The sequence below is a fragment of the Drosophila sulfurigaster genome, chromosome X, assembly GCF_023558435.1.
Source record: "Drosophila sulfurigaster albostrigata strain 15112-1811.04 chromosome X, ASM2355843v2, whole genome shotgun sequence".
Lineage (NCBI taxonomy): Eukaryota > Metazoa > Arthropoda > Insecta > Diptera > Drosophilidae > Drosophila > Drosophila sulfurigaster.
In genome coordinates this window covers 3,881,836-3,953,924 of record NC_084885.1, presented here as the reverse complement: position 1 = coordinate 3,953,924, position 72,089 = coordinate 3,881,836, and the positions used below count along the sequence as shown (strand labels likewise).

The window sequence follows — 72,089 nt, the reverse complement described above, 5'->3', positions numbered from 1 at the left end:
GAGTCCGCCGGCGTCAACAGGAAGAGGGGTTGGTTGGTGGAGCAGTTCCGAGAGGTGAGTGGAGTAGGCTGTTGCTGTCCGTTGTGATCGCAGCCTAGTGACGTCAAGCTTTCGTTGCGTGATGGGGCGTACGTTTTTCGCTCGGCTTAGCCGCATGCGTATCTTGGCTGCGACAAGATAGTGGTCCGAGTCTATGTTGACTCCACGGAACGTACGCACGTCCATCACGCTTGAGGCATGCCTTCCTTCTATCACAACATGATCAATCTGGTTGCGCGTTTTCTGATCAGGGGACAGCCATGTGGCCTTGTGGATGTCGAGGTGCCGAAATCTGGTGCTACTCACTACCATGTTTCGCGCCGCGGCGAAGTCAATCAGCCTGAAACCGTTGTTCGAGGTGGTCTCGTGGAGGCTGAATTTACCGACGGTGCGGTCAAAGATGCGTTCGCGCCCAACCTTTGCGTTGAAGTCCCCGAGGATGATCTTCACGTCGTGGTTTGGGCAGCGGTCGTATGTGTCCTCGAGTCTCGCGTAGAATGCATCCTTAGCAGCATCATCCTTCTCCTCCGTCGGGGCGTGCGCGCAAATTATGCTAAGATTAAAAATCTAGCTTTGACGCGGATTGTAGCCAGCCGTTCACTCACTGGGGTGAAATTGGAGACGTGGTGGCGAAGTCTCCGGCTTACTACAAATCCGCATCCAAATTCGCGCCTCTCCGCATGGCAGCTGTAATAAATATCACAGTTTGCTCGCTTGGAACAACCTTGTCCTGTCCATCTCATTTCCTGGATGGCGGTAATGTCAGCCTTTAATTTCTCGAGGGCATCCGCCAGTTGGATAGAGGCACCTTCCCAATTAAGGGTTCGGACATTCCAGGTGCATATCCTTAAATCGTAGTCCTTTTTCATTTTGCGGTGGTCGTCAACATAAGGGGGGATCCTTTCCGAGGCTTTCGCTTTGGTTTTCCTTGGGCTTCTTTTTTCCGAGGCGGGTTCCAAACCCTGCGCTCAACCATTTACCGTCCGGATGACTCGCTGCACACATTAGCTCGCTATCTAGCGGATGCTAGGATAGCTACCCAGGAGGTGCCACGAGGAGGCTGTGTGTCAACTTGCAATCATTCGTAGACAGAGATCGCACTGGCGGCCACCAAGTTGACCGCAATCAGAAACTTTACTCTGTACGAATGAAAGCCATCCCATCCCATAATTTATATTTACTATAGGAAAAAATCTTAGCAAAAACTTTGAACTATGCTGAGAATGTAATTTTAACAATATTTTTCAATAGCTTATAATATAACAAAAATTATAAAAAATTGTGACTTTTGTTTCTGAATTTTTAAAATGTACATTAAATGCTTTCTACGAAAAATGTAAATAAAAATATAAGTTTAGTTACAATTTGGAGTACAAAAATTACACAGAGTAAAACATGGAGAGAAAAAATATGTACAAAATAAATCAAGAACAAAATTCTAATTTAAAGAAGTTTTAAATAAAACTCTCAATGAAAAATAAAAACACAAATGAATATAATAAATACTTATAAAATATTTAGCCATATAAACATTTTATAGTTGGACTTAAATTAAAATATATACTGAGAAATGCTATGGAAATATAGATTTTTTTTGCGAACAAAAATTAAGAAAAATATAATAAAAATAGTGAAAAAAAAACATTTCCATGCTATATATTTAATTGTTGCTTAAATTAATTCTGAGTGAATCAGCACTTACTTTAATACATAGCTAAAATTAGAATTACTTAACACAACACCAGAAACTTGATTCTAATTTTAGAGGAAGGGAATTATAATATTTACACTTTCATAATTTATATATTTCTTCTTTTAAGAAACAAGGAATCAAACCAAACTTAGAACAGGATGTTTTAAGCTTAAAACAATGATTGAAGAACAAAATCCTGATATAAGATTTTTTTTAAGAAGCAAGATTTTAGTCTTAAAATACATATTTTTTATTCTTAAAATATACATTGACATCTTGTTTTGAGTTTCTTTGGAAGATGAAAAAGTTTTAAAATCAAAATTTGAATTCTACTTTTCAATCTTGATTATGTACATTTTTGAAGCAAGATTCGAATTTTAAAATCTTATCTTAAGATTTTGTAAGATTATAAAGTTCTTAAATCAAGATTTGCATTCTACTTTTCAATTCATATATTTTTCTTTGTGTGAAGTGGAGTCTAGTAATACTCTGACTATGTCTACCAATTTTCCCACTTTCTCTTCATCTTTCTTTCTCTTTCTCTCTATCTGTCTCACTCTCTCTCTCTCTCTCTCTCTGGCATCCAATTACACACCTTGGGAAATTTGATTTAATGCCAAGGCGTGCGTGTGCGCGTGTCATGTAGACACGGTAATTTTTCAGACAATTACACCAGCAACAGTAGCAGCAGCGGTAAAAGCAGAAGGGGAGTCAACCCCAAACACACACACACACATACACCCTCGCACACACACATGCTGAAGTCACTCACACACATGATACATTTCACCTGCAAGTGAAATATTATTCAAAAATCAGTTACGCCCTCCGCCGCCTTGAAACTGGCGACGCCTTTTGCGTTGCTCAAAATTTATTAGACCAGGCATTAGAAAGGGCACAACCTATGCATTACCTACCTCCCCTTCCCCCTCCCCTTCCCCCTACTCACCCACAAACACACACACACACAGCATCATAGCACTTAAGAAATGTGTAAGGAATAAAAGAAAATAAAAAAAAAAAAGAAGTGAAACCCTTTCCCCAACCATTTTTGGCTTTGAACTACATTAAGAAAATCACTCGCAACTCAGCTCAACTGCAGCTGCTGGTCGAATTGAATTGAATTTATGGCTGCTTCGCATTCTCTGAGTGTGTGTGTGTGTGTTTGTGTGTGTGACGCGTGGGCGTGTCATTAGCAGCATTGAAAAAGAAGAAAGTAAAAAGTACAAAAAAGAAAAATAAAATAAATAGGGAAAAAACAAATAAGATGGTGTAAAAAGTAACCTGAAATGTTTTATTGCATGTGTTTGTCGTGAGTTATGTTTGGGCTCCGACATGAGATTTACATTATGCCAAACGTCTTCCATGAGAAATTAGCGGCACTTCGTTACCCCTCACCTCTCACCCTCCCACATCCCTCTTGAGTCTAGGCAGAAGCTGCAAATCTTATCAGAGCTTAGAGCGCTAAAACATTTCACCTGCTGACTTTGCATACCTAGAAAAGCGATTTCTTCCCTTTTTTGCATTTCTAGCAATTTCATTAAAAGAAAATAAAAGAGAACAGAAAAAGAGAAAAGAAAAGAAAGAAAAGAAAATAGAAAAAAAAAGAAAAGATACCCGCTATATAGTACATTTTCAATAAAACCATATTCTACAAATATACCAAAAATATACCTTAAAATGCTAAAATATACCAAAGGCTGTATAGTATAATAATATGAAATAATAAAAATTGTAGAAGCTATTTAACAAATACTTTTGTATATATATATGGTATAATGTAGTAAATTTTCATTATAATGTTTTGGTATATTTAAAGTACACTGTAAAATGGGTCAGAGTCGAGCACACTCGATTATAGATTAGTTTATAGACTACACATTCATAAATTATTTATCTTAATATGAACAAATATTCAGTTATTAGATTGTTTTCCTTAATATGAAATAAATACTTATGTACCTTTTTATAAACTTTGCTATAATTAACATTATATCACATAAATAATTGTCAATGATGTAAACTAACTAAAATATTGTAAATTGAAAATTTATTGCGAATATTCATTGTTATAAAATTATTTGCATATTTATGTTTATGTACATATATTTGTGAACTTAAATATTTAATTTTATTCTTATAAATTTTAAATGTTTTACCATTATTTTATTATTATTTTTAGTATATTTTACTATTGTTTTCTACATATGAAATAATAAAATATATTTTCAAATAAGATCGAGGGAGTATGTACTTAATATATCAAATAAGTTATATACTTATTACATTTTTCATATGGGCAATTCTCTGATGTCGAATGCGACATTTGTACGCATTCAAACTGAAAAAAAACATGTGCCAAGACATTATTTTAATTTTGTAAAAATTGAAACTTATAGGTCTCGGTTAGCACTATAATTGGTGGTAAGATGGATTTTGGGGAATTGTTCGTTTTCAAGAAAATTGCAAAAATGTTGCGCATTCGCACGCGAGAAAAACAGAATTTCCTTTTTCAAAAACCAGTTCAAGCACTAATTTCAGCGAAACGTGATGAAAGATTTTAATGCAATTAATTTTAATGTATTATGCATATATTTATCTAAATAGTGTATTAGGTTTGACTTAAAAATATTAAGTTGTTTTTTTTTAATTAAATTTTAATCACTGTCGCACGCGACATTTTTTCCATCATACTTTTTATGCTGTTTTTTTTTTACTTTTTAAGTTCATTTGAAGAGCATATGAAGCATTTTCATAGTTTTTTAATATATTCAATATATATTTTTATTTTCAACTGAAATTTTATACTTTAAAAAATAACTTTAATAAAGGTAAACAAAACGTAATATATTCATATCATGTACATTAGAAACATAATTACCTATGTATCTTAAATTACATCATTAATGTCAAAACATTTTTTTATACTGTTCTAGTAGATTTCGTTTGTTGGCCATTTCAGCCAAACAAATTCATTTGGTTTATACCCGGTATACTGTGCACATTCATTCTATCATTGTTTATAATGACAAAGTCTCAATTGGCGCTTATGACATGAAATTTATATTGTTTTTTGCACATAAAAAGAGTATGCATCATCTACATTAAAAAAAAATAATTTAACGAAAAAAAAAAAAAATTTTTTTGCCATGTCGCACGCGACAAACTTTCAAAAATTCTTAAAAATGAAGTTGTGCTTATATTCATCCAAATTTTATTTTATTATATTTGGTAGCAAAATATGTGTTTGGACACAATTTTCCATGCTCAATGGACAAAAACTTTAGATGCACTCATAACAAATGCTGTTTTTCACTGTCGCACGCGACAAAAATAGAAGCTGATTAGCTGAAAAGAAATTTACCGTTATTAGCTATTGCATCATTTCTTTTATATATTTTGTATATTCCTTGGATATTAAACAAGATATTAAACTAAGGGTATCAATGCATACTGACTCCCTTTAAGGAAATGAATCAAAACAAAACTTTCAGTAGAAATCTTCAAAACAGAACTTTTGCTCATCTTCGACTTTGCATTAAAATTTTTCAAAATGTGTTATGAGTAAATGGAAAAATCGTTTATATTAGTTAAATGTAATATTTTCCCTATACACAAATGTGAAGAAAACATGCTTTTATAGAGTTTGAATTTTTTGGCGCCGGTTGCACTTTCTAGAGAATTGCCCATATATTTATTTATTTTATTCAAGCTCATATACATTCATGTAATAAAGAGTACTATTATATTAAATTTTAATATGAAATTTACTGACTACTCATTATTTAAAGCTCCAAACATTTTATCAAATACTCCTTAAATAAACCTAATTTACTTTGCCCAAAAAATACTCTTTGATTATTGCGCAATTTTGATGAATTTCTTTCAGATACAATAAAAGTTATGCAGCAACGAACAAATATAAAAAAGGTATCAGTTTTGTTGATTACAAAATTGCTGCTTGTTAATTTCTAAACAGCTTTCATGTTCGTTTCCTTTTACGCTCTTATTTTTTCTTTTGTGCTCCCCTTCAACACTTGCTTTGTATTTTCTTATTCTCCCATCGTTGCTTTGGCAAGCGGGAAAAAAACAACTTTTTCTTTTCGGTTTTTTAATAAGCTGACTGTGTTACATCAAAAATCAAGGCAATTTCTTTTTTTAGGCGTATTCAAAATTAAATTTTCACCGACTGCATGGGAAGGAGGAAAGAAGAAAGCTGGAAAAACATTGCTATACAAGTCCAGTGTCTTGGCTGTTTTTCTTCGCGTTTTCTTCCTTTTTTTATGTTGACTGACTTTAATGAAATTAGATTGATTTTTATGCTGACGTCCGGCTTCGGCACTCGCGCCACTCTCCATTCTGGACTTCACATTTTTACGGCTACTTATTCATCAAGTTGAGCGACTGACTATATAATTTAATTTTTGTGTGTAGTAAAAATAAATTTTTGATAGATGCGTTGCGTTCGGGCAGCTGCTGCTGCTGCTGCTGCTACTGTTGCTTCGCTTTCAGTTTTTACGACTCTGGACGCCAGGTGGAAAGCTCGAGGAGCTGTTTGCTTGATATTTACGACATATTTTCGTTTTGCGGCTTCAGCGAGCGAGCGCTGAAAGGTATGCTACAACTTTATGGCGAACAGCTGGCAAAAAGCGTTGCATACGCTTAGGCGCAATACTCAACACACTTTAGTATGTAGGTGTGTGTGTGTGTTTGTGTTTGTGTGTGGGTGTGTAAGCAGTCTCTCTTGCTCTCTCAGCGCAAATTAAAGTCAGGCACAGTTAACACTTGACAAAATTATTAAACTTTATTAACCTCTTACGCTGTCTGCATTGCCAGGACCATAAATTTTGCCAGCCACTGTAAAGACAAAGGGCCACATATGTATGTGTGTGTGTGTGTGTGTTGGGGCACTGCAGCCAATTGGTAAACGCGCCAGCCACTTGTAAATTATGGCCACAGTCGACAGTCGACAGTCGACAACGGCAACGTTGACTTTGACTTGGGGCAGCAGCTGAACTAGGTCCAAGGCACAAGGACAGCTTCACCTCCCTTGGAGGGAGAGGTGGAACGTGGAACAAGGGATATTCACTCGCTACTTTAAGATGTTTGGCCCTTTGCAATGGATTTGCACTCGGGATTGAGATTGCGAATCCTCTGTGTGCATTTGCTCACCAATTGCAGCTGAGTGCGTTTTAAGTTGCGACTATTCGATTCTATTATCTGTGGGCGAAGTATTTCAAAGGGCAAGTAGATATGGTCGATATCAAATTCAAGTCGATAGCGATAGCGATAACTTGTTCATTTTGAAGTTCGATTGGTTGACAACTTAAGTATTCCTATCGAAATTCATTCGATGTACTATTAAAGAAATTTGAACGCGGATTTTACATATTTCTTTTTATATTTAGTTATTGTTTTTTATGAATTCTGAAAACAAGAAGGATCATGATTAATATTAATATTATTAATAATAATAATAATAATAATAATAATAATAATAATAATAATAATAATAAGAATAATAATAATAATAATAATAATAATAATAATAATAATAATAATAATAATAATAATAATAATAATAATAATAATAATAATAATAATAATAATAATAATAATAATAATAATAATAATATAATAATAATAATAATAATAATAATAATAATAATAATAATAATAATAATAATAATAATAATAATAATAATAATAATATATAATAATAATAATAATAATAATATATAATAATAATAATAATAATAATAATAATAATAATAATATATAATAATAATATATATATATATATATATATATATATATATATATATATATATATATATATATATATATATATATATATATATATATATATATATATAATAATACGATTAATTTATTTATGTTCCCCACCTTTAAAGATCTACTCAATATTTTATTGATATTGTCGTTGCTGGCACTGTCTTTTGTCGTCTTCACACACACACACATACACCCACTCACACACTCGCATCTAGACAGAGACACATGCGTTTTATTTTGTCTCGTTGCATTTGTCTGTGTGTGAAATTTGTGCCATAAATTTGCACATTACACGAAAAGTTAACACGAATTACTGTTGTAAGTGCGCAAAAATTACAATTGTGCAGCAGCCCACGGGGTCGCATACACACAGCAGAAAAACTCGTAGACAGACAGAGATAGACAGAGAGAGGGAGAGAGAGAGAGGGAGACAGAAATAAAAGGGAACGCCTGCTGTGTATTGAATGACCATAAATTTGGTGAATTTAAGCGCAAAGCCGGTGACAAATATGTGAAAGTTGCATGAAAATTACTTGGGTTTAATGTCTTAAAAAATGCCGAGTTGCAACATTTACAGGTTAAAAGTTCAACAAGGCTAATGGGAAATTTCCATCTCAATAAAACATTAATTTTTATTCATAAAAAGTAGAATTGTGATTTCAAATTGATCTATTATTTCAAGCAATATATAAATTCAAATTTAAAGAAATTTAAGTTCTCAGAACATTTTTAGAGATATGTTAACTAATAAGTGGAGATTGCATTGACTGATTTTGCTTGTGCAAAATTAAAAAATATTAAAGATTACATTAAAATAATATGCATATAAATATATTAAAATTTCTAAAGGACATTTTGACCATGATAAAATATACACAAAAGAACAGTTGCTTAAACCACAAAACCGTAAAATATATTGAAAGAAAAAATAAAAAAATAAAAAAAGAAACATAATAAAAAAATAAATAGTATATATTCCATTGCAATCTCTTTTATTCTCAACAAACTCTTAAACTAAATGTGCTTTGTCAATAAAAATGCTCTCCAAATATTCTGAAAATTTCCTGAGTTTCTTTCAGATACACTAAAAGTTAAGCAGCTAAGATAAACAAAATATCTAAAAATATCAAAACATATAGATTGGTTTATTTATATTTTAAGGACATTACTTTGTATAGGAAAGGATTCACTTAGTACTACTTGTATATATATAAATGTATATAAATGTTGCATACATATGCACATATATGTATACGTATATATGTATGTATGTATGTATGTTATATCATATACATATAAAGCTTGATTGCTTGATAGACAGTCAGCCACATCAAGTGCAATCGACTACTTTTACTAAAAATGCAATTTTATTTGTGCTTCAATTGCATGTCTTTCTCCAATATAGTTTGTATATTGGACAATAATTGGATTGGATGCGAAATGCAAGCAGAAAAGTTATTAAAGCATATGCTGGCGCCATCTGTCGTCTGTGTGTATTTTGGTATTGTGTTCTCTCTCTTTAATGCATTTCGAATCTTGAATTTGGTTTCCTTTTTATTTTTGTTGCCTACACACAAATAAACAGGCTTCGCAATGTGCGTATGTGTGAGTGTGAGTGTGAGTGTGTACACACTAGTGGCTACCCGACTAATGGGTTTGTGTTGAAATTAACATGCATAATAATGTTAGCACTGTGAATGGGAATGGGAAAGAGAATGCGGAAAGAAGAGGGCGAAAAAGAGTAGGAGAAGGAAAAAGAGAGAGAGAAAGAGGAGTGTGTGATGAAGTGTGGCGAGTGAATCTCTTTTTGAACATTGCAGTGCAATGCATTTGTCATTTTGTGGTCACTTTGTGGCATCCAAAATGCATTTAGCTCGATTGCAAATCGCTTTTGGTGCCACTCTTCTATCTGACACCCTCTATCTCCCTCTCCCTCTCTATCTCCCTCCCGCTTTGACTGCGGCATTTTGTGGACAGTCAAATTGATTGCGAATAGTTAGACAACCATTTTTTGACCAACACTCGCACAATGAAATCCCCTCTAAAAATGGTTGCGCATTATGTATGCACTATGCATCGCAGTGTCCTAATCAATTATCCTCAATGCAAAGCTGTTGCTGCTCTTAAAGCAATTATTCATATTTTTTGTTGATATAAGGCACTTTAAAAATACAAAAAAGTAAAATAAATATTACATATTTATGCGCCAGAAAGAAAGAAAGATCTTTATTCTTTTTATTATTTACTTTAAAAGAAAATAAAATTAACTACTTTTTTGGCAAAGAATTTTTAACACTTATCAAGGAATCAATTACTAGCAACTAACTCAACCAACATGTTACACTTCTACCCAACTGTTGAGTAACCGTTAACCAAAAGCGCTCTAAGCTCTTCTGCTTGACCACACCCACTTAGCAAATCCGCCTTCCACTGCCTAGTCAAACACACAGACATACATTTGACAAAATAGTGTACAAAGAGGCAACGAAGGCTTATCTTTAAGTAAAGATATGATAAAGTGGACAAAACATCAAGGTGTAAAACCAACAACAAAAACCTCAAAAAAATGTCACTGACAATCAGCTATTATCTTATAAGATAGACACGATCAGAAAACTTTTGCTGCGCCAAAGGTCTATTGCACTCTCGCTTGCACTTCCACACCAAAAATATGTCTTTTGCTAATTTGGAGCTATTGTCCGCATTTGGGATATTTGCATTGGTACCTCGCAGCCTTGGGCATTTTAATGTCCCAGGAATATCAGTGTGCGGTAGACGAGCGCGCAGTGCACATATAAGGCGGGATACATATTTGTATTTTAATTCGTGATAATGGCTCAATAATAATCGATTAATCATCTGTTAATGTGTTTTGTGTATTGTGTTTAGACTGCATTTTACCAAATCTTTTTTATTACTTGTGCAAGAGTACGTTAAAATGCATTTTTATTTTACTTTTTTTGTAAAAGCGCCAAAAGTGAGGCGTCGTTGATTTTCGTCTCGCTCTCACACTCTTCTGCTGCTGCTGTTTAATTGTGTTGGTGTTAACGAGTCGTGCATTCTAATTCCGTCTTTCGCTTGCATAGAAAGGAAACGAAAATATTAGAGTCAGTCTTGTAACAGTGTGAAAATGTTACCAAGTATAAGACTTAGTCTTATACCTTTACATATATGTATGTGTGTGTTTTTCTTTTCTTTTTTTTTGTGTTTATTAGTGTAAAAGTTGTTGTATGCAATTGAATTATTAAAAATTCAACGAAAGCATTTAAGAATGTCATGTTCATGTAACTGAGGTGAGTAATTGCAATACATTCAAATTGTGTATATTTGTGTATGTACATTTGTTGTTGCTTTGCGCCTTTAAATACTAAATTGTTTTTACTTTAGTTCGGCAATAGACGAACATATGTTCGGCATCGTAAGATTACACTCGGCTTTTTGTGTTTGCTTTCCTTTTTGTCGTTTGCTCTTTGAGCAATTTAAGCATGCGCTTGAAATTGAGTTTCGTCTGTTCACTTGTTTCTCTTACGCAGCACACGCTTAAGTACTTTTTAAGAGAAACTGAAACTTTTGTACTACTTAAAATTAACTTTATGAATATTGTTTTCTTTCAGTGATGTAAATGTTTATAGGGTATTATTTTAGTCGACAATTCTGTGATTTCGTGCGTTTGCTTATATTTCAAATTAATTTTGATTAATTTTGTTGGCAAATTTAAAAGCGTAGCGTAAAACTTCAGCTGCAGCACAGCAGTTGTGTGTTGTGTGTTGTGTGTTGCAAGTACACACTGCCACGTGAATAGTTTTAGTGGCATGAGTGGGTAACTAAAACAAACTTTTCAATCACCGCCAGAGCCGGCGAGTCAACGTCATTGCCGAGGCATTAAATGAGAAATGTAGCAAAGTAAACAGGGGGCGACTCGCTGCTGGATGTTGTTGCATGCAACGCGCAGCATGCCACATGCTGCCACACTACATACAGCAATGGCAGTCAATCAGCGAGCAGTCAGCGCAAAAAACTACAACAACAACAACAAAATACAAAAATAAATAAAATGCTACAACGTTTAAAAGCAGACGAAGCGTGCAGCAAAAGTCGCAATCGCAGTTCAGAGTCACAGATGGATATGTAGTTGCAACTTGGAGTCGCAGCTGCATTTGTGTGTGTGTTTGTGTGTGTGGCAGACATGTTGGCAACACTTGCCACGACGTCCGTTCTATATTCCTGTTCTGTTCTGTTCTGTTTTTTTTTTTTGTTCGTTTTATTTTCGTTGCCTGCAACACACAGTTGACGAGCAAAGAAGCAGTTGAAAACTGTGTGACAAATACAAATCACTTTAGATTTATTTGATGAAATTGTTTGATGATGTAGAAAAGGATTAACGCCAATGATATTTGTGTAAGGGCATACAAAAAACACTACGCTATATCGAATGTTTGTACAACCTGACAACCCTGGCCAACTGCAAAATTGATTTTAAATTAAGACGAAGACGAAGCATGACAGTAATCAATGATGAATGACCAAGCAACTTGCAACTTGCTACTTGCAACTTGCCAGGGCCAACGATATTGCCAACTGACTTGAGTTTGACTTTATGAAAAGGTCGCACCAAAGTTAAACGCCACACAAAATACTGCAACTTTAAACAGCGACTGGTTAGGTGCAGGGGAATTTATACTATATATTTAAACTATATACTATATTCTATATACTATATACTATATACTATATACTATATACTATATAATATACTATATACTATATACTATATACTATATACTATATACTATATAATATACTATATACTATATACTAATATACTGCTGTTCTTAGGTTAGACGCAAACTTACTTGCGTTCAATTTATTTAATATTTATTATTTTAATGAGAATTAAAATGTAGTTCATATGCAAAAACATTTGGTATATTATGATAACTTAAATATAATATTCAAATGATTATTCACATTTAACAAAATTGTGTTTTTCAAACATTTTCTTAATATTTATTGTTTTAATATGAAATGAAGTAAAGTTCAAAAACATTTGGTATTTCATGATGATTTAAATATATTATTCCAATGATTATTTACATTTAACAAAGTTGGCTTATTGAAACATTTTCTAATATTTACGGTTTTAATGCGAAATGAAATTAAGTTCATATGCAATTATATGCAATTATTTATTTATTTATTAAATATAATATTCAAATTATTATTCACATTTAACAATATTGTGTTTTTCAAACATTTTCCTAAAACTATTCAAAATATGGTACTAACAATTTTTGTTGGCACTTAGCAATCTTAATTTTCTTTAAGAAAAGTATTTTTTTTGTAATTTAAATTTTTAGTTGGTGCTAATATTTGATTCAATACAATCAAAAAATAATAATTTCAGTAATAAGTATTGTCTCCGTTGTTAGTAATAATTTCATATTCCCGATCCTTCATAGAATGATACAATAAATCTATAAAGTTCAGGGAAATCACACTCCAAGCACATTTCAAGATTCAATTAATGTTTCTTTATCTTATTGTTTTGGTTTCCCCTTTCGCCAGTCCAAACAAGTTCAAATACGTTAAAATCTGGAGAATATGTCCTCAGATTAATGTTCTGACTGGAAATAAACAACTTTATTACATAATGAATAAGAACATTGTCTTGTGGGCAAATTTAAATAAATAATAAATAAAACAAATAATTTAATTACTTGGTGCAAAGAGAAAACATATTTTGGAAATACGAAATCTAATAATGTTTTGAAGCGATTATCGAAATAAAAATCCCAATTCTCATATCAGTAAAATTTATGCAATTTTTTAAAGAGTTTCTAATTGGCTCTTATAAATAATATTATTCATGTCAGCAAATCATATGCATTAATTAAGTTTTTCTTCAAAACTAACTATCTTAATACATATAAATTTTTTAGCTGCAAAAAGCTGCAAAAGTAAAGCGTCGTTTATTTTCGTCTCGCTCTCACACACGTAATTTAATTTAAATTAATCAGTACTTAATTGCAAAATGTGTATTTGAATAAATTAATTTTCTTTTCATTTTATTTCATTAGTTTCATTTAATTTTAGAATTAATATAATCAATTCATATTATTTATTAGAATAATAATCGCATTTTATTTATTATTTCTAAGGCACATCAGTCAATTAATTATTGAAAGTGACATTTGATATATTTACAGTACATTTAAAATGTCATATTCATTTTCTTTTCTTTCTTCTGCTCCTCTCTCTGCTTCTTCCTTTGCTTCTCCCTCTGCTTCTCCATTTGCTTACCCCTTTGCTTCTCTCTTTACGCCTTCCTCTGCACCCTTTTGTTCAAGTACTGTTTTTTCTCTTTTTTCAACCTTAACATTCTTTAACTTCAAAATGGCGGCAGCTTAATTTAAATTAATCAGTTCTTAATTGCAAAATGTGCAATTGAATTAATTTTCATTTAATTTTATTTCATTTTTATTATCTTTATTTCTTAGTGAAGTAGAAATAATATATATTTATATTATTTATTAGAATTATAATTGCATTTTATTTATTATTTCTAAGGCACATCAGTCATTAATAAATCAAAGCGACATTTGATATATTTACAGTACATTTAAAATGTCATGTTTTCTTTTGACTCAGTGCCTCCCTCTGCTCCTCCCTCTGCTCCTTCTTCTGCTCCTCCTTCCGCTTCTCCCTTTGCTTCTCCCTTTGCGCCTTCCTCTGCACCCTTTTGCCCCTCAAGTAATGATTTTTCTCCTTTTTCAACCTTCACATTCTTTAACTTCAAAATGGCAGCAGCTTGCTCGCTCTTCTTCAGGTTCTCGCCATAGATGCGGCACACTTCGATGTGGAGCAAACACTTTCTGCAAATATTGCCACCCTGAACCATCGCCAATTGGGAGCTGGCCTGAGGAGCGTCCGGAGCATGAGCCTTCTTGTAGGCAGCCATCATTCGGGCATCGCTGCCCTTTGGCTCCTCATAGGGCACGCGATAGGGACGCATCGATGCCCAGATATCCTTACTGGCGCCATAATTGGAGTTTGAATCCTATACGATGTTGGGATTTGAGATGGTATGGTAAAGCACAATTCAAGTTAAGAAACTTACGCTAGAACGTTTCGACATTTTTGCACAAATGAAAATGAAAATAAAAATTGGGAGAAAATGAAAAAAGATGCTTAACACTTGACGATAATGCTCCGAATGACTCTTAAATATTTGACAGTAGAACAAGGAAAAAGAGAAATGTCAAACATACTTGCCACAAACAATCGCTAATGACACAACACTATCGATTCCGATAGTTGATACATTCACTCCGTGTACAACAGCGTTAAGGCAGCGTTTGAGAAACACATTGAAAAACACAAAAAAAAACAAGAAAAAATTCGAGAATAAGACTGAGTCTTATACTTGGTAATTGAATTATTTAACATGAAATTTGAAATTGAAGCTATTTACCTTAAATCGAGATATTAATAGTTAACTTTCCTGCCAAAGTTTTTAGTAAAAATAATATGATTGTTGAGCCACTAAGTTTTTTTAGTAGCTTTGTTTGCACGTCTATTGTTTATAAATAAAACACGCGAATTTCAAATTCAATTGTTTATTAAATGGCAGATATGTACGTATATGTAACCACCACTTTAGATTGTTTGGCTGTAACTTGAGTAGATACCAAGCTTCACCACCGACACGATTACAAGCAATTACAATTCAAGAGTCCAAGCTAGAGTAAAAGGCAATTAGCCGATCGAACTGCAAGCGATCGCTAACAGAGAGCAGACACTGTCACAGCAATGATCGAATATCCATTCTTAGTGTATTTTGTGAAAGTCTATTTTATGTTTAGTTAAACTTTTAGTTAAACTTGGTTTGCATGTCATTGTGTTTGTCTTACTTTTAAGATGTGAAATGCTTTAAAATTAGCTTGCAGATGTGTGTTTACTAGTAAAAAGATCAAAGCAGTTAAAAGTGAGCCTTTGCCAGAAAATAATGTTTGATAATATGTATAAATATGAAAATATCTTCCATTCCTTCTTAATATATTACTTGTATGTATGTATATAAATCAAAAAATCTTAATAAATTACATTAAACAAATATGATTTTTTAATTTTGTATCGATTGTTCCTATGGGAGCTATAGGATATAGCCGTTCGATATGTTCAATTTTTGTTGTTATATGTTTAGAAAAATTTCTATATAATTGTTATAAATTTCAGCACACTATGGCCATTATAAGTATTTTTGGAAAATATTACCAACTATAAGACTAAGTCTTATTCTCGAATTTTTTCTTGTTTTTTGGTGTTTTTCAAACGCTGCCTTAACGCTGTTGTACACGGAGTGAATGTATCAACTATCGGAATCGATAGTGTTGTGTCATTAGCGATTGTTTGTGGCAAGTATGTTTGACATTTCTCTTTTTCCTTGTTCTACTGTCAAATATTTAAGAGTCATTGAGAGCATTATCGTCAAGTGTTAAGCATCTTTTTTCATTTTCTCCCAATTTTTATTTTCATTTTCATTTGTGCAAAAATGTCGAAACGTTCTAGCGTAAGTTTCTTAACTTGAATTGTGCTTTACCATACCATCTCAAATCCCAACATCGTATAGGATTCAAACTCCAATTATGGCGCCAGTAAGGATATCTGGGCATCGATGCGTCCCTATCGCGTGCCCTATGAGGAGCCAAAGGGCAGCGATGCCCGAATGATGGCTGCCTACAAGAAGGCTCATGCTCCGGACGCTCCTCAGGCCAGCTCCCAATTGGCGATGGTTCGGGGTGGCAATATTTGCAGAAAGTGTTTGCTCCACATCGAAGTGTGCCGCATCTATGGCGAGAACCTGAAGAAGAGCGAGCAAGCTGCTGCCATTTTGAAGTTAAAGAATGTGAAGGTTGAAAAAGGAGAAAAATCAGTACTTGAGGGGCAAAAGGGTGCAGAGGAAGGCGCAAAGGGAGAAGCAAAGGGAGAAGCGGAAGGAGGAGCAGAAGAAGGAGCAGAGGGAGGAGCAGAGGGAGGCACTGAGTCAAAAGAAAACATGACATTTTAAATGTACTGTAAATATATCAAATGTCGCTTTGATTTATTAATGACTGATGTGCCTTAGAAATAATAAATAAAATGCAATTATTATTCTAATAAATAATATAAATTGATATTATTTCTACTTCACTAAGAAATAAAGATAATAAAAATGAAATAAAATTAAATGAAAATAAAGTAATTCAATTGCACATTTTGCAATTAAGAACTGATTAATTTAAATTAATTAAATGTGTTTTTAATTATAATAATAAATATATACATATATATATAATATAATAAAATACATATTAAATAATATGTAATTTAAGGTATTAAAAAAAATCCAATAATATTGATAATACAAATATAGATTGTATAATTTTTGTTGAAATATTCCTAGGCAAATATAACATTATACTATATTTAGTATTTAAGGTATTAATGAATTTAACTTCTACGTTCACACTATTTTTGTTCCTCTCCGTTCTCTCTTCTCTTTCTTGTTTCTCAAAGTGTAAGCTCGTGCTGTGCTGTTCTAAATAAATAAAATAAACACATAAATTAAAAAAATAAATATTCAATTCTGCGTCATTCACTTCAACGTGTTTTCCAATAAGTATTGATTAATTACAATTAATTAAATGTTTTTTTAATATAATATTATAAAAATACAGTGGGGAGAAAAAGTGAATACATGTTTGCATATTGCGCATTTGGATGCGAATAAAATAGAAATTATAGTAGTAAAGCAAACACAATAATTTTTTTTAACTTGTTCTATTGTACATTTACAGTTCGAATAGCAGAACACAAAAAAATAATGTAAAGAAACAAATTCACTTCAATTTTCTTATCCACCAAAAAAACTGTATTATTTCAAATTTACAATAACATTAATATGTAGTCCTTTTTATGACATTTTAATTTGATTGGGAATGAGGTTCCATTCATTTGTCTCTTCACAATTGACCATCAATTTTCAACTGGATTGATTTAAAAAAACAATTGTATACATTATAGACTTTTTAAATCTAAATAAATTTGATTTGTTTGATATTATTAATCTCTTTAATTTGAAAATCTTTAAAAGATTCTCTTGAATTAATTTTCCAATTTAAAATATTAATTGAAAAATAATAATAATGCTGTACATTTTAGACTTTTTAAGTTCAAATTTTGTTAAACTAAATTCAAATTGTTCGATATTATTAATCGCTTAAATTTAAGAAGAAATCTTTTGAATTTAATTCCCAACATAAAATATAAATATATAAATAAATAATAATAATTTGATACATTTTAGACTCTTTAAATTGAATTGAATTTCGTTAAAATTAAGCCCGGGAAAAGTTTGTCATTTTCATAATAATATTTTCACGTGTCAGCTGCTTGAAGTGGACTCAAGTGAAGAGGGGAGAGTGGAGAGTGGAGAGTGGAGAGGGAGTGGAGTGAGAGTGTCGTCTGCTTAACCCTATCTAAATTGGGTCACATCTTCAGCTTCAGCTGCAGCTTCAGTCTCAGCTTGTAACTTGAGGAAGACACGCCTCCTCCTTCTCCTCCTCCTCCTCCTCCTCCTCCTTCTCAGCTAGCCTCTTGATGTGTTGACCCGGCTCAAGTTGCTTTTGGCAGACGTCTCTTCAGTGCGCCTTGTTTTATGCAACGACTTTTGAATTATGTGAGAAATCGCTGCCTGAACGATAAGCAGAGAAAAAAAGCTGAACGGGGTGAACAGGTGCGGGAAGGAAGGAAGGGGGAGTGGAGGTGGTGGGTGGTTGTGGGTGGTTTCCCTTTTCCCTTTTCAGATATAATCGGCGAGGCATAAATCTCAAGACCTGCCCGGCGGCTGCAATTTACGGCACGGCCGTAAATTTTTATAAATGTCCTTGTAAATAAACTCGCAAATATGCTGATTTAGCATATTTGTGATATATGAATGCGCATGGCCTTGTGGGCGTGGCACCACGTCTGTGGTTTATGCGTATCTCTCTCTGTATGTGTGTGTGTGTGTGTGTGGCAGTTTTATTGTGTGCTTGCTGTCCTTGTTCTGTTTCACATATTTTATTTTATTTCCCTTTGATTTTATTCTATTTTTTTTTGTCGTTTTGTCGTTCCGCTTTTCAGCCTCTAGCCCTCAAGGGACACGCGAATCCAAAAGAAAAAAAATCACAAAAAACACAGCAACAACAACAACAACAACAATGCGTGATAAATATAAAAAAATAACGAAAATTTTATGTTGCATTAACTTTTGTTGATGCCATTGTTGTTGTTGTGTTGCTCGCATAAACAAAAGCACATGTGTAATAAAATTTATGCACATAAACAGCTGAACAACAAAAAAAAAACAGAACAGAACAGAACAGAAAACAACAACCACAAGAACAACAATCAGCCAACGAGACAATGAAAAGCACATTAAATATTTCATAAAGCAGCCGTAAAGTTGGCAATTCGTTTTTGTTTCTTTTTTCCTTTTTTTTTTTTGCTCATACATCTGTTTCCATTTTTTAGTGGCGTTTTGTTTTGTCGCTAAAAAATAATAATATCGTTATGTGACCTCAATGGAGGAGCATACAAAATGCTTATAAATACGAGTAGTTCGAGACTCTCTAAATCATACGAGCTGCAAAAGGTATATGCGACTGCTTAAATACCCTTGACAAGATGTTTATATATTTTTAGATACTCTCATGAATATAATAAATATAATTATATTTAATATAAATACAAAAATTAACAAAATACTTATAAATTCGATAAATATAATAAAATTTAAAATTAAAAATACTTTTTGCTTGAAGTTTATATTATATATAGTATTTGTATATATTTAAATATTACTGTTGGATTTATAAATAGCATACTAATTAAATCAAATGAAATACTATTAATACAAAAATAACTTGGAAGGTTATTGGAAAATCAATTTAATAAAATATAATATTAAAAATGTTGTTTTTTTTGTTAATTTTCTTACGCTTAAAAAAAATGTACATTCCAATTAAATTTTTATAACATTCAGGAATATCTAAATTATATTCAAATAATTAAGCGAGCTACACTCGAGTAAAAAAAAAAAATATATATATAAAGTATATACCGAAAATAACTAATATATACCGAAGCCAATACTTGTTATAATATACCAAACTGTCAACTAAAGCAAATATACCAAATGTCAAAATAACGCATACTATTTAGCTGCTGACAATTTATTATGTTTAGTACTCTATGGTACATTTGGAATGTAGTACTATATCAATATACCAAATATAGCCTGCGGTATATTTTAGTATTTTGTGGCATATTAAGTTGGTATATTTTATGACTCTATGGTATATTTTGAATGTAGTACAATAGCAATATACCAAATGTAGCATTTATTATATTTTCAAAGTATTTTTGTGGTATATTGATTTGGTATATTTTACGACTCTATGGTATATTTTGAATGTAATACAATATCAATATACCACATGTAGCATTTAGTATATTTTCAAAGTACTTTCGCGGTATATTATTTTGGTATATTTTAAGAATAATACCACAATATATTGCTTTTATTCAAAATGGGTAGCTGGTATCTCACAGCTTTCTTACTTGTTACTTAGAAGTCATACTTGCTTTTTATTTCGACACAGTCGACACACAATATTAAAGCACTATATATATATAATAAAATAGATTTATAACTTACCTTCTTTGAATAGAAATAAATCCTAAAAAATTTGCTTGAATTACCATAAAAACTTCAAATGTCAAGTGTTGTTTCTGGTTCAATTAACTGAAAATTCAATCATAGCAACAGGCAACTGTGATTGCTTGCGTTCGGTTTATGACAGACTTTTAATATTCAGCTGAAACGTGAATCAAATGCTGCTGCCGTGTTTTTTTTAATATACTCGTATTATATTTGTTGGCGCTTGCATTTGATTCGTTTATTGATTGCATCAATTTGCAGCCATTAGAAAACTCGGCAACAAAATGTTTTCAGCAACAGGCAAAGCATTGAGAATATTTTTCTTTATTTATTTGTGTGTATGTGTGTGTGTGTGTGTTTGGCTATGTTTATTTTTGTGATTTAATATTCCATTATCAGGCAGGAATTGCATTATGAGCACAAACAATATACAACAACAACAACAACTTGTGCTTTTCATAAAGCTCAGCCAACTGGTTGTTCACATGAAGTCTATGGCTGTGTGTGAGTGAGAGTGTGTGTGTGTGTGTGCATGGCTGTGTGCACTTGACATTTTCAATTTGCTGGCCATCAAGTGGCAGCTATAGATTGCAACATTAATGTGCAGAAAAGTATGCAGTGCCCTTTTTTTGATACGTTTCATGATTTTTTTCTTTACTTAACGACAGACTTTTACTTACTCTGAAGACTCTTCTTAGTAACACAATGTTAGTGTATATTACAGCTTAACGATTTTTAGTTTAGATTGCACATAATATTGATTAATACTATATTCAGTATTTGCTTTTACCTTTGTATAAAGTCAATTTTTAAGAACTACAAGGAAACCTTTTGTAATATTGCATAATTATTGAATGTAAAAGTACACTCAAAACAATTCATCCACAGCAACTACATATATTATAGAAGAAACGAAATTCATTTCTTATATAATATTAATTTTTGTAGAAATGTAAATAATAAACAAATAATTCTTATCGTTGAGTATAATGCTTGATTTATTAATAGCTAAGCAGCTTTGTAGGTAACCAAATAAAGGTGGAGAACTATTGATTGACGATAGTCTATGTTGGGCAATCGATAGTATCGATAGTGCCATCGATTGACACCGATAACATCGCTAGTCATACAACATTTAACGTATAGTATTTCCGCTTGTCTCGTCTTCTTTGTTGCATTTTTGTCGTCTGACTTTTCGAAATACTTCCAAAAATAAGAAATTTTACTCTTTTTTATAATGCTTCCCCTATCGGGAACATAATCCTTTTGAAAGTATGTCTAGATGTTGTGAACATTCTACGTTTGTCTTAAATTCAACACGTAAATCAAATGCTTATGTAAAGCGATCCATATCTAATTGTTTTTTTAGTGGTTGGCTCGATAGTGCCATCGATTGTTCTCCCTTTTTAAAGCCGAATACAAAATTAATGCCAAAAATAATATGAAAATCCTACAAATTCTAAAATATACTGAAATAATGTACCAAAATACTACAAAATCTAAAATATAAATTTCGAACAAATAATATTTTCTTAATGCTTTATGTAGAGAAGAATAATTTTCTGGAATATTCAAAACTTTAATTCACTTATATAAGGAAAAAAGTAAAAAGTAAATTTGTTCAATATTCCACATAACAAAGAGTGTACAAAGTGCCTTAGCCTTCCGCTGATTTTGTCAGCTGCAAAACAGCAAAACTAAAGAATGAAGATAGAAGATGTAGAAATGTAAATAATAAACAAATGTGTAATGTTGAATTTACAATAGGTTTAAACAGCTTTGTAGGCGACCTACAAATAATACTAAATTAATAGCAAAATATTCTTGGTAAGAATATTACAAAATATAAAATTTACTAAACAAACAATATTTTCTGAATGTTAAATGTAAAGACAAAACATTTTTCTCGAAAAGCTTTAATTCACTTAAATAAGCAAAAAAAAAAACTATAGAACAAAAGAAAAGTAAATTTGTTCAATGTTGCAAATAACAAATTGTGTACAGAGTACATTATATGTGTGCTTCACTTTGACTTCCGCTGATTTTGTCAGCTGCAGAACAGCAAAAATCAAGAAAGGAAGAAGATTGTGTTAATGCTCAATTTTGTAAAAATGCAAATAATAAACAAATAATTAAAATCATTATGTATAATGTTTAATTTACAATAAATTTAAACAGCAGTGTAGGTGACCTACAAATAATATTAAATTAATACCAAAAATACTATAAAAATGCTACAAATTAAAAAATATACTAGAACAAAATATCAAGAATACTACAAATTATGAAATATACTGAACAAACATTACTTTCTCAATGTTAAATGTAAAGACAAAACATTTATCTCGAAACATTCACAACTTTAATTCCACTTAATAAGAAACAAAAAACCATATTACAAAAGAAAAGTAAATTTATACAATATTGAATATAACAAAGGGTGTACAAAGTGCATTAAATGCAAATATGTATCTTCTTTCTTCACTTTGCTTTCCGCTGATTTTGTCAGCTGCAGAGCAGGGAAAATTAAAGAGTCAAGATTGAAGGCAGTTTTGACGTGAGGTCAGTGATGAAGTGTTCGTGTTAATGTTGAAGCTTAAATTACAGTTTCAAGGCTGTTTGCATAGTTGGCTTAAAGTGTGCTGCATGCACAATTGGGCAGCTTGCAGCATCAAAAGTCGAAAAATGGCCGCAGGGCAGCAACAGCCAGCGAATAAGCCAATACGAATAAATAAACAGTTGCTGGCATTGTTGGCCATTGTTATTGTTGTCTTTATTGTTGCTGTTGCTGTTGCTGTTGCATATTCATGTGGACTAAAAAGTATGCAGCATTTGTGTGCCGCAAGCATCGCGCACCAAACACACACATTCTATTATATGTATATAGTATTTGAATTTGCATGAATAAACGAAAAATGGCATTTGTTGCGGATTTAACTGGGCGTATGCGTAATTTTTTGTTCTTTTTTGTAGTCCTCCATCTTTGGCTGTTGCTGTTGTGCCCAGAAAAACTTTTACAGCCACAACATGTGGCAAACTTAGACGCCTGCTTGCCGCACCTGCTGTTTGCTGCTGTGGCACAAAACTTGAGCATTTCCTATGAGCATTTATTTGTTGTTTCTGCCTACGCAACTAGAACTGCATTTGAATGTTGCAGCAATTGCAGCATTAGCTACACTTGTTGTTGTTGTTGTTCTTTTTGTTGCAGTCGCCAGTCACGCTTATTGCCGACTAAAGCGCAAAACGTGCGAGCTTCCCCAAAAAGCAGACAACACAAATTCCCATTAGCGCTTTGCCATTTGACTGCCGCCCATCGCTCTTAAACACACCCAGACACACACACCCACACACACACACTTGCAGCTGCAACAGTACAAACAACGGGCTTTGCAACTATGCCCCAAACTCCGGCATCAACTTCAACTCGAACAGCGCGCGCTGTCTGCTTTGTGGGATAAAGTTAAGGCGAACATATGGCCGACTTCGACTTTGACTATTCATATTTCCGCAACTATCTAGCTATATGCATATATGCGTATGTGTGTGTGTGTGTGTTTCCGTGACTGTGGACGTGTTTGCATAACAAAACTAACATTTAACAATAACATTTCCTACGCAACGATGTCGACGCCAAAAGCTGAAAGGATAAACATTTTGCTCTCATCGCTTGTTATACTCTTTCCACTCCCCCGAAACAACAAAACGAGTCGCTGCACTAAACTCACCATGTTGTCCTACCCACTACAAAAAAAAGAAAAGAAAACACAAAGCTCATTGAAAATTCTAGCAACTTTAAAGATGAATTCTATTTCGATTGCACAATTGCTTATTAATTAATTTGCACTTTAACCAAGCTCACTAACAGTTCTTTCGTACATCTAAATAAATATAAAAGCTCAGTTAAAGCTGTAATTATTTATAATTTTAGCTGCATAGCTGGTCTCAATTACAATTTGCTTAGCAATTAAACGAAAATTGGAAGCTTTCTTTGCTAGAACAAAAATGTTAAAAAGCATTTTTGAAATAATGTCAAAGTTGAATAAAATATATTCATAAAATTAAAATAAAATTTCGTAAATGAAAATTCGCTAAAAAGGAAAAAAAATATTTGCTTAATTACAAAATGAAAAAGATTTGTCTTCGAATTGAAATTATTTTTATATAGTTGCCTTCAAACATTAATAAACATATAAATCTCTACAATTTTCAATATTTTTCTTAAACGTTATTAAATTTCGATTGTTCAGAATGAATGGGAAAATATTTTTTTGTTTTTGTTTTTTTAAGATTTACATTTCATATTTGTAGAGTATTTCCAAGTCGTTGTGCATCAATTACATGTGGGCCTTGCCTGTTTTTTTACGCTTTGTGTGCGCTTTGATTATCATATTTCTTTCCACGCTTTTGCATTCTGTTTGGTACACAAATACTTTGCAACCGTGACTCGCTCCCATTTCTCTCTCTCTCTTTCTTTCTCTCCCTCTTTCTCGCTCTCTGTATGTCTGTCTCGACGCTGTTCACTTTTCATTCCTTAGTTTGGAGTGATGCAGCTCTGCCGTCAGTCAGATATTTTCTTTGGACTTTTGCGCTACTTGAAATGCATTTTCTATTTCATATTTCAATGCCTGTGGCCTGTGGCAGCCTGTGAATAAAGTTTAGCGCAACATTTTGATGCGTTTTGGTATCCGTCTGTGCCCAAGCTGCAACAGTTGCACTCTCTCTCTCTCGTTCTGCCTCTGGGGGCGTATGCGTAATATGAATTTTATTGGCTTAGAATACTATTGCAAATCGTTATTTAGCATGCCGCATCGGCTGCAGGGCAACAGCGTTGCACTGTGGCAATGCTGTGATGTGGTGTTGCTGTGGTGCTGTGGTGCTGGCTGTTGGGTGGGTGGGTCAAGGGTGGAGTCAAAAGCCGAGGATTGGCAGCTCTTTTGAATATCAAAAAGCTGAAAGCGTATTTGCGAGAGACGAGACGCCTTCAAATTACCAGCAAATCAGCGAGTCTTAGCTTTGCCTGGTTGCCACACACAGCTGCCCCCGCAAGGCACTTCCACTTGCCACTTGCCACTTACCACTTGCGACTTGGGGCAACCAACGAGATGGATATAAAGAAAACACAAGCAGACACTCGGGATTACATGATTATTGCATTATCTAACTGTTATTGCAATTTATGAAGCTAATTTTAGCGAGAAGTGAGAAAGTAACGAATTTGTTTCATTTACTTAGTATTTTAAAATACTAACTTTAACTGCAAACCTTCACAATATTACATGATTATATCATTATCTAATTTTATTACAATTTATGAAGCTAATTTTAGGAAGAAGTAAGAAAAAACATATCTATTTAATTTTTTAGTATTTTTTAATACTAACTTTAACAACAAACATTTACAAAATGACGTGATTATTACATAATTCAATTGTTGTTGCAATTTATAAACCAAATTTTCAGCGAGAAGTAAGAAAATTTAGTATTTAGTATGTTTTAATACTAACTTTAATTGAAAACATTCACAAAATTTCACGCTAATTGCATTTTCTAACTGGTATTACAATTTATGGAGCTAATTTTAGAAAGTAGACAAATTTGGTTAATTATACAGTACTTTTCAATACCAACTTTAGCAACAAATAGTAAAGAAATTATGTGATTATTACATAATATAACCGTTATTAGAATTTTTGAAGATAATTTAAGCGAGAAGTAAGAAAGGACAAATTTGTTCGAATAGTTAGTATTTTTTAATACTAACTTTTATTACAATTTATAAAGCTAATTTTAGAGAGTAGTAAAAAAAGTTAAATTTGTATAATTGTTTATTATTTTTTAATACTAACTTTGGTCACAAAAAGGAAAAAAAATTGTAAGCTAAATTAACTACATATTTAAATAATACTTAAAAATCCAGGAAAAAGATTCTTTCATATCAATAAACAAATATATAACGACAGCATTAATTTGCCCCTTCAAAGAGTAGTACATGATTTCTATATCCCTAATATAAAATGTGATTTGACATGTAAAAGTTTCATTCTCTAAACCGTGAGAGGAATAAAAATACCAACATCAAATCTCACTCTATCCTTGCCATTGAATAATTGCTGACCATATAATTTGCTTATGATTTAAATAATTCATTAGTTGGCCCATAGATAAGCAAAGATTTTGTTGGAGAATTTATCAGTTCCTTTTTGGTTTTTTGATGTTTAATCCAACATTTTACTGGCAATCCGTTTCCGTCCCTCAATAGCAACTTAACTTGTAAATGTTTCATTAAAATTGCCAAATATTTTATGTGCAACTCAAGCAAGCAGGAAAATGAGGAAAAGTGACCAAACTCCAGAAGTGAGGGAGAAACAGGTAAGGGAGCTGAGAGGCTACTCAAAAGTCAGCAGCTGGCAAATTATGGCCAAGAGGCAAAGCAAGGGAAACGCGGGTCAGCAGCATCATAAAAAGCATATTGTTTTGGGACCCAAAAACTGAAGGCGATTCTTCGTTCGCTTGCCCCGAAAAATTCTGGTGTCGCCTCTGCTGCCGTTGCTCCCGTTGCTCCCGTTGCTTCTGCCTCTGCTGCTTGTCAATAATGTCAACAATGTTGTTTGTTGGTCCATAAATTACAATCTATCTTTCCCTCTCATTCTCTCTCTCTCGCGTTCTTGCTCTCTTGGCCAGGAGGTCGAACGTTTTATGAGTGCAGCTGGTGTCGCCGTTGGAGCACAAGTAACAACATCAATTCAAAAATCAGCTGCACCAAATCATCGACATTGACATACCCTCACTTTTGGCCATCAACTCAATGGATTTCCATTTAAATCTATCAGCTTCGATCAAATGAACTGACAACTGAATAAAATTGTTGAATCACTTTACTATATCATTCATATATTTACTATACATATTTATGAATATTTCAGAATTTTTAGTTTCAGGATTTATAAATCATTTACTTTAAATAACATAAACATAAATCATATGGTATAAAATTTAAATTTTTAGACCAATCCTCATTCTCATGAGGATTTTTACAAAATATTTTTGCAGTGAAAAAAATGAGTTACACAAAATAAAACAGCAATTAATTTAGAACTAAAACTTTGTATATTCCATTATTAATTATGCAGAATTAAATAACAATTTAAAAATAAAATAAAACTTTACATATTTTAATTTTGTATATTTTATATTTTATTTATTTCTAGCTAGTTAAAATTAATTTAATAATAAAATCATTTAGTTTTATATTCTTTATTCTATTTAAAATAATGTTATATGATTTTTTTGATGATCCAAATAAATTTAAAGCAATTTTATGAGTTTTTTAAACATTTTGAATATTTGCTTGGAGGTATATTAATTTTTAATTTTTGGCTATCTAATTTTGTAAAGTTGGTTTTTTTGGGCTATAATATATTTCAAATTTTGATATCTGATGAATACTATTTTTTTTTTGTTCAGCAATTTTACATTCAAAATCTAAAATTTAAATATCAAATATACATTTTTTTGCAAATTTTATATATTTATTAAATTATGTTTTTTTTCAGATCACATTTGAAAAATTAAAATAAATAATAATATAATAATAATAATATAAATAAAATATAAAGTCTTTTTTCGTCAAATTAAAAAATATCAATAAATTTTCATTAATATTTTTTATTTTTTTAATCAATATTAACCTATAACACTTATATTATTTCATATTCTTATGATTAAAAAATATTTAATTTAAAAACCAACTAATAATACTTGTTTTTTTTTAATTCTATATGTTTAATATATAGCTATTTTATGATGTTTTTTTAACCTATAGCAATTTCATATTTCTATAGTATGCTCATATATTTAATTTACATGCCTTACGAAAGATATCCAATTGTGGAAAGTGTATTGTTGCAAACAAGATACAAATAGTGAACAATTGCCGCACATTTTATGGCAACTGTTTACATACACACATCCATGTATTATTATTATATCTTTGTCTGCGGGTGTTCTTCTTCTTGTTGTTATCTATAAAAATATTTGTTAATTTTATAGGTACATTTTTTGTTATTTCGAGCTTACAACGAATTTCGCATAATGAAATCAAAATATGTTTCAATTATTGATTTGTTTTACATTTTGCAGCAAATTTCCTTGGCCAGAAAGTTTGGCCAACTCTGGGCGGAATTTTATGATGCGCGTCTGGCATTAAATGTTTATGATGCGTCTAATTAGAAGAAGTCGGTCGCAACGCAACTTTTGCGATGTCAACTCGTAAAAAAAGACTCAAGCAAATGGTCGCACGGCATATTGAATTAAATATTCAATCATAAGAACAAAAGGCAAAAACTTGCTACGCATCTGCAAGTTCTTCTCCTCCTCCATCTCCTCCTCCACCCACTTTTGACTCCCATCCCCGCCCCGCCCCCGGTGAAAATGCCAGCTAGCATCTCTCATCCATCCATCCACTTGCTTCAAGTGACATTTTATGACTGTTCCGTTCGTTCGTTCGCTTGTTGGTTCATTCGTTTGTGTCGCGACATCGTCAGCTGAACTTGATAGACAATTTTGAGTACGTCATAAACATTTACCGTTCGACGTGAGCCTCATGCATCCTCCTCCTCCTTCTCCTCCTCCTCTGTATGTCCTTGACATGCCACACAGCCTGTGTATGTAGGCGAAAACTCCGCCTGCCACGCGGCATATAAGTTCTGCCTAAATTAACTAGCACGCACATCGATGAGAGCGATGACAACCTTCCTACCTATATCATTATACACTTTATACTATACCAAGTGAATATTTCGGATAAATAAGTTTTTTTCTTTCCAAGAAATTGATTTAAAGTGGAACTCGGAAGTGTTTTCTTTCGGCAGTTAAGTTGATGCGCCTTTGCAACTTACTGTATAAAATGGAAAATTTGTTCATCCGCCGTTTGTAATGCTTAAAAGTTAAGGAATGAAAATCTAAGCAAACAATCCATAAACAATACGCAGAATGTAAAACATATTTGCTTTTGAAATTTAGCTAAAAATAGGCTATCAAAAATCTCCAATGTTGTTGAAATATTATAACTTAAAGTTAAGTTTACTTCAGCGTTTTGTAGTTGGTTGAATATATTATTTAATTGTACATTTTTTTGCACACAACAATCTATACTAAGAAAATATTCTTTACAAATATGTCATTTATTGTCATATTTTTGATTTAAAATGTTGTACTTTTCTATAAAGCTTTTAGAAATGCGAAATAAAAAAGAAATTCAAAAAGCTTAGTACTCCTAGACAAATTTGCTCTACAATAAAATTTACCAAAATCGATTTATTTGTATTATTCAATTATTTAAAGATGATTTTTAATTGAGTTGTTAATTATTTTTGGCACATGCGATAATAACTACACTATTTATGATTCCTTAAAATTTGGTTGCGATCAGATAAAAATTAAAAAAATTATTTAAGAAATACTTTTGAATGGCAAAAAAAAATCCTACTGCAATCAGGTCTTCGATACTTTGGCTGTATATCTGGTATATTTTGTATTTTATGCAATGTAGTGATATATCAATATACATTTAAAGCCTTTGGTATACTTTAGTATTATATTTAAGCTGCTTTTGCAGATATATTTGTATTTCCTGGTATATTTTGTACTATATGGTTACAAATATATATGGCTACTTTGAATGTAGCACTATATCAATATACCAAACATTACATTTGGTATTTTTGTGTTATATTAATTTGTTATATTTTTATTTATCTTGTTTTTAATTGATTTGTTTATTAACAATGGCTTAGAAATAATACCAAATTCACATATCTTTGACTTGGACTTTTGTAATTTCCTAATAATAAAAGGCAATTATCAGATGCCCAAATTACTCAGTTAACGAAATGAAATAAATACCAATGACATGCCAACGATTCCAGAATGCAGTTTAGTTTGCTTTTAACTTTCATGCTTTAAAAGCTCGAACAATTTGTTGAGCTGCGGCTGCAGTTTAAGGCGTTCCATTAGTTCATCCTCTTAAGAGGTTTCGGGCTCTAATGAAAGACTGCACAGCTTCGATTGTTGAAATTGATTGCACTTTGGGCAGTAAGCAATAGGCAAATGCAATTTGATGGTGCGAACCGCACTCATAGGTTACTGAAACGGAAATCTGGCTGCTCCTCCAACCGAGAGAGACAGAGAGAGAGAGAGAGAGAGAATGTCGGGAAGGAGCCATATGCATGGCTTGTAATTATTATTTTATGGCATACAATTAGGCGCAGGGCGGAAATGCTCTTTGCTAGCTTAGGCCACGTAGCTTACGATATTTACGTGCGCATCTGTGTGTGCGTGTGGTGTGTGTGTGTGTGTGTGTGTGTGTATACGTGAGTCTTGCTTTTCGATAGGAGTTGTCTTTCGTCATTTCTCCTTCCCTCTCTCTGTCTCTGTCTCTGTCTCTGACTAACTCCAACTGCCATTCACGAAGTAGCTTTGCGAGCTTTGCTCCTGCTGTTGCAGTTGTTATTAGTTATGTCAGAGGCAATTAGCCAAAATAATTTGTAATCTTATTAGTCACACACACACTCAAAGAGACAGAGAGAGAGAGAGAGAGAGAGAAGAGAGCGAGTGTGTGGGAGAAGTTGAGTGTAAATGTCTATCAAATGTTAGTCGCAGCCACTCGAACAATTTGCACTTTCCTCCGCACCTTTTGCCCTCCAGCCTGTGTGTGTTTGTTTGTGTGCGATAATTACATGCATGAAAATTATTGTGTAATTTTGGGCTTTTGTGTGCGTTTGCCAACATACAACATTCAAAAGAAACTATTGCATAGCTTCAGGCGCAAATTCCAAAATGACTTGCCCAAGGACAAATATGGGACAGTTTGATATTTGATAGCTTAACAATGTTCATTTCAAATCAATCAACAACAACAGCAACAACAACAACAGCAACCAAACTCACACCGGAAATGTGTTGCTTAAGTAAATATTTATGCTATGCACTATTGACATGCATAAACATGCACGTGCACGTTCATTTGCTTAATCGCATCAAATGCAAACGCGCACATTTCACATTTACACAACACTTCATTTAATGCCATTTTCATGGAATGGTCAAAATTCCATTGTTAATTCGATAACAACAGAAAAAAAAAACAAATAAGAAAGGTAAAATGGAGTATGTTTGACTGTGAAATACTTGTTACCCATAAGAGCAAAACGGTGCGGTATTATACTTAAAATATACCAAATAAATATACCGCAAAAATACAGTATGCTAAAGGTCATATTTGGTATATTTACATAGTTCTCCATTCAAAATATACCGTAGGTTACAAAATATACCAGATTTAATATATACCAAATTAATATACCACTAAAATACTTTTGGTAAATAGATAGTACTATATTCAAAAAATATCATAGAGCAAAAAATATACCGTATTTAATTTATACCAAATTAAAATACCACAAAAATATTAAAAATATACCAACCTATATAAATATATGTATACCATGAAGTAGAAAATATACCGGATTTAAGTTATACAAAATAAATATACCACAAAAATACTAAAATATGTATACCAAAATTCATAAATAAATATATATATACCATAGAGTATACAATATACCAGATTTAGTTTATACCACATTAATATACAACAAAAATACTAAAATATACCAAAATATATAAACATATATAATATTGTAATCCAAATATACAATGGAATGCAAAATATACCAGATTGTCAGCCAAAGCAATTAAGACCCGTACTAAGAAAGCGTCCACACAAAAATATTTCTTTAGTAACTTCTACAATTTTTATCTGAGCTGAGTAACCAAATTTGTGGGAAACATAGAATCATAGAAATCTATATAGATTATATATACTTTATAGGGTCGGAAATGTCACCCTCTGCCTGCTACAAACATTTCCACAAAGTTATAATACCCTTCTACCCTATAGATAGAGGGTATATAAAGTGCTGCACATAATTAAACAACAAAGAAATTGGAAAAACATTTTGTAAACGAGTGTGAAATTAATTTTATGGATTTATTAATAATTCATGAAAATAGATCTGTCATTTTATTGTTATAATTATTTTCTGCTCATAATGTAATTGGCACGAACAAATATGTACAATACATTTAATGGTGAATTAAGCCACAATCTTTTAATTACGACATTTAAATTAAAATAATTGCACGCACAACAGATTAATGCTGTTGAAAAGTTGAGCCTTTTTTTTAGCAATCGCAATGCGCTAAAAAAAACATCTCCAAAAATTAATAAACACTTATTAAGCTTGTGGTAAATACCTACATTAATAAATAAGTGGTATATTATTATAATATTTTAATGTATAATTTATATACAATAAATAATTATATTAATCTTTAATAATCAACAAAATAGAAATTACTAGAGCTTCAAAATAATAACTTAATTTTATTGAGACACATATTCTAGTTTGAAGGGAGAATGGGGGGGGAAGCATACAGGTCAAAGTGTCTGATTGCATTCAACTTGGTGAATGCCAGCATGATTCCTGTCACTGCTTTCTTCAAGCCGACGCACTACCTCCACGTGGTTCTCCCTGGATTGTCGCTCGACAACCGTTGAGTGGCAAACTAAAGCGCGCGACGAGAGTCCTAACTCTACAAACTAGGTTTTGGCGTAGGACTTGGAATCCACCCATGCAAAACACAATTCCAGTGAAGGAAGCAAGAGAAGCCTCGGAAAGGAACCGATCTAACGTTGACGACCATAGCAAACGTAAAAAAGGACAATGATTTGAGAGTATGCACTTGGAACGTACGAACTTTGTACAGACCTGGTGCTGCTCAACAACTAGCAGATACCCTCAACAAATGTAGGGCTGACATCACTGCTATCCAGGAGATGCGATGGATAGGACAAGGCTGCATAAAGAGGAAGAACTGTGACATTTACTACAGCTGCCATCCAGAACGGCATGAATTTGGTTGTGGTTTCGTTGTAGGTGCCAGGCTGCGGCGCCGAGTCTCTCACTTTCGGCCAATAAACGAGAGAATTGCAACGATCCGAATTACTGCCAAATTCTTTAACATCAGCCTGATATGCGCACATGCCCCAACGGAGGAAAAGGACGATGCCACCAAGGACGCTTTCTATGCGGAGCTCGACCGAGCTTATGGCCGCTGTCCTTCCCATGACATTAAAATTCTCCTCGGGGATTTTAATGCCAAGGTAGGACGAGAAGACATCTTTGGTGCCACCGTCGGGCGATTTAGTCTACATGAGACCACCTCGAGCAATGGTCTCAGATTAATAGGCTTTGCAGCTGCGCATAATATGGTAGTTCGTAGTACCGGATTCCGTCATTTGGACATCCATAAGGCATCTTGGCTCTCTCCCGATCGACTGACCAGAAATCAGATCGATCATGTTGTGATCGATGCAAGGCACGCATCTAACATACTCGACGTACGATCCTGTCGGGGTCCCAACATCGACTCCGACCATTATCTTGTTGCAGCTAAGATTCGCACACGGCTATGTGTGGCGAAGATTGCACGTCGAAGTGCGTTAAGAAGGCTGGACATCGGAAAGCTGCAATCACAACAGGCGAAGAATGCATTCTCCACTCACGTCTCGGGGCTATTAAGCCGAGCACCTTCAATACCTCAAGACATAAGCGATATGTGGGCGCTCATATCTCACTCCCTGCGAGCTTCGGCAGAAGAGGTGCTTGGATTCCAGCGTCCTATAACAAGGAATCCATGGTACGATCAGGAGTGTCGTGACGCAACAGCTGCAAAGGACGCCGCCTACAGAAGAACACTGCAGGCTGGGGCGACACGAGCTATTGTGGACGTCTACAGGTTGAGAAGAAGATACGAAAAACGCCTTTTCAGACGCAAGAAGAAAGAGCAGGAAAGGCGAGAGTGTGAGAGCATAGAGAGCAGCGGATGCAGAAATGAAGCACGTAACTTCTACCAGAGGGTCAAGCGTCTGACCCAAGGATTTAAGTCTGGTGCAGTGGCGTGCAGGGACGATGATGGAAACCTTGTCACAGAAGCAGAGGTCGTGCTGAGGTTATGGAGGGATCATTTTTCGAGTCTGTTATCTGGCTCAAGCACAGACTCTGAAGATTATGATCCACGAACCCCAATCTATGGCACTGATATTGAAGTGCCAATCCCGAGTCATATCGAAGTCAAGGATGCAATCCAACGGCTTAAGAACAACAAGTCTGCAGGTGCTGACGGCCTGCCGGCAGAACTGTTTAAGGCAGCTGGTGATATGTTGGTAGGAGCATGCACCAACTAATCAGCAAGATATGGCTCACGGAGAGCATGCCCGAAGATTGGAATCTCAGCATGATCTGTCCCATCCTGAAGAAGGGTGATGCCACGGTGCGCACCAACTACCGCGGAATTAGTCTTCTTCCAGTTGCGTACAAGGTCCTAACGAGCGTATTGTGTGAAAGACTGAAACCCCATGCTGAAGCACTGATTGGACCTTATCAGTGTGGGTTCAGGCCTGGCAAGTCCACTGTTGACCAGATTTTCACCTTGCGCCAAATCCTGGAGAAGTCTTACGAAAACCAGATCGACACGTACCATCTCTTCGTCGACTACAAAGCTGCATTTGATAGCCCCCGGCGAGATCGCCTATATGCCGCCATGTCTGAGCTTGGTATACCAGCAAAGCTGACTAGACTTTGCAGAATGACATTGAGCAACACCATCAGCTCTGTCAAGGTAGGATGTGGCCAATCCGAAACCTTTACTACCAAGTGTGGCCTCAGACAAGGTGACTCGCTGTCTTGTATACTCTTCAATATTTTAATGGAGAGTATTATAAGAAAGGCTGGTGTACATCGGACGGGCACGATATTAACCAACAGATGTGTCCAGCTCCTTGGTTACGCTGATGATATTGATATCATTGGCCGCACCAAGCGTGATGTCACAGGAGCCTTCGGGGCTATTGAAAAGGAATCAGCAAAAGTAGGACTAGCAGTTAACATGGAAAAAACAAAGTTTATGGTGTGCTCTAGCAGAGAATCGCGGCGTCTTGATTCTCAGCTGACTGCAGAAAACTATAGCTTTGGGTCCGTCAAGGAGTTTATTTACCTAGGCACTGCTATAACAAGCACAAATGATGTCAGTCTGGAGATTAAGCGGAGAATAACACTTGCCAACAGGTGTTACTTTGGGCTCAGTAGGCAGTTTAATAGTAGAGCTCTCTCTCGACGCACAAAACCACACTCTACAAGACGCTCATTCTTCCAGTACTCTTATATGGTGCGGAGTGCTGGACTGTGACGCAGTCAGACGCAGCTGCTCTTGGAGTGTTCGAGAGGAAAATTCTTCGCAAAATCTTTGGTCCAATCTGCGTGGACGATGTTTATCGCATCCGATACAACCACGAGCTGTATGAGCTATACGGCGATGTTGACGTGGCCAGTCGAGTGAAATCTCAAAGACTTCGCTGGCTGGGCCACGTTGCCCGTATGGATGAAGATGCTCCGGCTCGTAAGGTGTTTGATGCGATGATTGTTGGGACACGAAGGAGAGGACGACCCCGAACGCGTTGGCAGGACCAGGTGATGGATACCCTGTCCACACTTGGTGTTACCAACTGGCGAAGGCGCGCTCAGGACAGAGCCGCGTGGAGGCACATCGCGCTTCAGGCTGAGACCCGATAAAGGGTTGTAATGGCCACATAATAATAATAATTCTAGTTTGAATAAATCAATTCAATAAACTATTATGTTAATATATATATACTATTTGAATTTTAAAGTAAATAAACAATAAACAATATAACTGAATTAGAAAGTAAACAAAGCAGCTTTTATATCCCAAGTTTTAAGAACTCAATTAATACGCAATGCTTTCAAATTGAATGTGAGCTGCTGTTGAAATTGAAATGTTGTGCTCTCTGCATGTTATTCTGAAAATTTCATAACGATCGCAAAAGTTATTACAGGTATTTAATTTGTTGACGAGTGTGCGAGAAAGTAAATAGCAGTGTAAGTACTCGAGCAAACATCCAAGTGGATGTGAGTAAAAATGTATGTTTGTGTACTTGAGAGCTTGAGGAAGGGTGAAAAGGGTGCTTTACAGCTGAAGAGCTTTACTTATTAGCAGATATATGCATCTCCCTCACTCTCTCACTCTCTCTCTCTCTCTCTCTGTGTTTTTCTGTGAGTACATCTATCTGGGTAGCGTGCTGAAAAGCAAATTCGTGTTTGCCGCTGACTAGCAAGGCTGGCCCTGGCTTGCCTTTGCTTTTGCCATGCCGAATCAACTGAGCCCCTGAGCAGGCAATCATTTGGTCCATAAAGCACACGATGCGCCCAAAATGCCATGTGCCAAACGGATTTCGTGTTACAACACGTGAGCTAGCCAAAAGGGACTAGCTAGGTGGGGAGCGTGGAAGCGGGGAAGCGATGATGGGGGGAAGTTGGGTGTTTGTAGGGACTCGTATAAAAGTTAAACGGCAGTAAAGGAAGCGTTGACGTCGCGACAGGAAATCAGTTGAGGCACAGGACACGAAAGCCGAAGTTGCTTCTCTCTCTCTCCTTTTCTCTTTGCCACCTCGACAGTAAACAGAAATGACATGACTTTGGGTTTGGGGTAAGATAGGGAAGAAGGGGGGAGGGAAGGAAAGGAAGGCAAATGCTTATGTGCGGGCACAAATATTCAGAGCTTGAGCTTCAACCTTTTGACACACTCGAAGGCGAATCACAAATACAACAACTACTCGGGATGAAAGTGCCATAAACTAAATGAAAACTATCGCTGGTCATAAAGCTGATAAGAGAGAGACACAGACAGAGAGAGAGAGAGAGAGAGAGAGAGACACAGACAGAGAGAGAAAGAGAGATAGAGACAGAGAGAGCGGCTCTCCAATACCAGCTCAATCTCAATTCCTTTCAAACTGACACCACGTCAAAATGTCCTTCAGTGAATGTCATCAAGCATGACAATTGGGTGTAGGAAGGGGGAAGGGGAAGGGTGGAAGGCGGGGGGCGTGTCACGTGCCAAGCAACAGCATTTACTTAGCCTGCAAATGAGCTTTTAAATGCTTTGCGCTGACTGTACCCCCGAATAAAAGTCAATGTCATAAGCTTAACTGCAACTGTATCGGGCGAAACGGGTAAACGGTTAAACGGGTAAACGGTTAAGGATTGCCATGCAGCAGAAGCAGCAACAACAGCAGGCAGAACGTAATTACTTTATATTGCATTTTGCTCTGTCTGCCCAATTAAACTTCAATTGCCAGGTGTTGTTTTAATACTCGCTTCCCACTATCATGCAATCCGGGTATATCGCCTATTTGTTTGCCATTGAAAAGTTTTCAATTCTTATAATCGGTTTTTGGCAAACTCTAGAAATTGTTTCTCAAAGTTCAATTTGAATACGTAAAGTTAAATTTGAATGTACAGAATGATATTTTGTCTTACTACAAATTCTATTATTGAATTAAAATATGATAAATACATATATTGGAAACATTTAAGCTTATTTTACATACCAAATATCATTAGATGCTTAAAAACAATTAAACAACTGTTTAATTAGTCGATTTACAAATTTTAAAATAATAAACAGTATTTCATTTAGTTTAAAAATGGAAACTGAATATCAATAGAAGCTAAATTCAATCAATTTAAATCAATTTAAAATGTCATTAGAATAATTTAATATTTCATTTACTTCTCAAAATATTTTTATTGCAATATTTTGTTGTAGAGCCAATGTCTAGTATATAAAATCAACTACAAATTGAAGATTGTAGCTATAAGATGTAGGAAAGTTGAAATAACCGCTACACATTTTCAATAAGAGCAAACAGTAAGGTATTTTTCATAAAATATACCAAATTAATATTCTGAAACAAAAAACAAAATATATCGAATGCTATATATACTATTATATTTAAAATATACCATATCGTACAAAAATGTGCAAGATTTCATAGCAAATAATTTGGTCATGCCGAATTCGAAATTTTAATGTTTTTTTTTTAAATTTATCCAAAAGTAGCATATTTATTTATTGTTGTTTAGATCAACATTGCAACATTTCGTTTTTCTTCTTTGTTTAGTAAAATTTATGTATAGTTAAAATAGTTTGAAGATATATAAAATTATTCACCAACTATTTGAAATTCCATTAGCACACTTCGAAATCTTTACTTTATTTTATTTACTTTTTTTATATTATTGTAGATCATGATTGAGTTAAGAATTTGTTTTCTATAGCTTATTTAATTTAAATAATTTCGTTCCACTATTACAATTATTTTGAACTACGAATAAATGTATGTATAATTGTAGATTATTAGGTGCATTTAAATGTGCAGGGTAAATGACAGTTTGCCAACTGAGAATGATGCAGAGCGATGCAGGTTTCGATGCTTGGGGCACAGTTTTTTAATTAAACTTCTCCCATGGATATGCAATGGGGCAAATGGGGCCGAATTGAGTTGTGTGCTCGGGAATGGGAATGGGAATGAGAATGGGAATGGGAATGGGAATGGGCATCAAATTGATGCCTTTAATCAGGCAGCCACTTTAATGACACTTTATGGACAATGTCTACCACCAGCTCACTCCTCCGCAAAGTAAAAGTGAGGTGGAGGAGGAGGAGGAGGAGGCGGAGAAGAAACTGCGCAAATCCTTAACCCTATAAATTAATCGAAGTTGGTCAGCGGCAAAATTGGGAATCGTTTTGGTAAAACTTTGAAAAATGCCACAAGTCAATTTAAGGAAAGTTCTCGCTGTCGCTGTCGCATCCGCATCCATTACAAGTTAACCCTTTTTTGTCAGCTATTTGGGTTCAATGAAAGAAATGGGGCACGGCGGGAGAGGGAGGGGGAGGGGGAGGGAGTGAGGATTGCCTCCCATTGTTGTTGTTCTTTTTGGCGTGCTTCAATTGCCATGAAATTTATGTGTTGGCGCTCAGCGTGAACTTGAAGCGCATAAATCCACATGAAACGGATATTAAAAAGCATCACGAAACGAGCCCCAAACATCCCAACAAAAAAAAAGGAGAAAACTCTTCATCCACCCCCCTGCTAACCATTGTTCCCCCTCTCTCCCACTCACTCACTTCATTCCAATTCCACACTCTAGTTCATACATATTATATAGCTGATTGACTTCGATCGCTTTGGCTTTGTTGGCTTAAATTATGAACTTATAAATTGACAGGCGGCAAAGGAATTTATTTTCTTGTTTCTCGACATTTTCTCCCCCTCTGAGCACTGAGAACTGACAGCGGCAGCGAATTAGCAGAAATTGAAAAGGTTGCCAGCAAATCAACTAATTCATTGGGTTAAAACACACTCTGCAAAAATAAAGAAATTATTCATTGGATGAGCAGAATTTGTTCTTTATTTAAAAGGAATTTTCATCAACATTATTCATTTTATGCACCTCAATCATTTCGATTCGGAATACTGATATAACAAATGTTTGTTATGAGTTTTAGTTTAGCATTGACATTCAGCTACACCTACAGGGTATTAAAAGGGATTTAAAATTGTAAGTAACTTGACACAAGCACTTGTTACGATTATAATTAAAATTGGGTCACTTAAAAAAAAAGCAAGTTAGAAAGCTACAGTCGAGTGTGCTCGACTGTGAGATACCCTCTACTCATTTTGAATAAGGGTGTGCGGTATTATTCTTAAAATATACCAACATAATATACCTTATAAAACCTATAAAAAAATATGTCAAATTTGGTATATTGATATGGTACTACATTCATGGTATACTATAGAGTGCTAAATATACCAGATTGTCAGTCAAAGTAACTAAGACCTCTAGTAAGTTGGCGTTCTTGCCCATACACAAGTATTTCTTTAACAACTTTGACAATTTTTATCTGATCGTAAAAAAAATTTTCAGGAATCATAAATACTACTATTATTTTTTTTGAGTTGCGGGGGCGAAAGGGGGCGTGGCAAAGTTTTGAAACAAGCTTGATCTGCGTGCAAACATAAAAAATGCCGTCGAAAAAAAATATTGCTCTATCTCTTGTAGTCTCTGAGATCGAGTGTTTCATACGGACAGACGGACAGACAGAAGGAGGGACATTGCTATATCGACTCGGCTGTTGATGCTCATCAAAAATATATATACTTTATAGGGCCTCCTTCTACCTGTTACAAACATTTCCTGCAGGTACAACGTTATAATACCCTTCGACCCTTTGGGTAGACTCGGTATAAAAAAGACGTCAACTTTAATAGGCTGCACAATTCGATTAATTGGAGAAACATTCGATTAGTTTAGTCCTTTGGTGCAATTGTCATTAGACAACACAATAAACATAAACAAAAGAAGAGAGACATAGGCTCATAAATATTCAAACATGACTCTGACGAAATTTGTCACATAATAACAGACATTGAATGAACTTTTGAAGTATTTTCTAGCAGACAAAGTTACGAATATGTAGTTATACTCGTATGTAGTTGTATGGACATCTCAAACTTGAGTCTCGATTGCCACCCCGGGGGCACACAATTCATATGATAGTTTTCAAATAATTTAACATGTTGCCAATGCCAATAAATTGAATTGTCTACGAGAGAGATAGAGAGCGTATATTGTCGTATTAGGCACTGGCAAGCGTGCAGTTGTGTATCTCAATCTTCAGCTTCAGCTTCAGTTCCAGCTCCAGCTCCAGTTTAATGTACCAGCATGTATCTGAAAGTATGACAGTTGCAAGGCCAGCGTTAGAGTTGGGAATTTGGCTATTTTACGGCGTGATAGCCATTTATTAGCCAAGAATATCATCAATAAATTTAAGAATTTATTGTGCAAATTAAACAATGACATCATTAATTATGAAAGGAATATACATATAAACCAATGTAGTCAATAGTTTTCCTATCTTTTAAATGTTTACCCAAAAAAAAAGATAGTTGCAAAAGTATAGAACTATTTTTGACCTTCATTGCTTTAATTCATTTCTATATCTATAAAAAACAAATATTTATTATAAAAAAAGCTACAGTATAAATATATATTTAGACTATATAATAGATTCTGCTCGTAAGAGGCTTAAATTTAAATGTTTTTACAATCGTAATTGGAGGTCATTTGTAGCCAATGTCTAGTAAATAAAATCAGCTACAAAATGAAGAATATTGCACAGATATAGCATTAAGAAGAAAGAAAGTTACAGTTGAGTCTGCTTGACTACTCATTTTTAGTATAAGGAAAACAATACGGTATTTTTCATAAAATGTACCAAATTAATATTCTGGAAAATACTTAAATATACTGAATACTAATACATTAAAAAAATACCATATTTTGTACTATATGCAAGATTGTATAGCAAATAATTTGGCTATGTCCTAAAGAATTTAAAATCTAAATGTATTTTCAAATGTTAACCAAATACTATTATATATAATATTATATTAATATTATATTGAACTATTGTTCAGATCGACATTAAATAATTGATGTTAAAAGGAATATATAAATAGAGATACCATATAATGTAATAATTTTCTGAAAAGCTCAAAATTTAAATTTATTTTCAAAAGGTAACGAAATATATATAATAAGTCTCGAATATATTGAATTATTATTGAACATCAATTCTGCCAGTTTTTGTTTAGCTCGACATTAAATATTGAATAATGTAATAATTTTGTGAAAAGTTCGAAATTGAAATGTCTTTTTAAACAAATAACAAGTTTATTGAACCCTTTCTTGACCTTCAATTTTATAATTTCGAATATTTTTGCTTGTAGCCTTTTTTTCTAAGAACTAAAGACAGCTCTGGCCAATTCAGACTCTGCTGCTCTAGTGTTGCAAACTGTTGCCAAAAAGGCTGACTGTTGCCGGCTGCCTGACTGCCTGGCTGACTTGCCTGAGGGGAAGCAAACTCTCTGGTCTTGGCATATTTGATTTTGTAATTTGCATTTGATAAGCAAGCCAGCGAGAGAGGGAAAGAGAGAGAGAGGGAGAGGGAGAGGGAGCGAGAGCTGCCGAGGCGACATAGCTCAACTCGATTTGGCTTTGTCCTTGGCAGCCTTTTGTTTTGTTTTAATTCCATTGAGCTGTGCTATCTATATTATCCATCTTCCCATCTCCCATCGCTCTCGCTCTCTCCCTCTCGCTCTCGCTCTCGCTCTCTCTAATCGCTCCTCTATCCTTCTAGCTATGCTGCTGTTTGTTTGTCTACAATTTTATTAGGTATTTGTATTTCTATACTCATTCACATTATTGTCGTTGTTGTTACTGTTTGTTGTAGTTGTTGTATCTCTGTAACTTTTCCTCGGGCCATTGCCAACTTACATTAGCACATTCTCTAGCTTTGTGTATGCGTGTGCGTGTATGTATACGTGTGTGTGTGTGGGCGTTGTGCTGTTAAAGTTTCCTTTTGTACAGAGAGAGAGAGAGAGAGAGCTTTTCAACTGGCAGAAATTAAAAATACCCAAGGGCACTCTTTGACAATTGTATGCATATTATGGTTGTTATTCCCTTGGGCACATTCCGACATTCGGTTTATTCCCCCCATCATCGAAACTCTCAATTCCCTCTAGGTTCCCAAGCATCATGAAAATGAAAACAACAATTTACTTCATACATACATTCAATTGTATATTTGACTTGTTTATTGTATATAAACTATGCTTAATAAATAATACTCATATAATTTTATAATATTCAAAACTGTTTTGTTCTTTTCCTTTCATTCTTTTGTTTTGAGAGAGGGCAGAGCTTGATGTGAGTGTGTGGTTGTGTGTGTGTGTGTGTGTGTGTGTGTGTGTGTGACCTTGATGGATGTGTTACAAATGCAAGATAAGAAAATGTGCCTGAATCATAAACTTGAGGCAAAATTCAATTAAAAATAGTTTTGGCACAATATAATTTTCAAGACTTTGCTGGAAATAAAACGAAACATAATATTATTTATTGTTATGCACATTTTCGGGAATACTGTAAACAAAAGTATATCAAATAAGTTTACTTTTTAAAGAGATTCGCTTTTTTTTTAATTCGATTCCAATATTATGGGAATGATTGTTGGAGTGACTGAATGATGACGATAGTTTTATGCGTAGTTATATATTTATTGGATCAAAAGACGGTCTGATTCGATGGTCAGACGATCGTAACTAACAATGATAAACTTATGAGCAGCAAAACTAACATCGAAATAACTTTCATGTTAAACTCTAGTTAATAACATTATTCTTAATGAGTAGTTTCTCCTAAGTGAACAATATAAGATATAAAACAAAAGAGAGAAGACGTAACGGCATACAAAAAATAAAAGTGAAATAATAATTCTTCAAATTATATTGCTTTGAAAGGGGATGCATCAAATGTAAAGTGAAATCAATTAGTAATAAGAATAATAATTACTAAAATACTATTACTATACATTTTAAACAGAAACAGCTATCACAATTCTGTCATCAAAATCAATAAACTATCATCTTTATCTGGCAAGAAACAAGATATTTATGTATATATGTAAAATCTATATATATTATATATTTGTTTTTTTTTGTTTTTGTAATAATTATAAAATTGGAAAAACAAGAGTGTTCAATCGTTGCAATTGACTTAAAATTTGTTCATTTTGTTTTTTGTTATAATTATTTGCTCATGTTTTTTTCTGTTTTACGTTTTGTAAATCGTTAACTGTTTTGTTGTTGTTGTTGTTGTTGTCTGTATTCTATTGCTCATTTAACTAACTGGCGGGTGTTTTTAATTAGGTAAATATGCGTTTGATAATAAGTACAGTACAATCATGAACAATTAAAAGTACAGTTTGAATATCGTGTTTACATTTACGCTTTATGATAAATGTGTGTGTGTGTGGGTGTGTGTGGGTGTGTGTGTGTAAGCTTTGAGCTAGGACATGAATTAGAGCTAGTTAAGTTATTGGTTAAACTGCAGTGCCAAAAGTACATCATCATACAACAAATATAAATGATAAATAACCGTATATCTGTGCGATAGAATATGTACGTCTAGTTCAACATACATTTATATAAAGTATGCTATATATAGAGTGGATATATGCATGTGTAATATATATGTATATAGAGCATATAATAAGCATACGTGTTTTGAGTTCAACATAATTAAATAATATGTTTATATACTTTCACGTTGCACATCAAATAATCTCTACTGCATAATTTCCTTCGTTCTCTGTCTGCTCTAAAGTAATTTGTAAAGTATTTAACTCAATTAAAAACTAGTTGTTTTTTTTTTTTTGGAGATTCAAATCGAATTAGAATCTACGTTGAAGAGTTGACGGACGCGAACATGTCGAAGCAAGTATAGATTGTGTCCTACAGAATGCATGACATTATACAAATCTATTGACTAACCATTTTACCACTTACTGACTACCACATCTAATGAATCAACTTATCCTACTCTCGCTATCTCGCTCGAATTCGTGTTTGCTCGCTCATTCTTTCGCTCTATCTTTGGATTGGATGCGTGCTTGATGATGATAAAAAAGGTAGAGGTGGAGGTGGAGGGTATTAAGTTCGATATATAGTATATATATATATATACGGTATATTGCGCTATCAACCGCTACTGCTGCTCTACGTGCTACGACCGATTTGCAACCAGGCGAGCAACAACTGCAAAGCCGGCTGTAGCAGCACTAGTTTTCAGATATCGGTATTGATATTGATGCGGGTCAGAAACTCGCCTTGCGAATCGGCCACAGCGCGTATTATCTCCAGCAACAGTTCACGCGACAATCCGGCTATCTTTGGCAACCGGGCGACCTTTGCAAAATCTTTCACAATTAACTTCAATGCATACTCCTTGATGTCATAGATTTTCGTTATATCCGACGCCTCCAGCGTTTGCAATACATTCTCAAACGTTATGTTATGCTCCAGCGAGTATTTGCAAAATGCGTGCAAGCGATTGTTCGATAGGCCATAAAAGCACGGTGCCTGGAACAGATATAATGCATCCTGTGGCGGCATCCTAGTCTCTCCATAATAAATATAGCGTAGCAACGAGTGAAAGGCCTCCAGTGAAGGTGAAATTTCGCCAATTTGTATCTGTTCAACGAGTTAAGCGAGTTGTTAATAGTTTCATAATAATGAAAATGAAAGAATAACAAAAAAGGTAGAAAGCAAGAAAGAAGAAAGCTACAGCCGAGTGTGCTCGACTGTGAGATACCCGATACCCATTTTAAATAGAAGCAATTTGCAAGCAAGAATACAAAGCAAAATACTAAAAATATAACAATAGCTATATTTGGTATACTTATACAGTGTTGCATTCAATATATACCATATGTAAAATGCAAAATATACCGGATTGTCAACCAAAGCTACTAAGACCCATAACAAGTAGTCGTTTTTGCCTATATAAAAGTATTTTTCCAATAACTTCTAGAATTTGTATATAGATTTTGCAACCAAATTTTTAAAAATCATAAATACTGCAGCTATTATTGTATGTACCAAAAATCGGTTAAAGCCTTTTCTTTATCGATTTTCGGGGGCGGAACTGGGCGTGGCTTGATCTGCGTGCAAACATTTCAAGGGCTGTCAAAAAAATTTAGCTCTATCTCTTACAGTCTCTGAGATTTAGGTGTTGATACGGACGGACGGACAGAGAAACAGACGGACATTGCTCTATCGTCTCGACTGTTGACGCAAATGAAGAGTTTGTATACTTTGTAGGATCGGAGATGTCTCCTTCTACTTGTTACAGGCCCCTCAACCCTATGGGTAGCGGGTATAATGAAATACTTTAATGGAATTATTGCTTAAATGCAGTTCCTTGCATTATTCATTTATCAATATAATCTGTTGTAAGTATAAAATGTTAAACTGGTCTGCACTCTTTGTCTTCTCTTTTTTAAGCAAGTTCATTTGTGTTCTATTTTATAAAAATTGCTTAAATGCAGCAACACTTTAACATAATCTAATAAATGTCTTTTAACTGGTCGAAAAGACAAAGTTTTTGAGATAACTTTATGTGTTGACTTCGTGAATATAAAAGTATTATTAGAACAAACATATTCATTTGTTAATAAGGTAGTTTTTGATAAGTCTCAAAAATTTTAATTTAAAAGTTGTAACAGATTTTTGAATTAAACTTGCATACTCACATTAACGGTATTATCCGGTGGCATGAACGAACGAAACATGCCCTGGAAATAGGTACAACGTGCTGATAACACAGATTTGTGGGCCAGTATCACATGATCCTCCAGTATGAGGATTATATCGCAAAAGTCCTTGCCCGTTGACTCCAGAAATGTGGCCAAATCGATCTCCAAAGTGGTGCCTACAAATACATGCAATATATAGTATGCAATATATAAAATATTGTATTTCTTGTGCTGTACCGATGTTGGACTCGAAACTGGTTTCCATCACCAGCTTGCTGGGATGCAAACGTTTGCGTATGATCTCGACGAGCAGCGGCTTGTCAAGATCGCTGAACTCACTGGACATGACAACCTCGGTGAAATTCTCCTCCTTAATGATGAACTGCATGCAATGATCCTTGATGATCTTAATGCTAAAGACAAATATCATTAGTTATTAAATACAAAATAAAAGGCAAACAATACTCACTTGCTTTTATCCGCATTGTAGAGCGCCTCGAGCACATTCACCTTGTTGATCTTATACTCGAGATACTGAATGCAACCCTGGGCCAAACGTGGCATTGTGAACAATCCAGCCAGCTGATAGATGTCCGTGATCAATATGATAATGTTCTTGCTATACGAATCCTTCAAGTCAATCCGATCCGTATAGATGTAATTCAGTATGATCTCGAATGCCTCCGGCGATGCCTTCGACAAACGCACCTCCAGCATCGGGACACGATCGCCACCGACGCCCGTATTCAATGCCTGGGCATCCACCTGACCAACGCCATAGACCTTCTCCATTTGCTGTTGCCGTGCCTCGCGCGCCGACAAGATCTTGTTGCGTAAATACTTGGAACGCGCCGCCACAAATGCAATGTGCGCCTGGATGCGTATCTCCTCGACGCCAACGATAAACTGTATGTCGCAGAACTGTTTCTCCTGAAAGAACTTGCCAAAGTCATCGCGCAGCGTGCACTTCGGGTAGCTGGAGAACTGAAAGCGATACGTGTCGCCACGTCGCACACTGTTGTCCACGGTGCCGCCAAAGATGTACATCGCATCGCTGATCACAGCCGACGCATGAAACACCCGGCCTGAGGGCACATCCGAGTTCTGCTCCGGCTGGATGATGGACCACACTTGCGAGTCCAAATCGTAGCAATGCAAATCGTTGGGCAACGTTGAATCCGCCGAGCCGCCAAACACATACAGAAAGCGATCATGATGCACCATCGTGTGGCCATAGCGACGTGATGGTGGCGCCGATGTGGCGCCACGCAGCACCGGCTCGTTGGAGATGCGACGCCAGGTGCGTGTCTTGAAATGGAACTCGAACAGCGAGTTGGTGATCTGCAAGCCACTTTGGCCCGAAAACACATACATGGCATCGCGGGCAACGGCCACCGGGAAATTGCAACAGGTCGGCGGACGTGTGCCCTTCTGCTCCACCTCCTCCCATTGATGATTCTCGCCGGTTAAATTCAGTGTCCACATATCGTTGAGCCGTGCATTGCCATCGTAGCCCGCATAAATCCACATTTTGTTGTCGTAAACAGCGGCGCCATGTGCGGATCGTGGCACCGGTTGCCTAGCCAAACAAATGGTTGATTCATCAGTTGTTTCTCATTAAAAATAAACTAAAGATGTTCTGTGTTCTTACCTGCCCGAGAATTTCCACTCCACCCACATGGCACTGAAGAACTTGTACTCGAACAAATCATTCTTGTTGGTCAGATTCGAGTTGGAGTGTATGTCGCCGGTGTAGCCGCCAAAGATGAACATCGAGCTGCCCGAGACGACGGCCGAGTGATGATAACGTGGCGCCGGCGGTGTTCCTGTGGCACAAGCCCGTCCCCATGACTTGTCCTTCACCCCGAAGCGTATTAGATCGTTGAGCATGTTTTTGCCATTGTCGCCGCCAAAGACAAACATCGCATCCTTGTAGGCGACCACCGTGTGTTTGCTCCGTCTAAGGAAGAGATTAGAGCAGGTTTTTTGAGTACAGTGAACTTTGGAAGGAGAGAACATTACAGTTTTTCTGCAGTTGTTAGTTCTGAAAGTTGTTGCATTAGAAAAAAAGATTAGGTAAAGCCATAGAAGAGTTGAGCAGGGAAAGACCTGAGAAGGTACCAACATCTGCTTTAAGAGAGAGTTGTACTATGTACACTCATAAACCATAATAGAAAATCTTTCAGTTACATAATTCTAAAATAAATACATTCTTGTTTAAAAATTATTTTGTATAATTTTTTTTAAATATTGTTAGAAATCAAAACCAAATTTACTATTAAAACAGGATAAATGCATCAGAAAGCGGGATAAGACTTTTCATTATTATAATTGACTATGTTATATTATATAAATGCATTGTGAATCTTGTGTCGACATAATGGAATTACCAGGAATGTTCAAATAATTTACAATATATGAAAACTCCTACGAATTTTCGACAATATAGATTTCAAATGAAATTGAAAATAATATATAAATGTAAGTTGTTGAATAAAATCGACAGATTAGATTATATGTATATAGATTGCATTAGGAATAGTGTTAGTATTAAATGAAAATCAGTCGAAATTCGTTTATCGAGCGTGCACTGTACTGACTTTTCCATTGTCTCAGAAGCTACTTACTTGGCACCGACGAATTCAGCACACTCCAGCATGCGCGTCCATTGATGCGTCGATGTGTACGAATTGAAGTCAACATTGAGAGCATTGCAACTGTAGCTGCCAGGGGAACCCGCCTTGCCATTGACGCTGCTGCAGCTGCCATTGCTGCTGGTATCGTAGGCGAGGCTGCCGCTGCCTCCGTTCGAGGCACTGCCGCAGGGAATGATCGCCGAAGCCGAGGTGTTGCTACTGCTGCTGCTGCCAGCTGCTCCACTTGCGGCTCCCGAGCCCGAAGAACCGGCTGCGGAGCCTCCAGAGCCGGAATTGGAGCTGGTGCCTGCGACGGCGGCAGCAGCGGCGGCGGCTGCAATGCCGCGTGTGCTGCGCATGGAACTCGAGGTGGACATTCTCAGATTGTTGCGTATATGCTGGGCGTCCAAACAGCCCACCGATGAGGCACTCTTGCGCGGCTTAATCCGTTTGCCCGACTTGCTGTCACAATGCACCAACACAGCCTCGCCAGCACTCGAGGACAACTGTTGTTGTTGTTGTTGTTGCTGCTGTTGCTGTTGAGAACTGCTTGCTACGCAGGCGGGACAATAAACAGTTGCTGGTGTGCTGCCACCACCACTGACACTTGAGCGACTGCTGCTCGCACTACCGGGAACACTGCTGCTGCCTCCCACTTGAACTTGGCCACAGACAGTGCTTAGGCCACTGGATATCGAATTGGATCCCTGGCCGCAACTGTTACGGCTGAGTGCGCCACTTCCACTTGCACTTGCACTTGCGCTGCTGCCTCCTCCGCCTCCCCCGCTTCCACTTGCACTGCCACTGCCGCTGGCAACGCCGCCGCCAACGCCTCCGCTTCGCAGATCTTCCGCAGAACCATTCGTGTCCGCGCCAAGTATCGATTTTAGCATTAAAGCATTACAGGTGTAGAATCTCCTTCGTTGGCTTATCTTGATACAATTTACGTTGCAGGACTTTTGCTGCCCTGCGCCTGCTCTGCTTTTATTTATTTATTTATATTTCTCTACTATGTTTGTTAATGCTCTCTCTCTCTCTCTCTCTTTCTCTATGTGTGTGATATTTTCTTCGAGTTGTGTTCTTTGATTCGTTCAGAACAAATTTAACTCCAAGGGTCACTCAAATGGAACTGTTTGAACCAAACTAGTTCGGTGAGCATTAACCTAACGAAGCTTTGTTCATTTGCCGTCAAAATTAAGACAATTGATGTTACTATTTTTTTAAATGAATCATTTTACATGTTTAAATACATTATTATTTATTACATTTGAATTTAAATTAATTTTAATAAATTATATATTCGATAACAATATATAATTTATTATTCGATAACAAAATTTCGCCCTTTTTTTATCGAACACTTGAGTAAACAGAAATTGAAAATCTCTTTAAAAAAAAACCCAAATATTTTTAGGAAAAAAACAAGTAAAACAATAATAATATTTTGAACAATGTTTCACAATGTAAAATTTTACGAATCTCCAAGTTGTTAGCAATTGGCTGGCTTACCATTCCAAGCGATATTTTAACTATGGACTTATCGATAGCAATTCATTCAGGGTTGATATTTCTTTTTGTTATTTACAATCTACACCAAATATGGAGCAAGCTGTGAGCTAAGCAGAAATAAACAATTTCTTTATTTGTTAATAATATTTGTGTTATTTATATTCTTGGATGGATTTAGGGAGGCTCGTCGAGCACAGCACATAACAGTATTGGCCGGAATTCTCCAACAGAACATTCCAATGCCAACTCCGAGGACCACAGACGCATCTGGGTAGGCAATCTTGATGCACGGATTACCGAGTAAGTTGTGAACTGTGTACAATTGTTTGTTGTAATTTAAGTCATTGGGCAATTGTGCTAATATGTATACATACTTTTCCCCATTTGACAACTATCGGTTTCAACTTCTCAAACTAATGCAAAAATGCGGCGCCATTGAAAAGTTTGACATGCTCTTTCACAAGGGCGGACCAATGGTCGGCCAGTCACGAGGATACGCGTTTGTAACATTCGCCCAGAACGAGGGCGCCACTAATGCACTCTGGAAGCTGGACGGTACCAATGTTGGCAGTCGCTCCATAGCTGTGCGTCTCGCCAAGAATATTAAATATGTAAGTGTGTTTGAATTTTGCATTTGTATCTATTTATGTATGATTGTATGAGTAGTCTGCAGTGCGATGTTTACCGTTAACTACGGGGGGTGGTTAACACCAGATACGGAAAGAATAGTGGGGAATAAGTTACTCAGTGTATGGCAGAGATAATTTGAAAATCTCATTCTATTTAGAAATTTTTATTGTATATTATCGATTCATATTTTTTAAAAATTTTTGGAAAAAAAATTATAGAGTATAATAATGTTACCAAGCAACCAATTCTTCAGGCTATTTATTTCAAAATTTGTTATTAAATATTATTCATTCATAGATAACTTTGTTTATAATAATAATAATATAGCCAAAGCAACCAATTCTTCATTTTTTTAGCCTTCTTACCTATTTTACTGTTATTTTGCTTTAAAACAACGATTGTGTTAGGCACTCGCTTATTCCAAGAGCAGTCAACACCTGTGCTTAACTGACACCTCTTAGGGTCTAGTCGAATGGATAGCTAGTGACTAGTGTAATGGAGCCTTTTAAAATTCATCAATATTTACGTGACAGTTGTATCTCATAAATGTGTCTTTTCTTTCTTTAGGACGATTTACAAAAGCCAAAGCCTCGCATCGAGATACCAGCACTGGGAACTGGCAGGCGAGAAGAGAAGATAAGTAAAACGGAAGCGATTCGCGCAATAGAAGCCAAACTCAAGACGCTTGAGCGACAAGCCGACGATAATCTTGAGCTGAACACGACTGGGCGCGAGCCAAATGTATCTTTTATTCAACGCTATCAATTCAATAAGGATCGCGATACGCTTCAACGTAGCGCCGGTCTACATGGAAAATATAGTAAAAGCAAATCATCTGCGCCATATCATCATCATCGACCTCCGCATTCGAAACGCCACTGAATCAATGCAAACATAAAAACACAGCTACATATAACAATATGCCTACGTTTAATTTATCAATATATACGGACTCATTTAATAAATGCAACCATTTTTCACATTATTTCGGCGCAAAGATAAATTTGCCACGCTTCTCCTCCGGCAATGGAACTGTGCCTGGACATGGCACTTGACCAGGTATCTCGCAGATGCAGTGACGATCACAACCGTATCCAAAGTTAGCCGGATTGTCTTTACTTTCCGCCAGTCTTGCCTCCGCATCGAGTTGTTCACTGCGAAACAAAGTAAAACAAATCAATATGTATATTTATCAATAGGTTTTGTTGCATACTAACCGCGTCTTGCCTACCACTTTGACCAAGTGCTCAATGATTTCGTCCCGAGATCGACTGTCAATGTCGATGATAATATCGCGGCCGTCGTCGAAGTAACAACGGACAAATGGCGACGGTGTTGTGTTCTTGATTGTGACTACTTGCACGTCTGGGTTCCTGAACTGTATTTGCGGTATGTTCCAGAACACAAAATCCCTATTAACGAGGCAAGGCAGTAACGTTTGTTAGTAAGGTGAGCAACGTTTTTGTTAGTTTACTCAAATAGAGTCGGTCCGCTCACCTAGCACCAGAGTGATGATTGCCGTATGTGTTGTAGTTAACACTGAATATGGCTACTTTATCTTTTAAAACTAGTTTGCCCATTTTCAAGTACTGCAGAGTACGGCGTATAGGTTCACGTCCTTTCATAAACGGCATTTTGTAGCGTTTTTTAATTCAACTCGCGCACGTTTCAAAACTTATACTTGTTATTTGGTCGACTTGTGTAACTTCAACACCTGCGCCTGTATATCGACATCAAAATTAAACATATGTTAGATATCGATGGAAATTGTCATGGATGCACGACAATATATCGATGTTTTAGCAGTTTTTGATTAATCGTTTTTATTTTTATATTTTAAATTTTCACATATAACATTATTATTATTTCCATAATTTTAATTCACAACTATAAAATATATTATTTTTATTAATTCGATTTTGGTAAGGTTTCTAGTGTCCAAATATTAGTCTTAAGTGTGAAACAATCGATGAAATTCAAAACACATCGATGTTATTACAAAATAGAAAATATCGTTTCAATTGAAGCTCTGCAAAATAAACTTCAACCAAAATATCATAATAAGCACACAAGTTATATTTTTTGAATGCAATTGGAAACAACTAAGTCAATGCATTTCTAATAGCATTAAGCTGTTAAATATTATTGATAGCCTCACCTCCCCACTCAGATGTGTTTCGCAACGTGCATTTTGCGGCTCTTTGAAGAATTCGTTAGTTAACAAAACCAAAACAAAAAATTGATTGAATAATGGAAATTACTCTTGCGCTGCTAAAGCCACACGTGCTGCGTAATAGCTACGCACTACAACAAATAAAAACACTAATAGGAAAAAATTTCACTATTCTGGAATCCAAAGAAGTCTGTATTACGAAGGAATTGTCGGAACGTTTCTACGCTGAGCACAAAGGAAAATTCTTCTACCATCGCCTTAGTACCTTTATGAGAAGGTGCGCATATAATAAGAATGTTTAAAATTTCAAATTTGCTCACCCTTCATCGATTACAGCGGTCCTTGCTACGCATTTATATTAGAATCGGAATCATGCATTGCCAAGTGGCGCCATCTAATGGGGCCTACCAAAGTATTTAAGGCTGTCTATAGCGAACCAAATTGCATACGAGCTCTCTACGGATTATCGGACACTCGAAACGCCTGCCATGGATCGGATAGTGAATCCTCTGCGTTGCGAGAGATTGCCATACTGTTTCCAGAGTTTAAAATCCGAAAGCCCGACAAGCATATTCAGTGACCAATCTACCTCGTGAAAATGAACTTCAAAATATGTTAATTGCAAAAGTCATAATACAATTTTCAATTTATTGCGAGTGCCTTTGCTAAAACACAAAATGATATGATACACCTAATGTTTAAATATGTTGAGATCCATATCTGGATTTTCTCTTTGATAAGCATGGGTTTAAAGACGTGCTGTGACTTGCTTATTAACGGAACTTATCGAATTATTACACGCTCAAAGATAAATTGAAAATAGTTATTTGGTGCTCAGGACAACAATTTTGTACGCATGAGTCTTAGAAAGAAGCTGGTTTTACTTTCTCATTGTGAATACTTCAAGACGTCTGTTCGTTTTATATTTGAGATGCTCAATGTATGTATCATTCTACTCGAAAGTATTTTGACAGATGGAAAACCTGTCCACCGTACCGAAATTTAAATCAATTTGGTGACATTTGTAGAGGTCGTATATATTTGTGTTATATGTGTTTTTTGGAAACAGTTCTCACTCGAGTAAATCGAAAATCGATGCGATTGCCGAAGACCCGCTTATCCAAATAATGCATGTCTGGTTTATAGATTTTTACTTTGTTTATTTGTTCATTTAATATTTAACAGTAACTTGTTTTGTATGCTGAATAATTGGAAATGATTTATTTTCAACAATTCAACTGATTCATGTCACATAGAAAGCATGCGAAAGACACGAAAACTAAGTATGTAGTACAATAGTATAATTCAATCAGAATTAGATGTAAGCATCAACTATTTTAAATAGTTGCTATAATCTCTGTAACGTAAACATACACATATTTTTGCTTTTTTTTTTTCTTTTCTTTTTTTTACTACCAATATGTGTAAATATATCTTTGCTTTGCTCAGTAGTTTTGTTTTTGCTTGGTTTGTTCTTCAGCTTACATTATACAAAAGTAAATACATATTGTTGCCCCATTTGCATCTAAAACATTTAGATAAGATTGAGCACATGATGAACGTAATTATTCGAACATGGCCATCGATGATGTTGGCACAACCTCCAGTAGCAATTGGAAAAACAGTGTCACCTTGTCTGCAAATAAATTAGCATTAGATTGGAATAGAATTTTGAAGTATTAGTATACTGTGCTTACTCATAAAGCGTGGTGTCATTCCCAGTTTGACAAAAGGTACATAAAATATGAGTCCTGCAAAGATGAACAGCAGTGCGTACAAATATTCGATGCGCGGTGTCTCAAAGATTGGCGCAGCAACGAGATACACAGATATAACCAAGACCACAACCGGAATGATAATTGGCACCTTGTATGGCCGTGGATAGTTGGGTTTGGTGTAGCGCATCACGATAAGAGCCAACATGGCGCCACCATAAAATATCCATGCAGTGAAACTGAAGAAATCAATCAACGAATCAATTGTGCCATGGAGAACCATTGCCGAAGCAATTAATGACTGCAAAAAAAGGGGGAAAATTAACTTTATATTACTTAGATGACATTATATCCATAATCTAGATGAATTCGAATGCTTACAATGAAACTAGTAGCTTTGTAGAGTTAGATAAGCTATGTAAGCCAGATAGAATAACACTGCTAAGCTGGCAGTACTACATTTCTTGAATTAAAATGTGTTTTACTTGCTTAGCAAATTTGTAATATTGAAATTTATATTTCATATATCTATGAGGGCGTTTAAATAATATAAGAATGTATTTCAAAAACACATTTGAATTATGATCGTTATATTTTGGTACATTTATACCAAGAATGGTACATATTTTGTGATACATTTTGTTTGAAATTGATTTCTATTGCTTGGCATATTTTGTACCGTCAACGGTACATTTCTTAAAACAACTTTGGTACAGCACAACTGTGTGTACATACAAATATCTATTGTGTTTTCTTTGTCTTTTGCATTCCATACGCATTGGCTTTCTCTCTCGATTTGCTGTATACGCAATGACAAGTGTGTGTGAGCGAGATGACTATCAATCCAACGTTCTTACACGGATTTAAAGTGAAATTCGTTGCGAGTTTCCTATGCTTAAAAATCTTTGAAAATCTCTGGTATCGAATGGTAAAAAAAAAAGAGTTTCTGTATCGAAATAGGCACAAAGATTAAACTTACGTGGAATATGAGGCCTGGTGCTGGAGTTAAGCGACGCACATGTACGTAGGACAAAATATCCAATAAGTGACCCTCTCTGCTGGCCGCAAAACAGAGTCTGCAAAGGGAGTAGAATGCTTAGCAAAAGGATTTCATACTATATATGTATGGGTAATTGTCTGGAGTAAATTGTTGAGTGTGACACTATTTACAGTGAAAAAAAAACATGAACTGAATCAACTTTTAAAATAAGTAATGAGTATTCTTCTAGCTCTGGATTAGAGCTAAGATCAATTTGTTGAATCTTACGATAAAACTTATAAATTCGTTCATTTATTGAATTATCTTAAAACAGAACGTTCAAGAATATTCGTAGTTCTAATTAAAGTGCTAATCCCAGAGTTATAAGATTGATCTATACTCCAAATAAAAAATGTTTTGTCATATGTCTTTTTTTCACTTAAGATAGTATCTAATATACCCATACATATAATTACCCATACTTATAGTAAATCTAATAGAAAGTGTAACGTACCGTCCAGCCGCAAAGAGTGTACCGTTAGCGCTGCCAAAGGTGCTGACTGTGACACTAAGTGGCATTAGCCAAGCAAGTGCACCCAAGATGCGATTCCCAAAGGTGACAGCGACCGCCTCGGACTCGATCATTTCCTGCTCGGACATGGCTGCCAGGTATGAGATATTGATCAGAGCATAGCAAAGGGTTACCAACGGTATACCAATAATTATCGAGCGCGGCAAATTCTTGCTGGGATTCTTAATCTCCTCGGTCACATAGTTGAGATTGTTCCAGCCATCGTAGGCCCAAAGGCCCGTATAAAATGCGGTCGCAATGGCGCCAATATTTGGCATCGGCCCATTAAATGCATTCGACAGATGCTGCGTGTTGCCCTGGAATAGCTTCCAAGCGCCGCCGCAAATCACAATAAGCACTGCCACAAGTTTGGCTGCCGTAAATACGTTTTGAACGGCCATGCCTAGATTAACGCTGTAGCAATTGACGAACAGAATCATCACTGGTGGAGAGAACAAATGAGAAGGAAAAACAAATGTTAATGCTCACATTTACTTATATATAGTCGGACAACGGCAACATAACATATTATCACATCGTGGCCACTGTATTTTTACACTGTCCCATTTTCTCATTTTCAAAAAAGCAGAACGATTATATTTAGAACAAATCCAGTGGTTGTATGAAAATATGTGCCAGAGAAATCCGGTCATCATTTAGTCAATGGCTTACCGATCGCTACCAATGCAACCATTTTCACAACACCCCTCGGCGGATCACATTCCGTGACAAACGCCTCGACGGCGTATTGTGCAAACGAAAGGCATATTATAGCCATTTGAGATGGCTTCAATACCAATGTCGATACCCATGAGAAGAGGAATGCCGGTGCCGGTCCATAGGCGTCCATAAAGTAGGCCCATTCCGCCCCCGATGAGGTATTCATTGTACCAAGCTCAGCGTATGCCAAGGCGCCTAAATCCAAAAATGAAATAAACATTGTAATTAAATCATCATCATCAATACTAACGGCTGTAGAGGTTAAACATCAAAGGCTATGAGACTGCAATTATTACGCGATATTTAACCAAACAGTAAGGAAGGGTTTAAGCACAGTTGCCACTTTTGGTGTAAATGTACCAAAACTGGTACATTTTTTATACGTTGGTACATTGGATCACTTTTTTTCATTTTGGTACATTTTCAATATGCCTGGTCTAGAATTTAAATTTTTCATACACATATTATTTTAACAAATAAACACAAATTTTGTATCAGTTAGAAATTAAACTATGTAGTCATGGTCACTGGAAAATATTGCATACAGTCGACTTGCGACGTATTGTGTCAATTGTGAACATATGTATGCGCCAATCTAAGGTCTATCACTACGTAAACAGTTATATATTGTGAATCACAATTTGTGAAATACAAAAAATCTTTCGTGAAAAAGTTTGTAGTACATTTTTTCAAAATTTTGGTACAAACAATTTTTTTGGAATGGCAACCGTGGGTTTAATCTCCAACTAGTTGGAATTATAAATTAACACACCGATCATAGTACAATTTACACTATTAAGCTAAGACACAAACCCTAGCAAGTAGTCAAACCAGTGCTTATTACTTACAGCACTAATGCGATAACTAGACTGTAGAGGTTAAAAGATATAGGCTGTGAATTTGCAACATATCTCGCGACATTTAACCTAACAATAAGGAAGGGTTTAAGCTCTTACCTTTTAAAATTATAAATAAAAAGGCAAAGCACAATACAGTTTACACTTTTAAGCTTAGACACAAACTAGTGCTTATCCCTTACTTAGGTAGATCATTAATTCAATACTTGTTTGTACTCACCCAATAGTGACAGTAGGCCACAGGCAAGCCAGATTATGAAGCTAACTCCAACGGAACCGGTGCGAATTAGCAAACCGGAGGGTGACACAAATATTCCAGACCCTAGAATAAAAATGAACAATCATTATGATTTCATAATATCAAAATATTCCTGACACACACATTAATCCACTTTGTTTTTAATATATGTCTACGCGGACTTTTATGCAAGTCTTTTTAATGGAGGACAACAGTCGTATACGTGATATCTATTCTATGAAATCCACGTTAGAAATCTGACAATATTTTTTCTTTTGTAAAATACTTCGATATTTAAGAATATACATTTTTTGGTATGGTTCTTAGTTTGTATACGCAGATGAAATCTCTTGGTAAACAAATTCCAAGGCTGCAACATTTAAATGATTCGGATATTATAATATCTAAATACATTAAATGATAACATTCAGACTTTGTAACGTGGAAATCATCAGATCAACCGGCTGATATAAATTCGAATTCAATTTCGAATATAGTTACTTACCTATCATTGTTCCGACAATTAAAGCCACCCCACTGAAGAGGCCCAGCCTAAAATGAAAATAATATGGATACAATTAAAGTAAGCGTCAAAGTTCAAATTTCACAAGAAAGACTTTCTTGTAAGGATATCTTTCTTACCTTCTCTCGAGGTGAACAGTGTCGTTCTGCGTTGAGCCATTCCTCTCCAGCGGCTTCCGCATCCGCCCGGTCCCTGATGAGTCGGTCTCTGTCGCTTCGGGCCCTTCTGTTCCAAGAGACCCATTGGTGCACATTGTCCCTGTGCCGTTGCTCGTGGCTTTTGTTGGCACATTATGTCCTACATGAACGAATTACGATACAAATCAACGAAGGCACACAAGTATAAGCAGATTACAAATTTGCAAATTGAAAAACGCTCTTGATTTATAGCAGTATCGTTAGAAATGGAAAGATGCCTTGACGTCACGCCTCTTATACAAATGTTTTGCCCACATTCGGTACATTTTTAGAAAATTTAAAAATTTGTCCCGCGTAGGTACATTTATAGCGTTTTGGGACATTTTTTGCTCGCCAATATATTAGTGGCAATATTGGGACATTTTATGTTCATTGCATTCTTTTTACGAATTAATATAATTGAATAATATTATTCTTATTAATGAATACAATAAATATTTGATTGGTACATTTTTAATAAATTGGGACATTTTCTTTGTAGGGAGATTTCTAGCATTTTGGGACTTTTTTTGCTCGTCAACATTGGGACATTTTATGTTCATTGAATTCTTTTTACCAATCAACAAAATTCATGAATAATTTTTATTATTAATACTGACTTTAATGCATTTTTGATTGTTCAGTATATTTTTATAAAGATTGATAAACACTTTCCAAATAAATTTCATCTGACAACCGCGTGCTTTCATACAAAACCTCAATCAAAAAAGAACGAAAATGCCACATGTTTGTCTGTTCTTATCGAATTGAGGCGCAATTCAGGATATTCAAAACAAGCACTTTTATCTTGGGTACAAGGTTCGTTTTTAAAACTATTTTATAGTTTAAAAAATTTAAAATGTTCCCAGCTCGCAGCTCATTTAGTACCACTACCATACTAAATTTTTGCAGGCTGCGGTATTTAAAGAGAACATAAACACCAAACAAATAAAAAAGAATGTTCTTTCACCGAGCGGCACGTGCTCATTGACAGCATGGGAATATATGAAAATAACACAATCGGAAAAAAAAATACGAGTGAGAGAGCTGCGGACGAATGTGCTCGACTTAAATATACCCGCTATTCGCTTTTGCTGAGTGCAGAACAAGAGTAAGCACAATCTTTTTCTTGTTTTCGAATTGTACTTTCTGTATCACTAAGTTCCTTCCTGTTGGTAAACATTTCATACTTTTCGCGCTAAAAAAGAGTTGGCAGCACTGTGCGTAACCCAGCACAATATTTTCACCATTCGGCAATCTTTTTACACAGCCGTTTCATTTCATTCATTGAATTGAATGGACCACCTTGTCCTTAGTTTTATGAACTTGTGGGTGTCAAAAGAGGCGTGCCCCCGAAACAAAAAAAAATTCAACTAAATTTGATCTACTGCTTGATGGTGTACGTGACACAAGGCACAGGCCGATACAATCTGATACTGAACGATAGCTGATGTCTGTTACATACATATGAATAAGTGTATGTAATATCCTATTTTGGTAATTTTCAATAGGCGCACGGCATCAAAACATTATTGACATCAACACTCTGTGCGTATATCGTGTTAATCAATTTGATAGATAAACAAAATTCGGCTTCTACGTGGGTATTTTGTTTTTTTGTTTTTTTTTTCTGCTCTTTAGTACACAGCGATACACTGAAATGTATTTGCGGCAGTCATGAGTGTACATACATACTCGACTAATGAATGAGAAGCATTAGAAAGCCAAATGCCAAAAACAACAATACGTTACGATACGATACGATACGGTACAAATTCATCCACCCACCTCTATTATCTGCTGAATTATTTTTGCATGCGTTTTTTTGCAAGCAAAATAGTTGTGATATTTTATCGCGCATGGCATGGACGGATAATAAATAGCCAAAATTATTTCGCCGTGAATTTCAGCTCCCAGCGAAGAACGATACCGAACGAAAGCGAATCTCAAAATATATAAAAATAAGCCAAGGAAAGGCGCGTGCTGAACGGGCGATTTACCGCTGGCAACTGTTTAAACAGTCAACCTCAACCAAATACCGTTGAGCAATGAATTTCGCCTCGCCTTCGGTTCGCTTCGGGCGGCGCCCGAAGATGAGCCGAAGTGCCAAACGCCGGGATGCTGTGCTCTCGTTCTCGGTCTGTTAGCAGCTCGCGATTTAACTCTCCCGACTGTCGGCTGTCGGCTGTTTTCCTCTTATACATACATACATTCGAGCGAAATACGCCACGAAACAGAGATTCATTCGCTAATATATTCAATTTTTGTTGGTCAGCAGCAGCAGCGGCATCAGCATCAGCATCAGCATTAGAGATATGTTTGTAATATTCTTCAGCACATCTTGCGCCGTCTGCCGTCTGTCTTCGTTTGCCATTTGTCTTTGCAACTGGCCATTGAATTATATATGTTATACACATCCGAATCCGAATCGTAGAGAAATATGTTGCAGCCCATACACCTACATAGCACAACATACATACACACACACACACCTACATATATTCAACGAAACGAAGGTGAATTAAATGTTCGGCAAATACATGTGTAGATACAAACACATATACTTCGTCGTCTATAGTCTATTTATATAAAAAAAAAGGAGGGACTTTGTGCGTTAACAAATATCAGAATTTCAAATTTTTGTTGGTCGTCTTGTATTCTGCTCTCCTGCCTTTAACGTCAGAGTTTCCATCATCTCATCATCTCATCCCACACACCTCACGCATACGAATCAAACTTACAATACGGCTCTCCTGTAGTGCACTTGAGAGCGCTTAGTGCGTTAGGGCCACACTTGTTTATTGTAGTATTATGGTACATGGTACATGGTACATGGTACAGATATGCTATGCCAAGCCTCTTATTTGCGAGTACTACTCGACTCCTAAACGATTAACACGAATACTACACTAAAACAATTTGAGACAAGCAACGGCGACGGCGACGGCAACGAAAAGATACATTTGTGTATCCTACTGTATGAGAATGCATACGTTCTTCTATCCACGTAGACTTATGTATTTCTATATAAATAACTCGCACACTTATGTACATAAATACTTAGAAAGCATATGTAAATAAGTTTAAATATTAGTTTATCGCGCAAAATAATCAAAAATAAACTGTCTCCTATTATTCTTTCCCATTAGTCTGATGTTTGTGTGTCATCAAAGTCACGCGGTTTGCGAATAAACTGGGCTAACACCTTGATATCGTATTAAACGAACTGCTTTTTAACGTATTTTCGAAAATATAAAACCGAATAGGATCACTTTACTGTCGTGATTGTCCTCAGATTTTCGATTTGGATTTGTAACGAAATTTATATATTTTTATTGATGATTAAGAAATTGTAAATATATTGAATTATAGAGTTTTCAGCTGTTACTTGCCAGACTTCCCCTTACGAATTATTATTATTTTTTTTTGGTTTTGTTGAGAAAAGTCTACGTACCAACGGATGGAGGAAAACTTGAATTTGTTGAGAACTTCATATGGTCGACGATCTCTTCACATTGCCTGTTATTGTCATTTGACTTTAATTATATTATGAATGTTTTTTTTTATTATGAATTCGCTTTGACTCCACTCAATAAACAATATTATGCATTCTCTATTCGACTCGTATTTATGAGTGCACAATCTCTCCCAATCTCTATGCAATTTCAAATGGCGAATTCGCGAACCTTGGAAATCACACCTTAGTTAAAAAAAAATGTCGCTTCAAGTTGCCCACTGAACGGGTTTTCCGCTAATTATTTAAACAAATTAATAATCGCAAAAAAAAACAAAAAACAAAAAAGAGAAATACTCTAATCGTGCTAGATAATAAACACCACTTTATGGGGCATTTTGCAGTTTTAATTTCAGAAATTTATTTCTCTATTTAATGTCTTTTTAAATAGACGTCAAGTCAAATAATTTGAAATTATCACTTATATTAGAAAAAAAAAATGGTGATTCCTGTGGAAGTTTCAGGACAAATACCAAAAAGCATTCCACAAACCGACATTCAGTTGGAATGATCTTTATCGTGTCAATTGCCGATGAAAGTGATATATATTGTTTAAAGGGTCCGAAGAGCGAACTTTAATTGTATTGCATGTTACATTTTCATATATGTATATGGATGGCTTTATTGATTTTCCATATACACTCGCATGCAGGGTATACAAACAAACAAACACTACGGAGACAAGCAAATAATAAAAATTCAAAAAAGAAAACAAACAAAATTAGATATCGGAGAGCAGCGTGTTCATGGTGTCTTCTCTCTCTCTCTCTCCATCTCTCTCTTCCACTCACTCTCTTCCTCCCTTCCATTCCATGCCGATGCCGATGCCGAGGCTGATGCCGATGTCGACGCCGCCAGTCGCTGAATGCTATGACTGTGTGGCTGTGGCTGTGGCTCGTGTCAACATCGGCGTCGCGTCGCTTCTATCGACATCGACATCGACTTTAACGACGCGAAAATGACGTCTTCGCCGCTATTGACTAATAATCACGCGCTGTCTTCGGCTATTTTTCGACGAGTGTAAAATGAATTTTGACAAAAAAGAAAGAGCTCAGTAAATTATGTTATTATTTTTCAGTGATACATACATATCTTTGTACTATATATTTCGGGAGACTCAAATCTTATTGCAATGTTTACAAAACGCAAAAAAAGTTTATTGCCGAAAATGTTTACGCTACAAAGATTTAGTACGTAAGAATCTTAGGAAAGGATCTTCGTATCAGCAAATTAGGTATGTGAACACTTTGCCCGGATAACGTGTCTGGCCTTCAAACACAGGAAAATCTGTTAGAGCTAGAAGGCTCACATTTTTACATTTAATAACTGTAAGGATCCAATTACAATTTAATGGTCTTTTTCAAACATCCATTTGGTTGCGGGTGAAATCCGGTTCTTATGAAAACTGTTAGCCCACAACTGCTATATTTATATAATTTCGTTGCTTGGCCATTAAAGTTCTCTCAATACTTCACACGATTAAGATTTTTATACCCGCTACCCATAAGGTAGAAGGGTATTATAACTTTGTGGCGGTAGGAAATGTATGTAAAATGTATAAAGTATATATATTCTTGATCAGCGGAGACGATCTAGCCATATCCGTCTGTCTGTCTGTCCGTCTGTATGAAACACTGGATCTCAGAGACTATAAGAGATAGTGCTTTGCCCCTGCAAATCAACAAAAATCGAATAACAAGCGTAATTTTAAAGCTAGAGTAGTAAATTTTGGTATCATATAAAAATTGTCCAAGTTATTAAAGAAATACTTTTGTCTGGGCAAAAATGCCTACTTACTAGGGCTCTTAGTTGCTTTCACTGACAATCTGGTATATTGTGCCGCCCATGGTATATTTTGAATGTGGTACTATATCGATATATCAAATATGCCATTTTATATCATTTTTTAGCATTTTTGTAGTATTTTTATTTTGAATAATTTATAATATAGCGGGTATCTTACAGTCGAGCACACTCGACTGTACATTGTTTACTTGTTTAATTTTTCAACTGTAATTCACTTGAAAGAAAAATAATGATTTAGTACCGAGGGAAAACGATCAATTATTAAGTCCTATACATCATTATTAGATGCTTTGTGTTTGTGATATAATGATGCAATTAATATTGTCATTAAACATCAATAAGTGTGTTTAAGGGGAATTTTAAGTTATCGTAAATTTTGCTAATGAAATATTTTCCTAAAATTTTACTTGTTGTGTATTAAATAGTTTTGAAGTTGTGATTTTGAATGTTCAATATTGGTTACATAATATCGCTCTGACCAATCTTAAATATCTACAACTTGCATTCACCCAGCGTTAAAATACCCTTTTTACCCCTTTCACAATAGGGTAGAAAAAATAAATATTTTCAAACTTTTGCGGCCGCTTGTACACACACACGCACACACACACACACACACAGGCACATACTCGTACTCACATACTGGCATATTTGTATTCGTATTCGTGCGTGGCGATGTCTGTCTTTAATTTGCTCGTCGCATGGCTATTGAATGTTGAAATATTCGTTCATTAATTGAAATGTATCGTTTTTCGTTTATTTATCTATTGCTTTGCACAATTAATAAAAACATCGTTTAAGGCACGAGATATTTGCACAGAACTTAAAGTTAACGCTGATGAAATTGTTAATAACGTGCATTCTATACATGTGAATAATATGTGTACATACAAATATTTAATACTAATCAAAAGGTTTCCCATACGAAGTCTAATATTTCACCTATATAGTATAGACACCGCATATCTAAGAACATGCTTTGCATATGGTATATAGAAGATTATCTCGTGGATACCAAAAAAAGTTCTTAGCTTAGTGAATTACCTCCTTTCCGAAAAGTATTCCATAGCTCGTCCTTTAAATTTAGGCAATTTAGCAAAGATAATCACGAATATACAAAGTACTATCTTAAAAAAAAGAAGAATAATTTACTAAATCGAAATGAAAACAACATTTAGCCAATTGCTCGAATATAATAGAATTGTTTATTGAATTGCATTATAAATAAACCGCACAGAAATCAGATCTAATTAAAATGAAATATTTTTGTTTACTACTCTTGAGTGGAGAGTACATAAATTGTTCCGACTTTCATCTCCATAAGCATTTCTTTATTCCTCAGCTTGTTGTTTCGATCTAACTGGCTTTCCATTTGTCATAATAGAGTCGATTCCTCTTACGATTTTCTTTAGGGCTTCCGTCATATTCTAGCAGCATCTGAAACAAGTTGAAAATAAATTAATTTAAAAGAATAAACTTACCTTTGATTATTTGCTCATTTTTCGTTTCATGTTAACAATACTCTCGACAAGCGTTCGAAATTGGACGATAATCAGCATAGTAAACATACATCATATCAAAATACTTAAAAACTAGTTGGCAACTCATAATACTTGTATATTATATCTTGTTTCTTAACAACCCACTTAAATTTATCATCATTTCGAACTTTTTTAGTTCTTGATTTTCTGAAGTCATTTTAACTAAGTTTTGACAATTAAATGTTTTAAAACGTCTCGTTGTCTTTAAATCCAGTTGAAAATGAATTAAGATAGGCGCATGAGTATTTCGTGAAAATTTATTGCATTTTCCAAACGTGTCAATCAAAAAGCAAATATCTCTATTTAGATTGTCTTGAAAGGAGTTCGAAAGAACTGTCATCTGTTTTTATTTGGTTGATTTCGCGTCGTGTTTTAATTTAACTCAATTGATTTTTATCTGACTCGTGACGAGCAAACTTCACATCGACGTCGATAGAGCCCCTCTCTGCCGTTCCCTCTAATTGGTGATGATGACGCTAATGATCATCCATAAAAATTATACTATAGATATAAATTCATTTGCGGCGATAGAAATTTATGGTGCAGAGCAAGTGCAAAATGAAATTGAATACTCGTAAGTAAGTTCACAGCACTCAGAAACAGATACAGATACAGATACAGAGACGATCGACAACAGAATATAGGAAGGGTGTCTTGAAGTCAGAAGCTAATAAACTAGCTCGACTCTTTCTATTACTTATAATTATCGAATCATTATGATGATAATCTTCCGCACATCACTTTATTTCCCATCATATTAAGCAGAAGCTAACGAGTTGACCAATTTTATCAAGTTGAATTCTTAAAACTATCTTCAATAAACTATCTGCCAATATTTTCTTGGCAATTTCACCAGCTACCCATAGGTTAGAAAAGTATTATAATTTTGTGGCTGCAGGAAATGTAGAATCGGATTCCATAAAGTATATCAATTCTTGATGAGCGTCAACAGACGAGACGATCTAGCCATGTCCGTCTGCCTGTCTGTCTGTCCGTCTGTCTGTATGAACACGTAGATCTCAGAGACTATTAAAGATAAAGTTATTATTTTTATCGACATCACATGTTATATTTCCACGCAGATCAAGTTAGTTTCAAAACTTTGCTACGCCCACTTCCGCCCCCGAAAAATTGAAACAAGCAAGAAATCTACAGTCGAGTGTGCTCGACTATGACATACCCGTTACCCATTTTGGATGTAACCAACACAGTGCGGTATTATTCATGAAATATAACGCAAAAATACAAAAATATATCGTAAAAGATAAAATATATTAAAGAAATACAGCTGTAAAGCAAAAAAAAAACCTACGCCAATCTGTTTTCATTCACTAATAATCTGGTATATTTTGTACATTATTAAACATTTTGAATGTAGTACAATATCGATATACCAAATATAGGCTTCGGTATATTTTAGTATTTGTAGTGTATATTTGGTATATTTTAAGGTTATCAATATTGATATACCAAATATATGCTTCTTTATATTTCAGTATTTTTGTAGTATATATTTGGTATATTTTTAAAATATGATTCTACCTAGCACACTCGACGGTATCATTCTTTCCGCTTACTGCTTTTATATAGTGATTGTCGGTTCTGTAACCATGCACCCAAAACTATAAAATACCATTAATAGAATTCGCTCGATTGAAGTGTCCAAAAGTGGTTGGAGGTCAATCGAACTTTTATTTTTAAATGGGTTTTAAATGTACATTCGATGGACACTGTCTACCGACTGAATTTGGGTTTCTTTTATCGAAATATATATGTACATATGTATATATGGAAACAGAATGCCGGCAATTTTAATGCAATAGCGGTGTGAGAAATGAGCACCTGCTGTTCCCAGACATATAAAATTTATAAAAGGTTATTTTCAAATCGTAAAAATCGTATCAGCTGGCAATACCCATTTCAAGAATCAATAAAACCTGGCCACTCATTGATATATGCACACATGTATCACATAGTACATATCAAAGTGCATATTGAACTGAATTTGACTTGTTTACAAATCAAATTGTTGCCCAAATCACACAGAGCAATTTCATGAAATGATGTTGGAAAATCTTACTTTGTTGCTGGCTTACGTCATAGAGGGCAAACTATTGAAAAATTCAACCAACCTCCTCTCTCGTACTCATCCATTTGAGAACTGTGCGTTGGTAGTTCAGCGCTCAGCACGTGCGTATGCGAATATGTCCACACGTCTTTACAAGGCGACTCAGCTGAATAGGTCCATCAAATTTGGCTTACGTTATTATTATATGCATACTAATTAATATGCACTCTATATGTAGCATTATTTTGTTTTATGGTTCAGTGCGATATGATAGATCTTTATTAGTTGTAATATTCGTAATGATAAGTAGACGTTAGTCAACAAAGTTTCAAATATTTTCATCACTTAAGTTAAGGACAGACAACCGTTACTTAAGTGGAACAGAATACGCATTTCAAATATCCTTTTTCGAAATGAAATTCTCCTATAAAGGGATTAAATCTATTTATGAAAAATAACTTACTGAATTTGTTAAATTAAATAATATTGTTGAGTGAATATAATATATGTATAATATCGTTAGTTGGGTCTTTCCATTCATGCTGAACCTATTCTATTGAGCAGCGGTGTACGAACGAACAAAACAATGCTGTTAAATGTACATCTTACTACAAAAGTTTTCGCTTAACGCATGCGCTCAATTAGGTGACCTTGGAAGGACATCGGCCACAAGTTTCGGCAAAGCGAATGCTTATTACGAATATGGTTGAGTCTGCTTTATCCAAAAACATTCCTATGCACTTATTATGCCTGCCAGAACCTGCCACAAGGATATTTCGAAAATTCCCTTGCACTAAGTCGACCGATTCTACCGAATAGACTATGAGTCGCTCTCAATTGCGTAATTTCTCAGAATTTCTTCGGCTTCTCTGTATAGAATGCTCTAGACTTTGATGAAAATCGTGTTATTTGTTTTTATTGTGTTTTTAGGTTACATTTATGTGTAAGTTTAAAATTTACACATCCGTTTCAACGGTTCAGTTTGACTTCTGAATATTTAATATTTTCCAATGAGGTTATCTCCCTTGTAAACAAGAGTAATGTCATTCAACTTTTTATTCACTTTGGTACGATATAAATATATAATTTAATTAAGTACTTAAAATAGCCAAAATAGGCAGCGAAGACACGAACCAAAGCCGCGCTTTGAACCACGACTTTTCAAACCACAAACCTAACATTGTGATGGCAATGCACTAAATGAAAATGTGCAGGGCAAGTTATTAGTTTTGCATGCTGAGCAAAGATAATGAAAGTTTTGCAATTGTCGCTTACGCAAACTCTTACGCTTACGCTTACGTTATCATCATCGGTTAGCGTTCGATAACCGCATAATTTGTGTGGTCTACCACACCTTAACCTTTAAGCCACATTATGATACTCGTAACGTCGTACTAAGATGTATTGCTATTTGTAAATACTCGTAAACTTAGCTAAGTAAGTACCAGACCAATAAGTTGCAAGTCTACAACTTGTGGCTGAGTCATATCGACTTACTATATGTTAGTAATAAGATCCGTTTCCCTATTGTATGCAATCTCTCGCTCACAAATAAGCTGGAATCAAATTCAAGCAACAAATGCGAGCGTATTCCATAAAGTGTAAAAGTTAACAAGGCTAATCAAAAACTAATCAATTTAAATTTAAAAATATATAGCATTCTTTATGCCAGTTTGCCAACGGAAAAAAGGCTTTTCAATTTCAAAATAATTAAGAATTGCTTACGATTATAGTGAGCCGAAAGAAAGTTTCATTTCCGACAAGTTTGCAGACTGCAGATAACTGTGGCTCAAATCTGTACGATAAAATAGGAATTTACCCCATGATAAGCACAGTTCAATAGCATTTTGTATATTGTATCATTGCTATTGTCACACATGCCCCAAATTTGTTGATGGTGATACGATTGATTTTCAAATATAAATACATATGTAGTTCATTTCATATTTCATATTTTGTATCAATGATGGTTTCTATGGCAGCTCAATGCTAAGCCCTTCAAAATATGTGTACTTACACTACAGTTCAGTGTGCCGCATTCTCATGCTGGTTGGGAAAACAAATAAGTTCAGTATGACGATAGCAACTGAACTACAAAACTGTTTCTTGAATAACTTTAATGTTTATGTTCAATCTCAATGGATATTTAAAGGTAGAAAGTATACATATTATAATATTTGTACCTAAAGTGTTATTTATGAGCCTAAGCTCAATGTGATTGTTATTTTGAAGAGATAAATTTTGCTTAACATTTCACATTGTTATCTATAGACTTTTGAAGTATTTTATAGCTAATAATTTACGATACACCTTATATTATCTATTGTGCAACTATGAAGTCAATTTGCTTATTTCTGACTAATACGAAAAATAATTGTTAGCCTTGTCAACAGGGCAAAATGTAACCGCTAATTGGCCCATAAAAATGTTAGTACACACACATCACGTACACAAAGCTCACATGCGAAATATATGTATGTATGTATTGCTTATATACTGTTAGAACTGTAGAGCAAACTTATTTAATGAAATAGGTGATGAAATTCCTAATGATAATATGAAATACTTATTGAATTCGAATTCAACTGATAGTTGGCGTAAACATGAGACAAGAAATATCCGAATCTCTTCGGAATGTTCATGTTGGTCATGCGAATCGGTCTGCAGAAGCATTTACCGCATGGGCGCCGGCCCGGCCGGTTACAACTGCACTGAGTTTAGAATAACATTGTGTGTCGCTGGAACAGCTGTTTCACATTCATACACACACACACACATACACATACAAACGCACACGCATTTCAGTTCACGCATGCGCCTAATTAACACTACAACTTTTCTGTATTCACACGAGTTTCTCTGTTAGCGGGACATGAAGTGTGTGTTATTGAATTTGCTCAGGAAATAACTGAACACGAGAATGCAATAACAGACCGATTGCAATGCGCTGTTTATATTTATTCATTTATTTTTTTTATTTTTTTTTTAACCAGCACAGCTGTTATTAACACCACTTTATTGGCTGTTGCTTGCAATTGTTTCATTCAATTATTTTGCATTCAACAAATTCGACAATGTCATTGGCAAAACATTAATTAAATACATATGTTTGCTTCTATGGCATGACAGTAGTTTAACCCTGTCGAGAATGGCGAATGGCGAATGGCTTGATGACATTTTTCCCTTAATTGTTGTGTGGTTGCTCGACTCCACTCACCATCGGTATAAATATGATTTGTGTTGCTTGGTTGGACATGCTGATACATGACTTATTGCAGTGTCCCAAAGTCGTCACTTTCATGTCACTTCAAACACTACAAGAGAATGAAAGCACCCACGACAGGCTCTGACTATTTATACATACGACAAAACACAGAGACGCTGTGAACGGAACCTAACCGCGTTGCTGTCGCTGCTGCTTTCACCGTCTATCGCCTTGTCGCTGTGTTATCGATTACACCCTCCGACACTAATTATTACATTCGTTCGTTGGTCACATTGCAATTGCTCTACTGTTGCATGCACATTTTCGTTTGCAGCTCATCGCCATCGCAAGTGCCGAGATTTTTGATCATTTCAAATACTTGCGCAAAGGGGTCATCGAAAAAAGTTGTTAACAATTTGTTACATTCATCGCAACAGAACTGGATTTTCCACTAGAAACATTAATCCTTTAACAAAATGCTGTTTTCAGAGGACATTTATTCCCTTTTGCTGGTTTACGTGTAAAGTATTTGAAATCAAATGTGATATAATATTTTTTAAGTTCTTAGTTACTTTACATTATCCAGGTTAGCAAATTCGTTTTAATTGGTAATCGCTTTCTTATCTTATTTTCTTTTGTAACCGACACATTTAAAAAATATTTAGTTATTTTCAATTATAAACCTATTCTTACGGTAATTAAATTCTTGGTATTAAAAGCTAACGATTACCGTTGTAGATATTTAAATAAAGGCAAAGTCCAAGTTACGATCAAATGAATGAATGAATGAGTAAAACAGGTGTGTCACATACGGCAAAT

The 72,089-nt window shown here is 35.0% G+C and overlaps 7 protein-coding genes and 1 long non-coding RNA gene across 11 annotated transcripts; 3 read left to right on the top strand and 5 right to left on the bottom strand.

Moving 5' to 3' along the window:
* Window positions 1–14,065: 14,065 nt before the first annotated feature.
* On the bottom strand, window positions 14,066–14,756 carry LOC133848265 (uncharacterized). The gene is made up of 2 exons (XM_062283760.1): window positions 14,646–14,756; window positions 14,066–14,585 (listed from the first exon to the last, which is right to left on the bottom strand). The coding sequence occupies exons 1-2, from the start codon at window positions 14,661–14,663 to the stop codon at window positions 14,148–14,150; spliced, it is 456 nt and encodes a 151-aa protein (XP_062139744.1). The 5' UTR covers window positions 14,664–14,756; the 3' UTR covers window positions 14,066–14,147.
* Window positions 14,757–15,945: 1,189 nt separating this feature from the next.
* On the top strand, window positions 15,946–16,676 carry LOC133848255 (uncharacterized). The gene is made up of 2 exons (XM_062283747.1): window positions 15,946–16,097; window positions 16,158–16,676. Exons 1-2 carry the CDS (start codon window positions 16,080–16,082, stop codon window positions 16,593–16,595), a joined length of 456 nt encoding a protein of 151 aa, XP_062139731.1. The 5' UTR covers window positions 15,946–16,079; the 3' UTR covers window positions 16,596–16,676.
* A 26,297-nt stretch (window positions 16,677–42,973) lies between these two features.
* On the bottom strand, window positions 42,974–50,115 carry LOC133847727 (leucine-zipper-like transcriptional regulator 1 homolog). The gene is made up of 6 exons (XM_062282921.1): window positions 49,037–50,115; window positions 48,061–48,369; window positions 46,879–47,988; window positions 46,647–46,822; window positions 46,407–46,585; window positions 42,974–45,345 (listed from the first exon to the last, which is right to left on the bottom strand). The coding sequence occupies exons 1-6, from the start codon at window positions 49,936–49,938 to the stop codon at window positions 44,941–44,943; spliced, it is 3,081 nt and encodes a 1,026-aa protein (XP_062138905.1). The 5' UTR covers window positions 49,939–50,115; the 3' UTR covers window positions 42,974–44,940.
* Window positions 50,116–50,526: 411 nt separating this feature from the next.
* Window positions 50,527–52,169, top strand: LOC133848755 (probable RNA-binding protein 18). The gene is made up of 4 exons (XM_062284443.1): window positions 50,527–50,656; window positions 50,733–50,856; window positions 50,954–51,165; window positions 51,752–52,169. Exons 1-4 carry the CDS (start codon window positions 50,645–50,647, stop codon window positions 52,064–52,066), a joined length of 663 nt encoding a protein of 220 aa, XP_062140427.1. The 5' UTR covers window positions 50,527–50,644; the 3' UTR covers window positions 52,067–52,169.
* Window positions 50,774–51,342, bottom strand: LOC133848758 (uncharacterized). The gene is made up of 3 exons (XR_009895296.1): window positions 51,247–51,342; window positions 50,929–51,194; window positions 50,774–50,866 (listed from the first exon to the last, which is right to left on the bottom strand). It is a non-coding gene; the product is annotated as an uncharacterized LOC133848758 (long non-coding RNA).
* LOC133848756 (small ribosomal subunit protein mS25) lies at window positions 52,096–52,913 on the bottom strand. Its single transcript, XM_062284445.1, has 3 exons — window positions 52,682–52,913; window positions 52,402–52,596; window positions 52,096–52,338 (listed from the first exon to the last, which is right to left on the bottom strand). Exons 1-3 carry the CDS (start codon window positions 52,816–52,818, stop codon window positions 52,167–52,169), a joined length of 504 nt encoding a protein of 167 aa, XP_062140429.1. The 5' UTR covers window positions 52,819–52,913; the 3' UTR covers window positions 52,096–52,166.
* A 270-nt stretch (window positions 52,914–53,183) lies between these two features.
* On the top strand, window positions 53,184–55,288 carry LOC133848757 (nucleoside diphosphate kinase 6). The gene is made up of 2 exons (XM_062284446.1): window positions 53,184–53,634; window positions 53,694–55,288. Exons 1-2 carry the CDS (start codon window positions 53,435–53,437, stop codon window positions 53,935–53,937), a joined length of 444 nt encoding a protein of 147 aa, XP_062140430.1. The 5' UTR covers window positions 53,184–53,434; the 3' UTR covers window positions 53,938–55,288.
* On the bottom strand, window positions 54,744–71,441 carry LOC133848751 (b(0,+)-type amino acid transporter 1). 4 transcript variants are annotated; one of them, XM_062284435.1, is made up of 9 exons: window positions 71,283–71,441; window positions 59,080–59,257; window positions 58,943–58,989; window positions 58,420–58,521; window positions 57,295–57,537; window positions 56,566–57,064; window positions 56,052–56,148; window positions 55,055–55,373; window positions 54,744–54,993 (listed from the first exon to the last, which is right to left on the bottom strand). In XM_062284435.1, the coding sequence occupies exons 1-9, from the start codon at window positions 71,329–71,331 to the stop codon at window positions 54,923–54,925; spliced, it is 1,605 nt and encodes a 534-aa protein (XP_062140419.1). In that variant the 5' UTR covers window positions 71,332–71,441; the 3' UTR covers window positions 54,744–54,922. The 4 variants fall into 4 exon arrangements, with proteins under 4 accessions (XP_062140419.1, XP_062140420.1, XP_062140418.1 ...); XM_062284436.1 differs by lacking the exon at window positions 71,283–71,441 and adding an exon at window positions 62,591–62,709; XM_062284434.1 differs by lacking the exon at window positions 71,283–71,441 and adding an exon at window positions 60,925–61,150.
* Between the last annotated feature and the right edge of the window lie 648 nt (window positions 71,442–72,089).

Coding starts and splice junctions, on each gene's coding strand:
- LOC133848755 (XM_062284443.1), top strand. Junction 50,857..50,953: donor TGATGCACGGATTACCGAGT/AAGTTGTGAACT, acceptor ACAACTATCGGT/TTCAACTTCTCAAACTAATG. Junction 51,166..51,751: donor TCGCCAAGAATATTAAATAT/GTAAGTGTGTTT, acceptor TTCTTTCTTTAG/GACGATTTACAAAAGCCAAA.
- LOC133848757 (XM_062284446.1), top strand. CDS start 53,435: ATGGAAATTACTCTTGCGCTGCTAAAGCCACACGTGCTGCGTAATAGC. Junction 53,635..53,693: donor CTTAGTACCTTTATGAGAAG/GTGCGCATATAA, acceptor CATCGATTACAG/CGGTCCTTGCTACGCATTTA.
- LOC133847727 (XM_062282921.1), bottom strand. CDS start 49,938: ATGCTAAAATCGATACTTGGCGCGGACACGAATGGTTCTGCGGAAGAT. Junction 48,370..49,036: donor GCTGAATTCGTCGGTGCCAA/GTAAGTAGCTTC, acceptor TCTCTTCCTTAG/ACGGAGCAAACACACGGTGG. Junction 46,823..46,878: donor TACAATGCGGATAAAAGCAA/GTGAGTATTGTT, acceptor ATTTGTCTTTAG/CATTAAGATCATCAAGGATC.
- LOC133848751 (XM_062284434.1), bottom strand. CDS start 60,997: ATGCGCGATAAAATATCACAACTATTTTGCTTGCAAAAAAACGCATGC. Junction 59,258..60,924: donor TAATTCAGCAGATAATAGAG/GTGGGTGGATGA, acceptor TCGTTCATGTAG/GACATAATGTGCCAACAAAA. Junction 58,522..58,942: donor AATTGTCGGAACAATGATAG/GTAAGTAACTAT, acceptor TTTTTATTCTAG/GGTCTGGAATATTTGTGTCA.
- LOC133848756 (XM_062284445.1), bottom strand. CDS start 52,818: ATGCCGTTTATGAAAGGACGTGAACCTATACGCCGTACTCTGCAGTAC. Junction 52,597..52,681: donor AATCATCACTCTGGTGCTAG/GTGAGCGGACCG, acceptor CCTCGTTAATAG/GGATTTTGTGTTCTGGAACA. Junction 52,339..52,401: donor AAAGTGGTAGGCAAGACGCG/GTTAGTATGCAA, acceptor TTTGTTTCGCAG/TGAACAACTCGATGCGGAGG.